This window comes from Lipophrys pholis, assembly GCF_963383615.2.
Source record: "Lipophrys pholis genome assembly, chromosome: 15".
Classification (NCBI taxonomy): domain Eukaryota; kingdom Metazoa; phylum Chordata; class Actinopteri; order Blenniiformes; family Blenniidae; genus Lipophrys; species Lipophrys pholis.
In genome coordinates this window covers 17,994,657-18,066,745 of record NC_137642.1, presented here as the reverse complement: position 1 = coordinate 18,066,745, position 72,089 = coordinate 17,994,657, and the positions used below count along the sequence as shown (strand labels likewise).

General features: G+C 42.0%; 2 protein-coding genes across 5 annotated transcripts; both read right to left on the bottom strand.

The window, feature by feature from the left end:
* Window positions 1-24,081: 24,081 nt before the first annotated feature.
* Window positions 24,082-27,616, bottom strand: npas4l (neuronal PAS domain protein 4 like; the record flags this gene model as incomplete). Its single annotated transcript, XM_080481068.1, has 7 exons — window positions 24,082-25,381; window positions 25,477-25,612; window positions 25,920-26,029; window positions 26,120-26,384; window positions 26,887-26,986; window positions 27,106-27,251; window positions 27,439-27,616. The coding sequence occupies 7 exons, from the start codon at window positions 27,614-27,616 to the stop codon at window positions 24,082-24,084; spliced, it is 2,235 nt and encodes a 744-aa protein (XP_080337194.1).
* A 7,463-nt stretch (window positions 27,617-35,079) lies between these two features.
* On the bottom strand, window positions 35,080-64,647 carry klhdc3 (kelch domain containing 3). 4 transcript variants are annotated; one of them, XM_080482001.1, is made up of 11 exons: window positions 64,558-64,647; window positions 62,917-63,158; window positions 61,706-61,882; window positions 61,383-61,498; window positions 61,167-61,238; window positions 59,820-60,033; window positions 58,651-58,737; window positions 55,898-56,006; window positions 42,552-42,625; window positions 40,784-40,862; window positions 35,080-37,754 (listed from the first exon to the last, which is right to left on the bottom strand). In XM_080482001.1, the coding sequence occupies exons 2-11, from the start codon at window positions 63,068-63,070 to the stop codon at window positions 37,688-37,690; spliced, it is 1,149 nt and encodes a 382-aa protein (XP_080338127.1). In that variant the 5' UTR covers window positions 63,071-63,158; window positions 64,558-64,647; the 3' UTR covers window positions 35,080-37,687. The 4 variants fall into 4 exon arrangements, with proteins under 4 accessions (XP_080338127.1, XP_080338128.1, XP_080338129.1 ...); XM_080482002.1 differs by having other exon boundaries at window positions 62,917-63,186; window positions 64,558-64,623; XM_080482003.1 differs by having other exon boundaries at window positions 64,254-64,580.
* Between the last annotated feature and the right edge of the window lie 7,442 nt (window positions 64,648-72,089).

The window sequence follows — 72,089 nt, the reverse complement described above, 5'->3', positions numbered from 1 at the left end:
GTGTTTTCTAATTTATGGTGGTTGATTGATAAAATGAACGTCAGAATGTACAAAATATACTGAATATGAAATATCAACAGTTGTCCTTGACCAATTAGGAGAATGAGGTAATTATGAAGCCGCTAGAGTCCAGACAGAGTTTGTCCCTGTGTGCCTCTGAGGTAGTCGCTGTACTTGATTAATTAGTGCCAATTAGAGCCATTCCTGGACAGTTTAAATAGTTTCTATTATTGGAGAAGTGGCCTTGGCGACAGTGACGGTGCGGAGTGAGCAGACAGTGGAGTTTGGTGAATGTTGGGGTTGAACTGAGGGTGAGGACAGACACAGAGACTGTCGGCTGATCCATGAGGAACTAATGACTGAGACTGCGCTAAATGTGCTGGAACTGTTAACAGTCTCCCGACACCAGAGTCAGAGGAGAGTTTCATCTATTCTGCCAAAAAAAGATTTAATTAAGAGTGGACACTTACACTAACACCATTACAGAAATATTTATATTTTGGATTGTCTCAATCTCCACCGAATACTCCACAGAGTGGCAAAGCGAATATAGTATTTCAATTACATAGTTATTGAAGTGAAATCTGTGTTGAACACACAGAATGTGAAGGACCATCATGGAGCAATGACCCAGTTAAGGCGGGCAGTGGATGAGGCTCCGTAGTGTTGAAATGCTGATGGTGGTGGCGCAGAGAGGTGGATGGCAATGTTGGAAAGACTCCCGGGCTGACCTGAAAGATGATGTGGTGATTTGGAAGAGGAAGATGAGTTAGTGTGAGAGGCCAAATGAGGGATTTATAATGATACTTTAAAGACAGCATTTAGGGAGTGTCCAGCTCAGGGAAAAATGCGGATAGAAGGATGATTGGAAGAAAGCACGGAAGGCCTGTAAGTCATTTTATTTTTGACATTGTGGGAAAACTGGAGCAATGAAAAGCAAAGAGTAACAGGAAGGCACATTTTCCTGCAGTGAAATATCCACAATGTATGCATGGAAAATTCTTCACACTATTTCTTGTACTCTTAGCTCCATTTACGTGAACATTTTGATTTTATAATGATTTCAAAATGATTACTTGGGGTATTTAGTATATCTTGATATATTTAAAATGTCATATTGAAAATGAAGTCTTCAATAATAAAGTGTGTAAATCCTTCCTTAAACACTGTACTCTGTTAGAAGGGGACCAAAAATGTAAAATCATGTCTATAACAAAGCTGATGTTTTGTAAATTGAGTTCCCAAGCCTCGGAAGCCTCGTGTTCAAGTATGCGGTGTTCAAAAGGTCACTGATTCTAATGACATTTCTGAGAGGATTTGTAATGAGGCCAACTGATGCGTAGCCAGCAGGCCACAAAAAACACAGCGGCACACAGAGTGGAACATGTCTGCTAATTGACACCAACACGACTTTCCCTCCGAGTGTGTGTGTGTGTGTGTGTGTGTGTGTGTTTTCTTCCCGTTATTCTTCAGTCTTACTTGCTTTGGTTTGGTCGCTCGCCTCGATTTCCAAATATATGATGTAGAAAGTAAGAATAAGAGGTACTTATTGACACATCATCGGGTCTGAACAATGTGTTTTACTGCACTTATTTATTGTTACTGCTTTCCACAGCCGTGCAACTGTAATGGCTTAATTGATTCAGTATGGCGTCATGGATCAGGTTCAATTTAACAGGGACAGGCTTTGTCACTGTAATTCACTGCTTCTACACTCGTCACTTATGAGGTGTAGAGATTCACGTCTCACGTCATAACTTTATGACGAAATAAAAGAAATATCTGAATGCTTGATTCTGAAGGGAAATGATCCGGTGCTTCTGTTATAGATTTTAGAATTATGTATAGGAGAAGACTGCACAACGGGGTCAAGAAATTCCCAAATGAGTTGATATTTTGAGAGAGATGAGGTTTATTCAGTAGGATTCAAAAAGATTTGAATGAAGCTGTTTGGTAGCATGTGGTGGCCAAACATCTGCATAATATGTTTTAGACTGGCACTTTCTCTTTCAGTTGGCACCAGTCTGTACATTCTCTGTTCCTTTGCTGATTATTTCCTGCTCTTTTTTTTTACCCAAAATTACATTTGAAAATTGGGTGCCGTTAAAAGACTAGTTTTGTGCTTTTCTAATACTAGTTTCAGGGAATACGTCGCAGATAACAAAGAGAGATGACGCAAGTCTTTACAAAATGCGTTCATTGCTCATTATTCCTCTCAGAAAAGCTGCACAGCAGCAGTTTACAGCCACTGGCTGTGAGCGCAGCTGCAGCTGCTCTGCCTGACTGTGCTGGCTTCAGCGTGGCTTTAGTTAATGCTCAAACTATGACTGTGTTTGTGGGGAAATTTATGATGCTGGGCAGATAGCAAGGGTGGAGACAGTATGGCTACTCTCTCCTGCTACTATTAACAAAGCATTGTTAAACAGCATGCAGCTGGAGAGAGAGAGAGAGAGAGAGAGAGAGAGAGAGAGAGAGAGAGAGAGAGAGAGAGAGAGAGAGAGAGAGAAGCACTTTAGATGTAACCGATGAGCCACTAAACCATCACTGCAGTTCAATGAGATCCTACGAAACACAACTGTGTCGACTCACACAGCCTCATGTTTGTCCTGCACACATAATGTGTTAAAATTGTACACAGCACAACATCACTGCATCTGTAGAAAATATCAGAAGAACAGCTATGGCATCACAGGATGATATCAACAGCCATTTGTGGCGCGGTAACACAGAGAAGAAGTTAACGAGCTTCTTCTCTATCCAGCTGCAACGATGTCGACCTGCTGCTGAGCCGATGGAGGGGGAATCATACTGAGGTGACAACAAGCAAACTGCTACCTAATTGACCAAAAAAACTTGAAATTTCTTTTTTTTTTTAAATTCAGGTCCCAGAAATATAAACCCCAAAACATTGGTCTGAAATACTGTAATGTGCACTGTACAGACATCATTTGTGTCCATATCTACAGACCTATGTTTCACATATACAAATTGATGAAATGAATAAAGAGCCAAACCCCAACGATCCCATCAATGATCACACTAAATGTCTACTGCAGCCACGTATGGGTATCCCCTGGTGGTTTTCCAATGACTACTGACTGTTTATGACTCGTGATATTGGATTTCATGACGAGACACTTTAAAAAAACAACAACAACAACTCTACACAGACTTTTGACAACTCTATGTTAGATCAGTGCTAAAGGACACAGCGGCCATTTCCCCCCATGCTTCAACGAACACATCATTATTATCCCATGAGTGGCTGAGCAATGCTCTCATTGTCACCTCACTGCTCTCCCACCTCGTTTGCATTCCAAGAGCAGGATCTTCTTATTAGGGGAAGTTAATAACTTGCTAATACGTGGAAATTTCAGCCTCAGTAAAAGGCTGCTCAGCACTCTAAACGCACCAACATGCCTTGAATGAAGCCAGCACGCTCTTGTCCAATTTCTGATCCCCTCTACATTCCTCTGCAAAGTTTGATTAGCTGTAATTAATACTTGATTCTCACTGCCAAGTGAAGGGGACAGAGTAATTTCATCAACTGGGCAGTGGCAAAATGAACTCGGTATTTCCTTCCCCAGTGGAGTTATTCGATTTTTACAAGTCACTATTGGTGCTGATATGCGAAGCGATTCAAAGCCCTTCAACTCCGTCCCCGAAGTGGCCAATAAAATGCTGCAGCTGAACATCCAGAGTATTACGTGTCTCTCCACAGGCTTTTATGGATGTGAGTGGCCACTAGTGTCTGTCCACGGTGACGCTGGAGACAGAGAAAGAGCCCGTGACCTTTCATGTGGACAGACATGGTCTAACAGTTTCTGATAGATGGGCAAGGAACAAAAAAAAAAACACACTTACACACACACACACACACACCCATACACACACGGGGCGTTGACGACTGCTGCACTTCTTGCTCGGGGAACACACACATCTTTACCACCCACTAAACCTGTCAGTCACAGCCAGCTCTCCTCCAGTAATGGCACAGTGACTGAAAGGCCACGCGCCGCAGGAGAGCGCCGACTGGATTAGACACAGTATGTGATGTCTAAATTAGGATCACAGCCCAACTACAATCTCATGTACAGCTCAAAAATATGGGAACCACTTCAATGGAAATCATGTTGCATTGGATTAAACACAAAGCCTTGCCAAATTTATTCTATCCTGGAATATGTTTTTAAACATATATCTTAACACTTATTGATTTTTAAGATTGGATGCCAATGTGTCATATTCGGGTGTGCTCTTGTGTTTGTGTTCAAAGAAAAGCAGAGAAAACAATTATTCCCCTCTTAAAAATAAAGCTGACCCCAGGGTGATTGCTAAGGAGAAAATGAGAAGGAAATTATTCAAATGACGCTTGTTATTGGACTCGTAAATTTCAATTTACACACTCATTTTGACTTCACACAGCGTTTTTTTTTTTTTTTTCCTTCTCCATCACAGTGAACTGGTTTATTATGAGAGTAAGATTTCACAGGCAGGAAGACAGAACAAAGGAGTGGAAAAGTGGGCATCTTTTAGTGAGAACATTTCAAGCTGCTGCTGTCTCCTGCAGTTCAAACTGTCACAATATGTCATGGTCCACAGTGTAGTTCACAGATTACTGTGAGAAAAAAGAGAAAGTATCCCGTCAGTGGCAGTTCTCTGGCTTTTTTCTTTCAATCCCAAAGGTCAGAGAGAGAGAGGCCAGGCTGACTGGAGAGAACAGAAAGGTAACTGAATCACATAACCACTTGTTTCTACCTGAATTCATTTACTGGCCATTTTATGAGGAACACCTTGCTCGTACCGGACTGAACCCTTCTGCAGTCAGAACCGCTTTAATTCTTGGTGGCACACGTTCATCACGACACTGAACATATTCCTCAGCGATTTCCGTCCAAACATGATAGCAGGTAGGGCAAAGTTGCTGTGGATTTGTGCTACATGACGCTGTGTTTTATCCTGCTGAGCGCAGCCTACAGAAGATGCTGCTCAAATTGTGTCAAGAAAATCTTGCCCACGCTATTACACCACTACAAGCCTGAGCTGTTGATACAAGACACGATGGAACCAGGCTATTATGCACTTGTGCCAAGAATCCTGATCTTCTGAATGTCGCCAGCTGATACCGTGACTCATCAAACCAGGAAACAATTTTCCAGCTTTCTAAGGGTTTTCTAGTTGGTTCTATGGTCCAATGATGTTGAGCCTGTGTGAACTGAAGCAACAGTTTGCTGTTCTTAACTGGCATTACTGATTGTCGGTGTGGTCTTCTGCTGTTTCAGACCACCAATGACAATATTCAGTGTACTGTGATTTGTTTTAACAAGTATTTGAGGTACTGTTGCCTTTATATGATCTAAAACCAATCCAGCCATTTTCTTCTGACCTCCAGCATCAATTAGTCATTTTTGCTCATATAGCTGTTAGTCTTAGGATGTTTTATTTTTTTACTTTTTGGACCATTACCTCGGAAATACTTTGACTGGTCAATCTGTCACCAAACGCCATGCCACATGATCTCCTGAATCACTTTTCTCGTCCACTCTCATGCTTGATTTGAACTTCAGCAGATCATCTTGAGAATGTCCAGATCATAGTAAGTTTCATTACTGTCAGCTAAGAACAGGAAAGAATCTTAGGCCCCGTTTACACGACAACAAATACGAGTGTATCTGCAAAACTTTCTTCACTTTTGGGGGGGTCCGTTTACACGACACCAGTGTGCGGAAGCACTGTATCCGCAAAGTTTTTAAGGTGGAAAGATTCTTTCATGGCCACTAATCCCTCCTGCAGAGACTGCCGGAGGCTACAGAGCATGTTACTGCGCATGCGCATCTCTCCCCCTCCCTCCTGCTCATCCAGTTGTAAACAAACATGGCGGCCCAGTAGTGGTACGACTCGCGGTCCATATTCTAGTTTAATCGTCCATATCAGTAGTTTAATAGTTGAGACTCACCCCTGATAGCATCCGATGCGTCATCAGTCCATGCGGATGTCGGGTGCTCTCCATTTTCTTCACGTTTATAGTGTGTTGTTCTCTCTCTGCACACGTGTCTGTGTAGTTTCATTACAAAATCAATCAACAGCGCCCTCCTGTGGCCTGGCATACTAACTACATCGTTGTTTCTGTGTCGGCTGCTGCAGTGTAAACACACTCCTTTTTTTTTTTTTTTACAGGTTAGGTGTTGTCACGTGAAACCTTGTCGTGTAAACGGGGCCTAAATCACAGAGATTCACCACAACTCGAAAATAAGTGATCAAAAGGTTAAGTTGTCTGAGGAAAATCAATTCCTGCATGGCTGAATTTGAATGATAGCACACAGTTTAGTTTTATTGTGGAAACCAAAGATTACCCCTCTGCCTTGTTTCAGAAGGTCAATCATCTGCTGCGGCTGTAATGAGGTTTGGGGATTATTGGTACTAATTAGGTCAGGGGTGTGAAACATCTGGCTCCAGGGCCCAGGACCAGGCCGACCTCCAGTGCAGCTAATCGTGACGCTCAAAGAACTGAAATTAGAACGATAAGAAAGCAAATACCTGCAACTGCTCAATAAAAGTACCTGCGGATTGCAGCAGTGTAAGATTCAGTTTTTGAGCTGGCGGCTGCAGAAATCATGCCACCTTTAAACCACCAGGCTTCTGTTATTGTTGGTCTGAAGAGAATCATAATAACTTGTTTGAACCAGTTCAAACAAAGTGTAGACCGCAGTCTGTGAATATCATCTTCATTTTGCATGTGAGGTTTTATTCTCACAGTCCCAAAAAGTTGAGAAGTGTAATCTTGTGTAGAAACAACAAACTAAACAAGAGAGATTATTATTCAAATGAGTGTGTCCACAGAGCCAGGATCATTCATGAAAAAAAACCTTATAAATTTGTTGTCTTGAAACTTACCAAATAATAATAATAATAATATCTGATATGTAGGAATCGAGACTGCGTTCATTCACAGTTTTGTACAAGTAGAGAAAAACAACATCTACTTGTACTAAAGGAGCCAGCACAAAATATAAACTGGTAAAAAGTCACCAGATGGTATTAAAACTAAATACGGTGAATCTGCAAGCTGGGAATGTAAGCAATAGTTGTTACCTGTCAGCTGTTGTGAAAAGCATCAGTCAGACCATGTCAGCATGATTAGCTCCTGAGGCCAGCCAATTCACAGCTTAAATACAGTACTGATCCATCAATGCAGCCTAAAAACATGTACTTATCAGCCATGACAGTTATACCCACTGGTAATACATGTAGATATTTGTCAGGTCTGACATTTTCCTAAAAAGGACATAAGTTGGAAGTCACTCAGTGATGTAAATTTGAATACACAGCTAAGTATAAAGAAGCGATGCATTTATTTAAAGGTTTCATGAGGGAAAAACCCAGTAAAATACTGTCACTGAATACATTGCAAGAAGAGGTAAAATTCATTCCCATAGCAACAGTAGAGTGAGTGACTATAGAATAGATTTACTGCTCATACATCAAAACTGTAAAATATATTTCAAGACATACACAACAGGGTGCATCGGTGCTGAAATGTCTTACTGGGGTGTGTAAAATGCAAACCTGTACAGAAATATTTACTTTTATTTATCAAAAAGAAAAAAGAAGAAATGCGCCCAGACTGGAGGGAAAGCCTGTATAGTCTGAAAAAATAAATAAAAATGACAGCACAGATATTTCCCCACAACCGCTGGGAACAATATTGTATTTAATGTTTTTAGCTCCCAGCATGTCATGTTTCATGGCTCACTACCTCCACGAAGTTTACCTCAGACAGTACACCGTTTTCATTATCTACAGCGAGTATTGGATAAAATGCTCCCAATGTGTGAGGGGAAAAAAAATAAAAACTTTTACCAAAGTGCACCCCGTGTTTGGCCTTGTCATTCATCTATACACACATGAATGCGGTAATAAACGTTGGCCCCGTTGACGCGGCAATGTTTCTAGTGAAAACGCATCATTTTTGAATTTTCATTTCAGAAAAGTTTTGGGTTAAAACAGCAACTTTTTGAAAGTGATATCCGTTTACATGGAAATGTTTTTTTTAAAAAACAACATCCGTTTACGCGTCGGCACGAAGACAGAGCTAAGTTCACCTAGTTGAGTTTGCCCCTGTTTCCACGGAGACAGAGTCAGAGACTTTTTCAAAAAGTTGGGTTATACGTCTCCTCTATTAAAGACGACTTGCAAGACTGTTAATGTGACACGTTTGCTCCTTGGCTTCATTGAGTTGAGCTGAAGTTACGTCAGACGGTTGAATTGTAGAACACGGTTTAATTTAATTCAGCTCGAGTTAATGAGTCCTTATTGGTGTCCAATATTTCCATCTGCGAGTGCTCCAGTGCGTACGCTCCTGTCGAACTTGGCATAACGCCTCTTCCTTCAGGAAACTGATCTATGAATTAATGACGGCGAGGAGAAGCAGCAACAACACAGCCGAGACAAACCAGCAGCACGCAGACAGCTCCTCTGATGGTAAGCTGATGTTTATTGAGGGGCTGAGAATTCATCTCCAGCGCTGCAGAGCGAGGCGAAGGTCACGTACGGCTGACGATTCCAGCCACCAGCGAGCAGGACCGAGACAGAAGCTCTCCACCTTTTTTTTTATCTCTGACAAAAGGTGACAATCTGCAAGCTCACAGGAAACTTCTGTAATCATAACTGTGCTATTAATTGTATTATAGTTTTTCGAGCGGGCACTTGGCTGGGCCTCCAGGTGCTTAAGTGATACTTAAGTATGTCCCCTCTGAATGGATAAAAAATACAGTTGAAAATACAAAATAATGTATTTCTACTGCCAAATTCAGAGAAGTCAATTCTCAGGTTTTACACACTCTTCTTTGTTCGGACTGAAATGATCTCAGTATAACACAACTGACAATGGCTTCAATCTCAGTGTGATCCCTTCTAAACTTTTTTGGCAGCGCCACGCTCCGGAAATGCTTTTATTTTTTCTTCTTTATTTTTTAGCAAAGCACCACTGCGATCCATGAACCTGTTATGATGTTTCACAGTCTGAAATGTCAACACGCCACCACGCCCACTGCTGCATTTACTGCATTGTCTGTTTTTCTGGGTCTAACAAAGAACCCAGTCAACATTGCCAAACAATTGTCACCTCACAGAGCAGAGTTTTTTCTGTTTCCATGTGAACTCCGAGGTCTCCGACATTCTTTATTAGACATCAACACGTGTGCCAGCTTTGCACACGGTACACTCAGCCTCGTTTTGTCCCTTCTGGGAGGGTAGAAAGGGAATTTTTCTGCAGTTCTTCTGAAAAGCAGCACTTACATTCAGGCATTGTGAGAGCAGATTAGAAGCCTTGCTGCTTTGACGTCGGTACCGCGTTTCAATGGTGGAGCCCCCGACACAACAGCCTTTGCAAAGGGTTTACATTGCACACAACAAAGTCATATTCTGTGCAACGTTCCATTTAGGCTCCACTCATATGATAGCGCTGTGGAAACACATCTGATGAAACCACACACACACACACATACAGAGAACTATACACCATAAACACGAACAGGAACGTTAGTATGAACAGACGGCGAAGTTGGATCGCTACAACAGGTGAGTCTCGACTCTCAGAGTGCCATAAGGACTCAGAGACATGACACTCTGTACATCGTTGTTATTGTCCATCTACTCGCGCATGTGCGCAAGAACTATTTGCACGATCGTGGTGCGCATGCACAGAAGCAGCATTTTCCAAAAGTTGCTTTTTCATCCGTTTCCATGGAGACCGAATCAGAGCGGGGCTTTTTTTTTTTTTTTTTTCAAAAAGTCTCACCTCAAAGCTGTTTTTAGTTGCATTTTCCGTGGCTCCAAACACGACTGTTGTGTAAGCGGACCCCTAAAACGCTACGAAGGTTTTCCATTTTCATTTAGAAACGTTGAGTAAATTGGAAATAAATCTCAATACATAAAAAGAATAAGAATAAAAATCGGGCATTCTATTTGTAGTGCCCTTCATGTTTCTGAATGTCATAGTACGACATGCTGAATAGTCCTCTAAAAAATAATTGAAAGAGGAAATTTTCAAGAATGTATAAACCCCACTGCTCTGGATTGGTCACTCTACGTTACTGTTATTGAGACACACGTTACTTTACACAACACTTTATTTCCATCACAGCTGATGTAGCTAAAGTGGCTCAACTGCCTATTTAATGAAAGGGGGAAACATAGAAGGAAAAATGAATGAGTGTGGCCGAGAGTGGCATTAAGTGTACACTGTGGTGAAACGAGATATGAAAATATGACAAGGTACATTTGGAGGTATTTGTTAATGTCATAGTCAGAATGCTCCAACAGCCAGAGCCAGAGCCTTTGGACTGGTTATGACTGCGGTTCCCATGATTCAGTCTCTGGTGAAATGCAGTGCACATGTTTGCAGTGAAGGCTAAAACAGTACTGTAACTGCAAGCTGAGCGCTCGCCTGTCCTGTGGGCGCCTCATTAGCACCGTGAGTCATCGGCGGAACAGAAATCGAATGAATGCAAATGAGACGTGATGGAAGGCATGTCCCCGGGTGGCACTAGTACCAGCGCACCAGCGGTGACTACTGTACTATAAATCATCCCTGTGTCAATGCCGCAGCGTTCATCGTCAGAACTCCCATTAGACGCCCGAACCGTGCCGCCCGACTCATAAACCTGGGATTAGGACGGCGCACAGGAGACTGTGAAGTGGGAACAATACATACATGCATGCTGTGTTTCTTCCAGAGGTGTCAGACGGTGGAAAAGCTTTCTGGGTCCTGTTTCTGTGGCCGTGGCTCGATGAGCATTTTAAAATACCCTCAAGGAATCTAGATTTATTTGATATAAATAGTGTTGCTGAGAGGACAAAGTGATTGTTTTCATACAGAATGGGGTTTATTCAATCTGTATCTATTGCCTTCCTGTCCCACATCTAAAGAGATCATGTTTGATTAGCTGTGTAGAACAACTATTGATTTTCCTATGTTGGGGCAGAAAGCTACTCTGTGTGTGTGTGTGTGTGTGTGTGTGTGTGTGTGTGTGTGTGTGTGTGTGTGTGTGTGTGTGTGTGTGTGTGTGTGTGTGTGTGTGTGTGTGTGTGTGTGTGTGTGTGTGTGTGTGTGTGTGTGTGTGTGTACTGTACACCTCTGGGAACACACAATAAAATATGAGCACTTTTCTTTTGTAATTACCTCTCTAATTTTCTCATTTTCATTTCGCAGGCAGCCTGAGCTAAACTATCGGTGCTGAAAGGTACACTGAGGCGACTGTGGCCTTGGTGGTAACCTTCCAGTTGGAGGTTCAACCCACCAACTCGCCCAGCATGTTTCAAAGTGTCCTTGGTCAAGACATTGAACACCAAGTTGCTCCCAGTGGGGCGCACGCCCCATGCATGCATCATGTAGGGTTCATTGAGATGTTAGATGGTAAAATGAACCATAAGTGAAGTCTATTTTCCATTTTTCTACAGTAATGATGGGATGATCATTATTTGGTACATGAAAGGTCCATTCTTAATACAACCTTCTTAACAGGACTTTAGCCAGGGAGCGATGAGGATGACAGGACCAGCTGTGAAATGAGTCGATTGAATCAACACGCATCAGGTAAGGCAAAGAATGGCAGGTTTATTTATATTGCACTATTAAAAGGCAGTTCAAATTCCTTTACAAGGACAATTATCAATTTAAGAAGAAAGGTAAAAGCAAGACAATTGTTAAAAAAAAAAAAAAACATAACTTATTGTTCTTCTTAAAATGCATCTAGTGATAAAGGACTATCTTACTTCTTCCAGTTGATGACAGAATAATCATATTAAATATATAACAATCACTGAATCTAAGATTAAATTGCTCAATCGCTCTGTCTAAAAACTCAGCGTGTCATCAGAGGTGTAAACACATTGACAGCCGATGTCCTGATGAATCCTGTAACAAAGTTACAGATTAAGAGATCTGAAAAGTACATGTTCAGGTTATGAGTTGACTGTAATGATAATTGTTTACACAAAATGAGTTCAGCTCAGATTATGTTATGTAATAGTGCAAGTTATGATATTACACTGTATAAGAGCCAGTGGGGGTGTTGACAGATTATTTCAAACTATGATGTCACGTGATGTTCTTGCGCAATGTTAAAGCAAACGTGATCTGAGAATGTGTGGAATAAAGTATGACGCTCGTGCTGATGAGATAGTGAGTAGGCGAAATGATAGTTTGGCTGTTATTTTTTTTTCCTCGTGGATATCACACGTAAAGCAATAAACTTTCGACATACGACAGAAGCTGAATTAAAAGTCCTCAGCCAAAGGAAAGGCAGACCCAGGTGTTAAGGATATTTCATTATGCGAGGAATCTCCCAGCAATGTGCATTTTACTGAAAAAACAAGTAATATAATTCCAACCACTGTTAACATAATGAAAACCTAGAGATGACCTTCAGAAACAAAAGAAAATATCTTTTTGTTCTATTGTTGGCTGGGTTCCTGACAGTTTCAGCTTCACTTTGTGCCCACAACCACATTTTATCATCATGAGGTTTTTTTTGTTTTTTTTGTACCTTGAATAAAACATGTTATTTGCTGCTTTTCACCGTGGGTCATCTATGATAATATCATGCTTGCTGCTGAGTTTCATTGTGTTTACCTTTACCTACACTGGACTGTGCACTGTACCGTTTCCATGGTAATATTTCTCACTGTTCTCTGTGCTTGAATGCAGGAACGCTTGCGATCGTAATACGAGCATGAATCATGAATAAATCTTGCTGTTACAATAATCTTTTGATCTGGAACACTTTGTACATTTACAAAAGCACTTAGAGTCTGTCATCCTCAGCTACACAACATGCTTTTTTTTTTCCCCCAACAAAAACACACCAAAAAAGAAAAGGACAAAACTCTGTCAGCGCAACATAAACCCAACATGAAAACACACCCCGAGTGTCAGCGGGGAAAAAACAAAAGAAAACACAGCTTTACATGTTGCCATAAAGGTCAGGCGTGGGGAAAAAAGAGGATTCTCGCAGCCTATCATCTCCTCACCTTTACCTTTTATGTATTGTGGTGTCTCGGATCACCCATATTGGCCCCTACCAGTGTTGAGCCCAAGGAGGAGGAGATAGACAATAGGACCTAGGACAGAACCCTGGGGGGCCACCGGACGAGATGGAAGACGGTTGAGACGTGAAAGATTTTGAGTAATTAAACTCAGAGCGACCAGGGTAATGAATGCCAGCCTGCCAAGGAGGATGAGGTGGGAGATGGAATCAGATCAAGAGGGACAAAGACAGAGAACTTGTGCAATCTTTCTGTGTTCGTCCTGTGGCCCTCGGACAAACACACAACTAAATTGGATGATGTGGTGCAGAGGATGGATGGATTTCAACACCTTCACAGGGAGGGAAGTTGCCTCCGTCGTGGAAAAACATCCGCTCCCACTGTGCAGCGTGTCATTATAGCTCATCAGCACAGTATGACATTATTCAGTAATATTAATATCTACACAAGCCAAATGTTAATTTCTAAAACTTCAAGGCATCCCGCGGAGAATGTGACACTTAGAAATGCCAGTGAAGTTTTTTTTTTTTTTTTTTTCTTAGCATCTTCAGCAGTAACAAATCCTTGCTGTCACTTGGTGAGGAAGATAAAGTTCACACAGGACGATACAAAATCTGATTATGGAGATGAAACTATTTCCAGAGTGAAGAACAGACTCTTTATTGAAGAGAGTGGGTTTTTTGTTTTTTTTTTAAATAAGAATGGAGTGAAATATTTAACTTGAATGGTTTCTTTTTGAAAGTGCTCATGCCACATATCCTGTGAATAAGATGCGTTGTATGAATTATTAATGAGAGCTAAACCCAGGCTAACTGAATGTCAAAAGGCTCTTGTGACTTTGTTGAATTTGAAAGAAGCTCACCCACACAAAGTCACACAGGAAGAAGAAGAAGAAAAAAACGCACCACAATTCAATGCTCCTGCCAGTCAAACTGGATGAAGTCCTGAAAATGACTCATACAATGCTTAAAAACGGAAGGAAAAAAAACACGACAAAGACACCACGGCCATTTGAGATGTCGCCACACAGATTTAAGTACAGAGGAGACTAATGAATCAGTGGGCTAAAATCACACGCATACACTCAAATTAAAATCTGTGTATAATAATAATAATATAATAATAACAACCAGTCACCAAACAAATTTAAAAAAAAAAATAATAATAATTAAAGAAAAACTGCTGTCTGGTTGCTAATGAATTACTTGCACTTACTTGCCAGGCAAACTTTTAATTGGAAAAGGGAAAACCATACAAATTAAAACTTGACCCTGCTTTTGTAATTTTGATATTTCATCTTGTTGGTTTGTCTTTTTTCCAGCAAGTTGTATTTAACTCCAGTTTAAAGATTACTCGTAGCTCCTTGTAAAATTTTCAAATGTTTTTTTTTTGTTGTTGTTGTTGTTTTGTTCCCTCATCCTCGTCCTTTATCTCGTGCTTGTCACTCTTCTTGTCACTGAACCAATTTGCACGGCCAAAACAATCCGCTAACTGGGAGTATTCCGACAAATGTAATAAGTGTAGAACTGGATGGCTGTAAAACCCACATCAACATGATTAAGACTCAATCACAATTATTTGCTTTTGCACTAAAATGTCTAAAAGTAAAAGTCATTCATACATTGAAAGAGCATGTCAGTACAACTTTTTCCAGTGACCTTTTTCAAGTGTAACTCATTAAAATATCAAAAGAAAAATGAAGAAAAATTACCAATGACACTCGAGAGTTGTTAAAGGTTATTTCAAGATGGTGTTACTTTTTTTCAACGTTTGTGAATTTACTTTCTAACTGTAGAAAAATCTGTCTTATTCTTATCAAAGTATTATTCAAATATCACCAAACTGTGTTAAAATGCGTAAAAGTGACCGAATCTGACACAAATCACATTTATATCCTAAACTTTTTCTTAAATACATTTCTCAACATGACCTTTTATAGGCGTCATCAGTTTCATGTGTAACACACGCATGATCAACTTTATTAATATGTTTTGAGTATTTTCAAGTGAGCTGGGTGCACTTGTTTTGTGGTAAGATGGTTTCTTTGATTAGTTTTATTTTAAAATGGGCCCAAATCTAGCAGTATTCCAGAAATCCTACACAATTAACTTAATATTTACAATGACTGTTTTACCGTGTATTTTGTGATTACCATATATTTAGGATGAAATAAGTAGGAATAAACAGGATGACAAACAAAACAAACACAAAGGACAAAGGGTCAAAGCTGCAGTCTGGAAAAACGCTGGTACAAACATCCTGTCGATATGTACACGGTTGATGATTTCTGTATGAACTGGAAGACTGCTCGGTCACATCGACAATCCCAGTGGAAGTTACAACAACTTTGGCTGCAGCTCTGATCAAACTCAAGATCTCAGCTTCACAGTTGGTGTGAGGAAGTGTGTAAACAAGGAGAACGAATACAAAGACGGAGCAGACGCAGAGGTGTCCCTGCTGCACGACGAAGCCAGAGGCTGGCCCTCACACGCTGACAGTCCTGTTTATCCTCCTGGCAGGAGGACGCTCGCTGAACAACAGAGTGGATTGTTTGGGACGATGGGGGACTGCAGTGTGTCATGAGGGACTGTTGTGGTTGTGGATGTTTGTTGGACTATCCAGCAGCTGTTTTGCCAAACCTTGGGGATTATGAGCTCGCGCCTGCCTTCTTGTCACGAGGCAAAGAGAAGGCTGGTACGTGCACATTGAAGGCTGTGTTGTTAGGAGTCTTGTTTGCACTGTGGGGACGTCTGCAGGGGAGACCGCTGCAGCAGGTATTTCACAGATTTTTGGGAAGGCCTTCCTTACATTGAAAGTGTTTCTTGGTGTCATAGACAGTGAGTGCCAGATAAATGATCCAAGTTGGGTTCACGGAGCTTATCAGCTATCAGTGGATGAGGGCCAGGGTACACCCCTAAACAGACATTTAGTCTGTTGCAATGCCGTCACCAGCACTCACAAGGAGAACGTTCAAACTCCACACCAAAATGCCCAGAAACCCATGTGTCTTCGCTGTGAGGTCGGAGGGCTGATCACTACTTTACTGTGCCACCGTTCATCAAAGATCACTCACTTGTTTCAGTTGACTGTCAGTGGGATCTTGTAATTATCTCTCAGTCTGCTTGCTGCAACGTCCAGGGAAAATGTTGAATGTGAGAGAGGCGAGCAGCAGATTCATATGATAAGCTCTGTGGGTGACCTGCATTCAAATGATGCCTCATTTTTACATCAGGTTTGATATGGAAAATGTTACTAATGGACAAAGTATTGCTTTCTGCTTAAAAAGCAAATATTCTATGTAAGTAACTCATTACTATTAAAGGTTTGCCAGCCTGCACATACTGTACAGTACAGTACAGTGTGTGTGTGTGTGTGTGTGTGTGTGTGTGTGTGTGTGTGTGTGTGTGTGTGTGTGTGTGTGTGTGTGTGTGTGTGTGTGTGTGTGTGTGTGTGTGTGTGTGTGTGTGTGTGTACATATGGTGCCTATTTCCTTCGACATTAAAATTGGGTAATCAAAAGGATTTGCTCCAATGAATTAGTTATTGATGCTAATTTCAATTCCAGCTATGCTTTGATTATTTTATCATTTTTAAATCCAGATTTCATTCCATTCTAATTATTAGTAAATTCATTTAAAAGCCCTAATTGCATCTCACTCATTTAATTGCTTCTCTAATCACTTCCAAGTCTCTCCGAGTCGTCCGTAACAAACACTCCTTCATGTTTATGTGCGTTGACCCCTGGGGTTGTGCACAAGTGGAGAGATAAACATGTTTACGATGCAGCCCTGGGCAGATGTAGAAGATACAGGGTGTGGATGCGGGTACCCTACACTGCAATCGCTTATACTGCCGTCATGTTGAATGGCCACATTTCTACAAGAACAACAGCAGCGCCTGTAAAATCAAACTATGTGTTACACAGATCCACCTATGAGCCACTGTGTATTCAAATTCCAGCACAAAACATCGATTTTCTTTTTTTTTCTTGAACACTGGAGGTTGAGCTTGTGGAAGTCAATATACAGTTTATTGTGAGGCTCAAGTCAAACGTCAAGCCATGAAAATCTGTTTGGGGCTGCTGAAAAGCACAATGCCACATCTAGGCATTATTTCTATAGTCCCTAATGGAAGATTTCACACTCTATGCTTTTTTTTTTCGAGATACGCAAGCTTTTCCATCAACAAAGGATAACATGTTTATCAAATCTTGCCATGGCGGGATGCTTACGTCTCCTCTGAGGACAGGTGCTTTGCCTTAAGCAGCAAGCGCTTCCCTCGGAGAGCGCAGTGGAGAGTAAATCAAACATTCATATGCAAGTCGGCTCATGGTTTGGCTGCCGTTTGTATTCTTCTCCCTGGTCGGCTGGCCTTTCTCTGGCGAATAGCAGCAGGGTATGTTGACTCTTCCTGACTGGGTCCCGGTGTTGAATCAGAGCTGTGGTTTCAGGCGTGGGAACAGGAGGGATCCTGGGGGAACAGGCGGTAGTCTATTTTGGGTCTTTTTGTTTAACCCAATTACAGTGCCAGTGTGAGCCAACTGAACCAACACCGGTCAGGTGATGTGACTTCTTTGAAAAGTGGGGCGATGAAGCTATACAGATTACAATGTGATTCAAGCAAAAGCAATACGCTGAGACCAGGAGAGAACGAATGATCCTCTGGCTGGATGTGGAGAATGAAAATGCAGGTTCGGGTTGACATCCGGTAACAGCTTCGGTCTCTTTCGTGACAGCGTGTGGCGTCTCTCTGTGACCTTGGCGGCTACCGATCGAGTCACTTCCTCCATCTGCCAAACAGTGCTGGAGCTCAAAAGAAAAATTACATTCTTACCTGAATGGCTTTTCACATCTCCATCTTTTTCACAATATATACATATCTGAAGATAGGCCGCCAACGGAGCTCTCAAGTCCGGCTCCAGCAGCGATGAACGCATAAAGCCGGTGACTAAACGAGGACACAGCAGCAACACCTGAGACCCTGTTGTCTAAAATCAGTGAGAGTTTCAATTTAGAGAGTTTTTCACGCAAGCAAACGAGGTAATCATTTGTGAGGAGCCGGCAGTGAGGGAGGAAACGAAAAACCCTCTGCTTGTGGGTGGCGCACGCTTTGAAAAGAATCCCATCCGTGAGATGCTCTGTTTAACTGCACTGATGCGCTTTTCCCTCAGCATCCGCCCTCCAGCCATTCACCTGAGAAAGCACTTTAGGAGCTACTGAAGTAGGGCAGATGACAGCTTTGCCTCTGTTTCTCTTTTGTCAGTTTGACTGTGCCATATCTTCAGCCCCAATGCCACCCTCAGATCCCAGATAGGTATCATAGCGTCATCTGAACACGATTCATCTTCCACTTCCGCTGCCAGCCTACAAAAAGTATCATACTGCTCCTGCGAGGCACTGATTTTCTTAATTTAATCACACACTATCTTAGTTTAATATCAGTGGAGATAGGACGGGTGCTTGTGTAATTAAGAGATACATTAAGCCAAGTTACAGAGATAATGTGTGCGCTTACTACCTTAAAGATTGATTATATTCCCTAAAAGCGCTGGATTATCATATTAAACCCAAACGCAGGCTTTGAATCATTCAATCTAACTTCTATTACAATGGAGTTACTAAGAATGGTTGGGGTCTCACTCCTAAAATACACTAAAAGGATCATTTCTGTCCACATAACTCTGTGGAGAAGCAGTGCCATATGGGGTGCTAGTTTTTCAAAACACTGCCAAATATAAAAAGTATTCATCCTGCAATGAAACACTGCTCTGTGGTGACAGGGATTAAATTACCACTCAAACGTTTTCTCATTAGGACAGAGAGCCTGGCCAATATTCTTCTCTTAAGATCCAACCATCTTGAAAATATGACTTTTTGAGTTCAGTGTACCATTTTGAGGCTCTAGTAATACATCTTTGTATATGCAGCTATTTTCTGCATTAAAATGGCAATGAAAGAACATATCTTAATGTAAAAGTGAGATCACGATGGGATCTGGTCATAAAATCTGCTCAATTTCCAGACATTTAAACCCAACAGGTTTTGGATGGTCGGCCAGACCTGCACTGAATGTGTGAGGGTCAGCAGGGTGAACCCAAACGCAAACTCAGCCAGTTCCATAAAAACCAGGTTTACTGAGACAAAGTCCAGGGAACATGAGGAAAACTAAGGAACACAGGAACAACGCGACAAGCGGCGAGACATGTTGACGAGACGATGCAACAAGAGCAACGCAGGGAGAGGAGTTTAAATACACGAGGAAGGGGTGGACACAAGTGGAACATTGGTTAATTGGAAACACGAGGTGAGACACACAGAGGCAGACACAGAGACCTGACAGAATGCTTGTCCACATGTGGCTTCTGGTTGTTTATGATACATGCAGTATACCTGCTTTGATTTCACTTCAAAAGTGGTGAATATATTTCAACATACAGACTTTGCGCCTGTGGGCTTCCCTTTGTTAACGTTCCCCTTTGTTAGGTGGCAGAACTAACAATCATTACCCAACATAAAGTTGTCTCATGGTGAAACCAGATGGAATGAAGCAGAATGTTGAGTTTATACTAAGAGGAGGAGATCTTATTTATGAGGGTCATGTGCTTAGCTTGAAAAGAGCCGGTGTTGAAGGACTGTAATTATTAAATGGCTGTCACCAAACAAAACAAGCACTGAGATACAGGAAGTTGACTGATGTTGAACTGGAACGGAATTGCTCATCAAAGCAAAGTAACATCAATAGTATCACTCCTAATACCTGTTTTTTTGTTTGTTTTTTTAACAAATTTCTAGTTTTAAAAGCTACTTTAATCTGGATGGTCAAACGTCCTCTTTTGCCTGCACATGTCCTCTTTTCACGTTGTGAATTCCGAGACTTCATGAAAATGTGTGGTTTTATGTTACTTTGAGATGTGATGTAATTTGAAATCGGCAGCTCAGATATGGAGGAAACATCAGAGGAGCAGAGTTTCTAATCTGCATCCAAAATGCTAAAATTGTATCTACTGTTTTATTGTTTATCTCATTGATTTTCAAACTATGGCATGCACACCACCAGTGGTACACAAGCTCCCTCCACTGGAACATGGAGAATAGTCACAAAGATGTTTTGAAATGAATTTGAAAATTTCTATATACCGAATAATACAGAATTTTAAAAAAAGAATTTGAATAAAAATATATAAATCATATTATTACATTCAAAGTTGATATTGTTTTTCTGGATTTTTGTACCACAGCCAGTCCACTACCTTCAATTCTTAGTGCATGTGGCTAAAAATCCCTGTTGAATTTGGATCATCAGTAAGAGTAAATTTGGATCAAATCGTATTCTCTTGTCTCTGTCAGTGTTCTGAAATGTTCTGCCTGGCTGTGATTATGAGAGATTAAATCGGCACTGCATCTTGTTAGGATGGGTTGAAGGGCCTGTTATAATGCCACCACTTTGAACAGTGTGGCTGTGGCTGGCAGAATCATCAATAAACAATCATCATATTAGGAGTAGGCATGTCTCCCTTGGGAACTGGAGTTAACTGGGTTAGCTTCGGCTACTGGATATTCAGGTTGGTCACAGTGGAGAGCACATTTAATCAGGTAGTACACACTGACAGACGCATTGATAAACACTGGTTTAGGACCTCACAGTGGTCTGTGGGTTCCACCAGGTTTGCATGTTCTCGCTATGTGTGTATGTGGGTTTCCTCCAGGTGCTGCGGTTTCCTCCCACAGTCCAATAACGTGTGTGTGAGGTTAATTGGTGACTCTAAATTGCCCCTAGGTGTGAATGTGAGTGTGTGTGGTTGTCTGTCTCTCTCTGTGTTTGCCCAGTGATGGACTGGAGACCTGTCCAACATGTATCCTGCCCTTCAAACGCAGTGAGCTGGGATTGGCACCAACACCCTGCGGGACAAAGCGATAAAGGAGAGAAGTGGATGGATTGAACCACATTATATTGATAGCTAGAAAGAAAATAAATCCAGTAAGAGCTGGATTGTGTAAAACAGAGGACTTATTATGAACATTGTGTGCAGTAGGATCTAAAAAGAGAGGTATTTTTCTGTATTTTGATTATGGTTGCATACTGGACTTCCTAATCTTGAGATTTCATTACCAGCTGGTGTGATTCAGAGGTACAATCTTTTTCTCTAGTTTTTAATGAGTCAGGGTGAGCTGCAGCTGTCGAAAGCTTCTTTTACTCTTTGAATTTGTCAATTACACTTAGAAAAATGTGTATCCCCACTTGTTACTTTTCCAATTGCAACTTCTTTGGGGAAAAAAAATTAATCTGGAAAAAGAAAGCATCACCCTGACGCCCTTAGATTTCTCCCCCACGTTAAGAGCCCCCTCCCCTGCCCTCCCCTGCCCTGCCCTGCCCTCCCTGGCATTAACACTTCAATGGGCAGCCTGGTCCGTTTTCCCACAGACAGCAGCAGGTTGTCTTTAACCTCTGGAGACATGGGGGCGCTGGGGCAGTGTGGGTGCGACAGAAAGCCCCCCTCTATCCCGCTGTCTCCTCGGGCTGGACAAACGGTGTGATGGCGCCTCGGGCAAACCAGCCCGCTTCCAGGTAACGCAGAGTGACGCGCGCGCGCTCCATGTGGACGTGGAGGACTTGTTAGGGAACTTTATTTGGCATTGTACTCTTCAGCAGACATCACTCTTAATTAGGTCTCCATGGACGGCACCAGGCATCTGGACTCTTTGCTCATGAGCAGGCTGGATCGTGTCCTTCAGGTGCGCGCTGACGTACGCACGTGCGCACGGCTCCTTTCGATCGTGCTCGTTCGTATCGCTCCATTGCCGCGTATTAGCTGGGAGGCTGTTGGAGCGATCACTCCATCTAGTGGTTGTTTGGACTCGTAAACACGGCGTGTCTGCATATTGCACCTGCAGCATGGCTGGACTCGGTTTATCATTCATGTCCATGGAGCACAGTTTCACTTGCTCTGCATCTCTTTTTAATCACAGTGATCCATCAGCTCCCCTCAGTGTTCACTCCGTCCACATGTCTAAGTATTTATTCATAGGTGGTGTGCAAATATGCAGTCAGTGGTCAGATCAGCCATATGTGGAAATCAGGAGGACTGCAGACAGTGTGCAATAAAGGAACACACAGAAGACCCATTTGTTATGTGCAATTCTGCACAGGTTGATATTTGATATCAGTACTTGTTATTATCAGGTGTCATACACATCGACTCCAAGCTCATTCCTTTTTTTTTTTTTTTCATTCTGCACCTATTCCGTCATTGATTACTTTTTTACAGCCCACAACTTTAGTGTTTTGTGTCACCCTTGTCACTGTCCTCGATTTCCAGCCACAGCAGGTATCCCTGATAAACCCACTGACATCAAAACAGCAAAGTTACATCAAACTACGGTGTTAAATGGCTCGAAAGGCAGATGTTCCTCCCAGGAAACAGATATTAACCCTTTAGCAGGCAACTGATCATATCTGGTTAATTCTGTATTTCTTTCTCCAAATTAATAATAGACCATAGATAATGGTCTATCTATTCTATAAAAATATCACTTTTGCATATCTGGTGCTCTTGATTATTGCATTTTATTTATACATTTAAAATAAGAATAAGATGAGCCTAAACATACAAGTAGTGCAAGTGCTCCTATATGCAGACATGAGCTCAGTGCTTCTAGGAAGTCATAGTGGAAACTGCCAAATATAAATTATTAATCATATTAATAACCTTACATAACACGTGTTGTGGATGCCCTATAAAGGCTTTGAAAGAGTAAATTTCAGACTCTTTAATGTCCGTGTGCATTTTTGTAAATGTTTTTCACTTTAATGTTGCTTGACGTAACTCCAAGTAGTTTTAATTCTAAGATAGAACTCTACCAATTTTATACTAAAGCTTTCCAAGTAAATAGTATTTGATTGTGATTAAATGTACATCCATAAATATGTTTTTATTTCCAGCGTAGCACCGCAATGACATATCTTGGAGAACAATGCAGGACTAAATCCCCCAATTTGACTTTTCAACGTAATATATCATCAGACAAAATGAGTCTTTCTTTTGATTTATTTACAGTTTTGTTTGAAACAAATTGTGAGTGTAACACAACAATATGAATGTTTCAGTACCATGTGAAAAATCTAACAAAAAAAAGTCAATGTGGAATGAATGAACATACAATTAAAACACATAGTGCAGTTAAATTCAACATTACAACGCATGCACGTGACAAGTCAAGTAAATGTTCAAACTAAATAAATAAAGAAATAAGGCTTGAAATGATTTTAGCTGTACCACTGAGGTAGATGTTTGAATTTACAATCATCATGGCTTCATTTTGCTGCTCTCTGACTGAGGTCCATATCTTTATTCATGACCGCATGAAAACCTTCATGGCACACACACAGTAAGAACATATCAGGGAGGATTTTTTTTTTACTTTTCAGTCAACTCGTTATCAACTTCCCTCACATGTTTAAGGCACTAAACACCTTTGGAGTCACAAAATGATTATTAATTCTAATGATTTTTTTTTTCTGTCAAACCTTCATGAAATCAAGATTTTCCTTTAAATCAGCACATCTGTTTAAAAGATGACATTATTGTGGCATTGGTAAAGTGCTCAATTGTAAACTGTGGTCACTCAGTGTGAAGAAAAATATACTTTAGTTTCAGCATGTAGGAGTTGGCAGACATATTTTTCAAAGGTACCTTTTTTCATAAAGTCTAAGACGGCAGTAGAAGAGGAAAGAAAGCTGGCAGCAGATCTGAGGAGTAGCAACAAAGCTGAGCTGTCTCTCTGCGACAGGACACAATCTGCAACATTGGGCTTCAACATTCAGCAAAGATGTCCTTTAAACGCCTTTGCTCACAATTATTCTCTAATATCCAGCAAAAGGAGATTGCCCTGACAATATGCCATACAAGTGGTAGTACAGTAAGTCACAGACTTATTTCAATACAGGTTTTCTTCAGCAAGTCCATCTGAAAGAAAATGCAAAAATATATTAGTGAAATGCTAATTTAATATGTGCATTAAAGCAGTAAAATTGTGGTTTAATAGCCGAGCTGGTAGAAATTACCTTGCAGAAGGCTGCTCTGCGTGTGGTGGTTGAGTTGATGCAACCCAGTGTTTTGGGCATGGCGTCCCAACTGCATACTAAGAGGATATATGGAGATACTGCCTGCAGTCAACTGCTCTGAAACCATAAGTTCCTCTGTGGTGAGCCCGGGGGACCCCTGCTCCAACTCCAGGGAATCAAACCTGCTGCATGCAGCAAACCCCTGCTGGTGGCTGTAGGAAACATCACCAGGACAGATGGATGTGCTGCTTTTCCGTGTGTCGAGGTCCAGGTCTTTCAGGATGCTGTCAAACACACCGTCAATAAGCAGTTCGTGCTTTGGGGCCGAGGAGACGGAGGGCGTGCGGGGCCAGTCGCAGGCTGAGGTGAGGGTGTGGGTGGCAGCAGGTTGGTCCACGTGTTGAAGGGGATTCAGGCTGTAGTGCATGTCGAAGCTGCTGGCCAGGGAGGAGATCTGCTGAGCCAGAATACTGATCTCGACCTGCTCCCTCTCACTGTACTGGTTCGACTCTGCCGGAGGGGGGGGTTGGTCGGCCGTCAGAAGGCGGGCATGGACGGGCAACTGGCGTTGAGGGACGTGGTGCAGCTGGACGACGACGCCCCCGTGTGGCTGCTCAAGAAGGCAGAAATCGTCGGGATGCAGAGCGCATTCCACTGGGCTCTCGCACATGTCCGACACGGACAGGCAGTCTGGAACTAATCGAGCATCAGATGTACAAGCTTGAAAATCATTGGTCGGAGATGAGGAGGAGAGTGGAGAGTGGGCGCCGAGCGAGCTGAAGGCTCCCTGGTCAAAGGTTTGTTCAGTGGCCACAGGGAGGGAGTCGGAGGGGGATTGGTGACAAGGGAACCCTGCCTCCGGGTAGGAGTAATAGGACAGAGTGCTCTCAGGGGAAGACAGCGGCTGATCCGTGCCTTCATGCACATCCATCAGGAGGTCACGGCCGAGCTCCTCCTGCCGCAAAGGGGAGCAGGACGAGGCCGGGCTGTAGGGGGAAGAGATATAAGTGGGGCTGTCACCCAGGGGAGCAGGTGAGCTATCGCTCTGAGAGGAGGAACACGCCACATAATGTATGTCTTGCTCCGACTCCCTTCTTGCTCTGACATGTCGCTCCTCTCCCTGGCTGCTACATGTCCTCTGCCTTTTAAAACATTTAGTGTTGTGGCTCTGAGTGTAGGCCGCCTGTTGAGCAAATTGGCAGGAATTTGCCACAGAGGGTGGCCTGGAGGCATCGCTGCTGATTTTCTTCTCCAGAAATTTGGCTTCAGTTTCACTGCAAGATCAGAACTGTGTGTTACTACAGGTCTGTGTATTTAACGCGAGAAACCTCACAACATTTCGTACACTGTCAGCTCGGGTTCTCCATACCTGATGATGAAGTTGGTGCAGCTGACGCCCTGGCACTCAGAGTCCTTGTTAGCTCGAATGTACATCCAGGTCCATGACAGATCCTTGCGCTGGAGCCTCAGCACCATCTCTACCTGGGAGCCCTCCTCTGCCTGCACTGGAAAAAAAAACATGCTTATTATAATATGCACCCACAAGTGTAGTTACACATAAGAAAAAAACTCAGCCTTGTTGTAAAAACACTACTGGATGCTTGAAGATACACCTTTTGCTTTCAGGAAATGTTGCTGCAGCAAATTAGTTACTTTGATATTTGTAGTTAAATATCATTTCAGCAGACACCAGTAACTCAAAATACAAAAGTTCAAGTTCTCTGTCCAGCATGAGAAAAAGGATCATGATGATCAATGGTCAATGGGACATTTTAATGCTTTTACTGCAGTAGTATTGTAGGGTGCACTTACTTAAACTCCTATGAGAATCTGCACTCGATGACAGATCCTCGGGGTGCACCAGACTGTACCACGACTGACCGGTCATTTCCTCAGCCGGATAACCCAGAAGATAAAAAACGCTGGGGGGAAAAAGCAAAACATGACGTAAATATCCCAGAAAATGCTGCAAGAACTCTGATTATCTACATCTAGAGGGAAGGCGAGTCTACCTGTTGGACAGCCCAGTGAACGTCATGTCCAGCCTGTGGCTGCTGCTGAAGCTGTGGCAGTCGTTGGGGCCGTTGTGAGTCAGGCGGTTTGCCGTCGGCGTGCAGAGGGCCACAAACAGAGGCTCGTTGGTGGCAGAGGCTCCGACCGGGGACTTCTGGTGCTGAGGAAAGTACCGGAAACTCCCTCTGACCAGCATGGAGCAGCAGCTGCCATGCTGCAACTTAAAGGCCTTGGAGGTTTGCAAACAGCAGATGAAGCTCCTCTCTGAAAGAAGAACAGCGCGGCAGTGAGTTCGGTCTTTTAGCAGGAAGAGGAGGGTGGTGAGTTCACTCTGCAGGGAAGTGTGAGGCTGTAACAGAACTAGTGTACTTTTCTACATAGTGCAACATCAGTCAAGATTATTAAGCTAATTGATTTTTAGTGAGAGAAATAAGGACTCAAAATGAGCTAAAGATAGAAGCAATGAAATCCAATCAGAAAAAACTCAAACATTAGATCTGAGGCAATAAAAAAAACAAAATCTGCCACCTTAAATGTTTTTATTTCTGTTAAAATTGTTAAATTTTTTAAGTGATTTAAAGAGATAATGGTGGGGGTTTAAATCAGTACTTCTTAGAAATATAAATGTTCTCCTTATTTCTACTTTATTTTGATTATTACCACAATTATTACCAAGTATGAACCAGAAAAACTAAAGAATTGCCACTTAAATTAATTGTGATATTATTTGTGATCAGATAACATTTGTAAAAGATCTTCACGTTACCTGCTGATGAGCTGTGGTCCATGTCCAGGTTTGCTTTGACTACATCGACATCAGGGCGTTCCACTATATCATATACGGTGTCCCCTTGAAGCACGTCGACCTGGAAAGTTCACAAGATTTCCTTTTAGCTTCAAAAGCTTTCAGGCATGGAAACATACTCCAGTTGAACGTGCTGCATTATTTCGCCCGTTTATTACCGGATCTGATTAAAACACTCACCATGGAAAGTCCAAGATAGTCGGCGATGTTTTCCGACACGTAGACCAGCCTGCCCTGCGCGGTGCAGACGAGGATGAAGCCGCGCAGAGCTTGAAGAAAGGCCTCGTACGGCAGAGAACAGTGTGATCTTTCCCCGTCCGGGAGCCCTTATTATAGAGAGAGAAGAGAGAGTTCAACCCCTGTTCCACCGAATTCATCTCTGCAGGTCGTCTCATCTGTTATCCTTGATATGATCCCGAAGGTGCTGCGAACTCAGCGGCGTAATGTTTGACAGCAGCTGAATGTAGATTGGGAGTTTGGAGAGATTCTAACGAGGCAGGGGTGAAAACTTACCCTGGAAGAGAACAGACTTCCTGATGTAGGTGCATATGGCGGCCATGGAGTGGAGGTACGAGAGGCGCTCCTGGTCCTCCTGCGTGATGGGCAGCAGGGCACGCATGTTCCTGATCTCATGGTTGATGTGGTCCCGTCGAGCTTTGGAGGCTCCTTTAGTGGATCTGTGAGAGACCATGGTCGCCGAGGTCAGCAGTGGCATGAGACACTCTAATCAAGGAAGACCAATTTTTTTTTCTACATTTCAAAAAAAATGATCTGAGTTCATTCTTTTCCACGTGGATAAAAACAAACACACACAAAAAAAAGGCGTATTTGGCCTGGACTGATCCAGTTTCTCTGACACGGTCTCTTCCCCTACGAGCTAGAAGCACAATTTGAATATCAAGGGTTCCTATGGAAACTGCCGATATGAGAGGCTGTCGAATCTGAAGCGGAACAGAAACGAGGGCTCTCAATGGACATTGTCTGTGTGATCGGTATCTGTCTGGGTCCATCCTCACAGAGCCCGCGGCTTTTATAGCTGCCAGGGCTTCAGCGTGGGCGTCACACACAAAGGAGGGAGGATGGGCTTCTGATGCTCCCTGCATTACCTTATAAAGAGGGTGTCCTCAGTGTGGGGCGCCCCACGTCACAAGGACACAGAAAGTGCCACAAAAGGAATATTAGATCACTTCTGATCTCAGTATAAAATTAGACAAATACAGATTTTGAGGTTTTATTTTTGATCTTCTACACAAATTAAACCACTTGAGTATGGATGTGAATATTACATAAGAATCAGCTTTAAATCCACAGACACTAAAAAGTCCCACTATTGATTTTCATCAAAGTGACTTTTCCAAGAATGATGCTTCACCACCAATCACCCGAGGCTTGACTGAAGCAGCCTGATTTGTTCTAATGTGGAGACACCCTGGTTGTGGTCTGATGCATTAGTATGTATCACACATAGAGGTCTGAGCTGCAGCCTGGAGGAGAAAACTGGATTAAGAGGCGCAACATTGTTCATGCTGGAGTTGGGAGTAGACGTTTTGAGTTGTGTTGTGAGCAGCCAATGTGTTGATTGGGCCCAGAGAGAGGAGCCACTGACCTGAACCTCCTGCAGAGTGAGCTCCGGTGATCCCGGGCCCGGTGCTGCTGGTGAGAGGTGCACGGGGAGCGGACGTGACTTCTGCACGAGATGCACCATAGACTCATTTTGACGCAGATGTTGGTGCCTAAAACGTAACATCCAAAAAAAAAAAAAAGTCAACAAAAAGTCGCATCTAATTCTATGTGTAAAAAAAAAAAAAAAAGTTTGCTATTAATTATAAAGTAATCCCGCAGTGAGGTGAAAGTAGTGTGAAAGAAAACGCGTCTTCTTCTCCTCCTACGTCTTCCTCTTGTCTGGAGTGTCAAGCGCTTGGTGCGCGTCCCTCCTTTTATAGCTCCAAACCTGACACCTCGCATCCAACCCAGCCGGAGGAGGCAGAAAAAGAAAAAAAAAAAAAAAAGAGAAAAGAGGATAATGTTACTAGTTGTGACGCGCCGACAAATGATCGAGGCGGGTTATATTTAGTGAAAGGAGCCCTAAAAATAACAACAACGCGGGATCCGCCTCTGTCAGTTAAAGTGACGACGATGTCATCAAAGTGGAGGAAACGTGCGTAATGCGCGTAAATAACGAGCGAGGCAGGTACGGCTCTGTCATGTCAAGTGTTAATTAAGAAAACGATGCACGCGGGCAATCAGCGCCTCACAAGGTAAAATGAACAACCTGTATATATATATTCACAGAGGAAATCGTCACATTGGCACCAGCACATCGACTCTACAGGTGCATTAGAGGAGGGACAAAAAAAGGGTGTGAAGAATGAACGAGTTTACCTTTCTGCATCGACTCTGAGCCACTGATGTGAACATTTATCTACAGTTTTAATGAGTATGATGTATTGTCACCGAGGTGAAACTACCCTACCAACTGCCTGCACATGCCTTGTGACATCTACTGAAATGCGCACAGATTTCTAATATGGAAAATACCCGGAGACTCAAACTTAAAGTTTATTTTGTCATCATTACAGCTATACATTCTGTTCTGAATTGTGTGCTTTAATTATATAGTTTATAGTTTCACTCTTCACTGTATTTCTAAGAATAATAATCCCCTGACCCTTCCAGCTCCTGTGCTCCTTTAAAACCACCAGCACACATACTGTAGATGAATCAGTTAAGCAGTATGAGATAAACTGAACGCGCTTATAGCGTCAAAGATATACGTATAATGATGCCTGGTGAAGCTATGAAACCATGTGGGTCAAGTCTCTGGCCAACCTTCTATTGCTTTATTGATAAACTTGAGAAAATGTTATATATTTTGTCCCTGAGGTGGAGTTTGTGGAGCAATCAGACCAAAGGAGCAATAAAGTAAAAATAATAAAGACTAATTAAAATAATAAACTGGACTACAGTGCAACAACCATCAGCATAACAAGACAGCTTCAGGCTGACTTGAGCACCGACTTCACTTTTCAAATGAAAGCCTCTAAGTGGCCACAGAAGATCTCTTTTCTGTTAAATCACAGTTGCTTTTTCATTGTTTTTTTTTAATATGAAAATAGAAAAAGTATGACATTTAGCCAAATATTACCAAAGCTTGTGCAGTATGGGGGTCAATTTAGAGTAAATTGTGGAATTTACAGTCAAACCCGGATAAGTGACAATTCTCCTTTACTGATACTTCAATAATATATGCATTTTCTTCTAGTCTGATGGTGAAGTAGCATACATTACTATGAGGAGGGAATATATGGGATCATACATAGACCAGATATGCCTCCACCTTTACAGAAAATCGTACCTCAACTTCCAGTGAAATGGAATTACCATCCTTTATTACACACTTCATCTTCATATAACATTCGCTTAAAGGCAGATCCGTTTCTGAAGACTAAAAAATAAATAAATGAATAAAAAAAAAGTTCTCTGTTCACTTTCTATACAGTTATTTTCCCTCTGTGGTTTGCTGTCTAAGATTCAGGCCTCTTCTAAGGGTCAAAGGGTAAACCTGAGGGGTCGTGACATGATTAAGGGGAGAGAAAAACAAGAATAATTAGAGAACAAACAACAACTTTTTTTCCTCCAAACTGACCCGTGTTAAAAGAATAGGGTTGTAACTCGACTATTTCACAAGTTTAGAAGATAAAGTCGCAGCATGTTCAGGAGTCAAAACACGAGGACCAGGAGACTTTGGAAACAACGTATTTTTTTTATAAGGTCGTGATAAAATTACTCCAATTAGTTGTTTTTTTGTTGTCGTTTTTTTAATTTTTTTAAAGGTGGACCAGAAATACATTTAGTCCTTTTCAATGAACAGCTACCAATATTTTAATAAAACCTCATAGTGGATGTCCTCGTTCTAGTGAGGATTCAATTTGTGCGACTGTCCCAGTGATCAGAATCGTCCGTCCCTGATACAGATAACTGTTACACGAGTTGGATAGGTTATACAAGCAAATGAAGGTAACTGGCTTTTATTTCCTCCCCAAATTAATTACAGGTCGATAAATCTTATGGTTGGAAATGTCAATAAACCCTATTTGTTTATGTGACGTTCTGCACAAAATGGACATAAACTAAAGCTGACAACCAAACAAAGTCCGTCCTTAAACAGCCATCTGCAGAAATAATGTTTAGAAAGTTAAATCAGAATAAATAGAATCTCAAACTTGGATTTCAGCTCAAATGTATCGATGCTAATCAGTTTCACTGGTAGAAAATGCCTGTGCCGCTCCGCCTGATTAATTGTGTAATAAGCCGCTGCAGCTCGGATTAGAAGACCAAATATTTGTATAAAATTGTAAAACATTGAACGGATGAACGTGCTTCAGTGTTTCTACATGACTGTATTTGCATTGCTTCCATTTACAGATTTAAGAAAGCTTGATGTGAGTAATAATCATCTACGTGCTCCCCTTTCTATAAGGTCTCTGATTATATTTATACAGTAGATTTTGTGACTTTTACTTTCGCTTTTCCCTCGAGAAAATCCTCAGACATAAGATGTTTCCATGAAACAGTAACCTTACTCCTAAAGAAGGATTCCAGGTTTTCTTAAATCAGATTAAGACGATCACCTTGGTGACTCTTAAGAGCACTGAGTGGATCAGTCCCAGACTTCTATACGACCTTGCCACAGTAGGGCCGTTGGAATAATTGAACACATGGAAAGAAATTTTGGATTTGTTGTCATTTAGAACTTTGAAAGTGAAAGACATCCTGAGCTCAGCTCCACAGTTTACATCTCTGTGTCATTATCATTCAGATCTCTAGCAGAAAACCAGCTTGGTGCATCATTGTTTAATTTCTGAACAGGCTTCCCGGGCAGTGAACTATGGCTGTTTGTCTTCAAAGGGCTTTAACTGCGTGCATATTAGTCACTCAATTAAACCCCTGCTGGAAGAGAATTAAGCTACAGGTCTGCAACTATGACGCACTGGAGCTCAGTGGTTCGGTCACTCGCACTAAATATGTTCCTCTAACAGACGAATAGATTATGGGCATGACAAAATATGACAAAAGCAAACTTGAAACTGAACATGTCTCTGCAGGCTGAGGATTCCTGCATTCTAACCAAACTGAGGTTTGGTTGCTCAGTTGTTTTTTTTTGTTTTTTTGGGGTGAATTATACAGCTACAGCTTCTATCCTCAACGGGCTCTTGCTCTTTCATTGCTGCTTTTCTGAAATCCCCAGTTTAGTGGCCTAAGTGCCGCTGGGGGCAGAGGACTAGAACTTGGGAGAGGGAATTGGACAGCGATATGGACGGACACAGACAAAACAAATCACTCTGAACAAATCCTCAGTCTGATTCTCAAGGGCCAGCGGGATCGTCTGAGTCCTGAGGGGAAATTAGAGCGTAATTTGGCTAAGTGTCTCCCCGCATTAGCGCCTGCGTTGCTGGCCGGGGCAGACTCAGGTGGCCAGACACCGGGGGACCCAGCGCGGCCCCGTTTCCTGTGTGCGGTGGGACCAGGCGGGACAGGGTGTCTCTGCTGCCTCACTTTAAGCTGACCCCCCGTCTGTGGCCTGCACTTAACACCGCAGATAACGCTGGCTTTATAGCACGCGGCTGGTGACAGACGGGAACAAACTGCCAGGCCACCAATGCTGGTATGACGGGGCGCAGACCAAAGCTGGAGTTCAGGGTGAGACACTTCATAATGATGAATCCCCCCCCCCCCCCCCCCCCGCGCAAAGGAGCAGCACACAACCCATTAGGTAGTCTGAGGGCCTTGAGGGGGTGTTGGTGGGGGGGTTTGGTGGCACCATGACGAGCCGAGCCAAGGACCCAATGAAGGAGACGCTGAGAGCTATCTGACAGGCCAGCTGGGGAAGATACGGCTGCTTTTCAGGACGAGCTCAAAGACGTTGTAATGATCATACAGTAGCTCTGAGAGGAGACGTGGGTCTCTGGATTAGACGGCAGGAGTTGAACACGTCTGACAAGAAGTGTGTGGCGAAGGTTTAGATAGTAAATAAGGCTGCAGGCCCCATTTTAGTGAAGGCTATTGCCAGAGAAAACCTATGGTGGCCGCGAAACCTCGGAAAAAGACTTTGTGTTTGTGGATCGGCTGTTTGGTGCGTGGTGATCGATGTAACGCAGCCATTTGATCACACATGCTCACATGCTCATGCAGATGGTAACAGCTCCAGAGTGGGAACAACCTGGGCTTCCATCTACTGATGATTGAGACATAGACAGGGCAGGAAGGGGTTTTCAAACCATCAACATTAGAATACAAGGATCGGCAACTCCAACAGGGGCAAACATCACTTTTTAGACAAGGGTAAAACTGTGGCTTTGTTTATTAGGGGGTTGACTCCTTCTCTACATCCATCTTCTACACCTGCTGCCTCCACAAAATATTTTTTCTTCTTCTACTCAATGGGGTTTCAAAAAAAACAAGACGAGTTCAAATATAAAGACAATTTGTTTCCTCAGAGAGAAATAAAAGCCTCTCTGGACACATCAGTGCTCCTCGGAGTCCTTTCAGATTTAGCAATCAGATGCTATCAACCTCCATCCTCTCAGATGTATCATCCATCTAAGTATGAAACATACTGCACAGGAAACTCAACCTCTTCACAATCACATCCATTTCAATGAGGACAAGAAGCTTTAAGAGCCTGCACAGAACCCAGACACACTCTGGTTTTCAAAGCAGCCTTTGTAGTCAGGAATTGAAACACTTGATGCCCAAAACACACACACACACACACACACACACACACACACACACACACACACACACACACACACACACACACACACACACACACACACACACACACACACACACACACACACACACACACACACACAAATAAAAAATACTGTCAGAGGACAGAAATGTACAGACTTATGGCCCTTAATATTTTATGCTATTGTAATTATGAAATGCACTTAATTGTATTAACGGTGCTTTACTCTGACAATTGTTCATGATTGGAAGGCTATCCGTCATTATGATAGATCTCTTTGAAGTTCTTATCAGTGCAGTCACCTACAATCAGGGTGATCTGGAAAACAGTTCAAGCAATAAATAAATAAATGAATGAATGAAGTTAATAATAATTTTAGTGCACAGTTATATTAATAGTATTGCAGAGTATAGGACATCAATCAAGGATAAAGCATAAGTTAGCAGATATATGTAACTGATTTCAAGATGTAAATGATAAAAAAAATACAGGATATTTTTAATATTTTGTTTATTTTTTTGCAGTTTTGAACAGATAATACTATATATAAATAGCGTATTATTATTATATTGGTGTTGTAGTAAAGAAATATAACTGCCCTGGTGATGTTTTTGACATTATACGGCATTATAAATGTTGACATGTGTCTAATGAATAAGGTGAATATTTGCAACTGGTTATTTTTTTGTATTATGCTTTATGTAATATTCAGGATTTTTCACATTATGTCGCATGATAGATTTGTACATTATAACATTTGACATAAGTTGTGATGGCTTTACTGAGTTTTCTGTTATATTGTTTTTGTATGTATAAAACCTATTTTTCACCCCACGTTTCACCATACTACACATTTTTACTTCTTATGTTATATTTAGGTTTAACGTGTGAAGTTTCACGGTTAAATATGTTAACCATTTGTGACGTTGTACTGTTTTTTTTTTTCTAAACATAAAGTAAAACTTTTAACAAACAGGACTAAACTGAAATATTGTATCGCTTTTTCTATTTAAGCATTAACATTTTATTGTTACGATGTAAGCTTATTAGTCAAATATTTTATACATTTCGAGCCTCATGAAGCGCAGTGAATGTACACACCGATCAGCCATTACATTAAGACCATGGGTATGGTGCTAAGATGAAGTTTGGTCCCTCAAACAAAACTCATTGTCTTGCACCGTGTATTCAAGCAGCTTCCTGTCGGAACCAGCATTAACTTCTGCTGCAGTGATTCCTCTGCTGGATCGGACCAAACGTGCAAGCTTTCACCGAGAACCCCCGACAGGAGCTACCTCGTGGCTGATTGCAGTACTGCCACATAAACACGAGCAGAAAATTCAGAAAGCCCTCCGAGTCACTTCAGTCGATTGACCGAATCACCAAGGACACTTATTGTGCAGGGCTCTTTTTATTTTTGATCATGTTCGTCCACATCAACAGGTACTTTATATTCATGTAATGTCCCATTCCTGAAGAGTTCATGATGGATTCATTGAACATGCAACCACCCATCATCTGCACACGCAGCCACAGAGAGACCAAAACCCTGAAACAGAAAACATTTTCCACTCTGCACATAAGTCGGGAAATCAGTTTTGCCAGCTGCCATTTGGCGTCACTCATACAATTTTGATTGAACAGTTCCCTGTGGATTCACCGCACTGGGCGTCGTATTGTCCAAGCGACTGGGAGTATCGTTCGTAACATGTCCGTGTGCAGCGCAAGAGGGGGTAAGACTCTCGGAGTCACATTGGCACCACTGGTCTGGAAAAGGAAGATTCAGAGTTGGTTCAGGCGGGAGATCGTCTCAAAGTCCAGAGTCTCCTGAGGCAAGAAGCAGCACGGGCACGTCTCCTCTCTGGAAGGCCGGACACGCCTCCATTGGCTAGAGTGATTCCAAACCTGCAGTAAGGATTGTTTTACACCGTTCCGCATGGCAGATCTGTAAACATTTATGTAGCTCAGTGTTAGTCTGTGTTGGAGACCAAGAACCGGGCTGGTTCACATCCAAACAAGCCAATCAGAAACTGACTGATAATGGAGAGCAGGGAGGCAGCACATGGTCAGATTGCAGCAAACAGAATCCGTGGCAACGATGTGGTGATAAAGTGGTCAATGTCCCGCTTTAGTGGACTTGAAGGATACTTTTTGATGTTCAATCTTTTTATCAATAAAGACGAAAAACTAATCTAACAAGGATTGTCGGAAAATTGTCCACAAAACTCTGTAACTTGTATTTATTCTGTAAAAAAAAAGTGTAATATTTCAGTTTTATTGATAATTCTAGATTGTAAGTCATCAGCTACAAAAATTGTGACGTTTTCTTCAATTTTGGGGCCATCATCATCATCATCATATTTCTTGAATGCTCTAAACGTTTTGTTTACATGTGAGGAATGTAGAAAGACAAAACAATGATATTCTCACTGATATTTTAATTTGAACAGTTGGACACCATCCCATGTCTTGTGTGTATTTGAAGGGGAAACAAACAAAGAGTCACAACACAACTTAACAGTGTGTTTTGCTTTTTAATGGAATTTGTCAATAAGAGCAAAACTTATAGTATATAACCTTCACCTCCAGCAGGGATCCGATAAAAGACCACCACCGTGCTTCTGGTTTCAAAGTTTTGTTCTGACCAATAAAATAAAAACACGCATCCTGAATAAAACATCTCCTTCAATTCAAGCATTTCCAAGTAGTTTTTCTCGCTGCGAGTGGTGATGTCTTTAACAGCCCTTATGCATGAGGAACATCTGCTGCTCTGCTTTTACTTTGCTTGTAAGTGCACAGCGGCAACGTGTGCACACTTTCTTTCTTTTGTTTTGCCGCATAATTAGCCGGGCGCGAGGAGAGCCTCTGAACGCAGTAGGATTGTCTATAAAAGATGATTATGCATATCATGATCCCCCGCCCCCTTTGGACTTGGACTGTGTGCAGACAGGACCACGTGCTCACACACATACACAGTATATACTTTGCATCAAGATTCCCTTCTACAGTTTGGCACTGAAAAAGAAACGGGGGGGGGGGGGGGGGGGGGGTAAAGTGTAGTGGCACGACTCCAGCGACACTGCAGCATCTCTTGGAAAGATAGGAAAGACGACCACAAATACCAACGTCCCTGTTAAAAGGCTTTTTGATTCTCAGGAGAAAAGCAGAAGTCTTAAATGTCGGGGAAGGCCGATAGACTGGATGATACTCGTGTTTGAGGGAGGTAGATGGGATTTGATTATTCCACAAGGCAGACGGCTCTCCTCTGCTGCCTCGCAAATCACCTTAGAGACAGTCGAGAGCAGAGCGGTGGTTATAATGAAGCAGGATAATAGCCGAGCATTAAAAACCAGTCAGACCATTTACACACACGTTACACTCCGATATCTAACGTCTCGTTGATGAGTTAGCCTCGTCTGCCCATGGAAATAGACCCAAAATGTTTGTCGCTTTTTTTTTTTTTTTTAAATCACCAAGAGGGAGCTGCGAGAGACAAACTCATGACCGTCTCAGTCCGTTCGCATCTGCAACGGAAGGTTCACATTTGTCTCGTAGGCGAGATCCGTGGAGTGTGACATCAGGACGACTTCCTCAACAAAGAGGGGAGCGCTCAGGACCTTTGGCTGAATGTTCTCGACTCTTCCTGTGCTTAAGATTAGAAGTCTATGATTATCATAGGCTGATTGGATTTCGTAAGAGTCTAGAAAGAAGAGAAAAAGGTGAACAGGAGTCAGAAATCTTCTGTCTCAAGCGACCAAACCGTCCTCAAGGGTAAAAGTATCCGTGGACCGTGTCCGAGAAAGTATCACGTTGAATGTTTTGGTCAGCAAAGAGTTTTTCGTTTGAAGAATGTGGGAAATACAATGGATTGAGATCCAGTCCAAAAACTATACAAAAAAACAACAACAACAACAAAAAAAAAAACAGTCCGTTGCAGCTCAGGTGATTAGAAAGAAAAAGGCGCAGAGTCCTGAAACAAGAGATTCTGATTCACATTCAGCTGCATCAGCCGTGGGAGGAGAAGATGGGCCTGCTGATGTTGCTGTTGGTAGTCATGGCTGCCAGTTCCCACCTGGAAAAAACAAAAACACAGGAACAATTAGGATTTAGCAGCAGAGCTCGCACAAAAACAAGTGTCTTGAAATAGTTTTTATTTCTTTCCTCTTTGATTAAAATCAACAACTTGCACATATTGACTGGGCAAAAAAAAAGGTAATGAATACCTTCCTACAATTTCACTGTTGTAGACAAAGTACCACGCATATTTAAGATTATAAAGTTAAAAAAAAACTAAATTACTATTGAAAACGGTACTGAACCACATGTTGCCCGTTTGAACAAACGTGGACGATATCAGCAAAACCTGCAACTTATAGCGTTTATCAGTAAAATGACAAAAAATACAAAACCTTTCACCAGATGACCTGAGTAACACAATTTAGACAGGATGGATGGTCATGAACAGATTTGTTTAAAGTTGTTGCAGATAATGCTGCAGTAGTGCGACGGTGGAGCTGGATGGCGGCCGCGCTGTAACACGAGCACCGGGAGCGGGAGCTGAAGACGGGGTCCAGCGCTGACCTGATGACAGGTCAGAGGTTGAGCTCCAGATTGTTATCACTGGCTCCGGTTTCACACTCACTCCCTCTCAACTGCTTTGTTCGTTTTTTTGTCGTCCTGCGTGAGCGTGTAAGAGGGGAGATTGGCACTGGGGCCGAGGATGCCACTGAGGGGCGATGGGGGAGTTAACCGGAGTCTTGTGACCCCACTGAAAAACCCTCCAAGGGTTAGAAACACAAATGCAAAGGGCCAAAGTGGGGAGCGTGCAAGGTGGCAGTGACGGTGGAGGAGAAATGAGAGGCGGGGAGGAGTGATTAGTATCGGGTTGCGCAGGATTCACGAGGAAAGAAAACCCTTTTCAAAGAGGCTCTGGGTTGTAGACACACTTTCCTAATGAGCGACATGAGATCAACAGAATTCCATTAAGGCTTTTGGAGAAAGGATTTATTCTTAAAATTGGCCTACTGCGTGGCATTTTCCTTACAAATCTAAATAATGCATTTTGGAAATAATTAATTTGATAAAAAAAAATTGGGGGGGGGGGTAAAATTACCAGACAGTATTTTCAATTAAAACACACTCGCACACACTCGTCTTCTGCATTCACACGGATTAAATCGAGCTTTTCCACCATTATCTCTCCCCTGTGATTAAAACATCACAACAAATCAAAGCTTTGCTCTCAAACCTTCACATTTCTGTCACACATTATTTTCCAAACAGTCAGCGAGAGTGGAAAATTACATGTTATTCATATAACACGTCACGCTTTGTAAAACAGATTCACACTTTCGTAGGATCGACAACAAGCGGCTCCTGAAACTCTTTGTACCAAAACTTCATACGATTGTAATGTGGCCGCAGTAGTAGTAACGGCTTGACATCGAAATGGCTCGACAAGTCAGGAGGAAAAAAAAAAAAAAAACCTGAAACAAACTTGTATTAAATAGAAAAATTACTCAGCGAGAGCAATCCGAGTTGTAATCAAATCATCGAGAAGTGGTTTAGAGTGAATTACGGAAATCAACTTCAAAGACCTATTGTGCTCAAGTGCTTCATCTCAGTGAATTCTCTTCTTGTTATCACACAGAACAAAACACACACACACGCACACGAACAAAGTGCACGGTGTGTGTGTGTGTGCTCTCGTTGCGCTGCTGAACTGTTCAAACACGCCACCGCCGTTACAGAGGTGGAACCGACCGAGCCGCTCTTCCACCTCTGTGTATTCACCCAGTCGGAGGGGCTGAACAATGTCAAAACAAACCGTCTGCGTCAGAGGGACTGCAGACACCTTTTCACCTTGCTTGTGCTTCCGTTCCCACCGTCAAAGTCGGCAGAGCGAGACGACGTTGACGACGCATTCTGCCTCCACTCTGAATGCAACGTGAAAGCACTAAACTACCCAAACTAACTGACCGATGTCATTTTTCCTCATTAACTCTTTGACATATGTTGATTTTATCAGTCAGACTAAAGCTGTGTGAGAGTATCCATTACTTGTTGTAACTGCTTTTATACTGTAAAATGTAATAATATAATACTGTATAATGGGAGCTCATAAAGGAAGGTTCGTCTAACAGTTCCGTCAAGCTGCAGTTCAGACTTTGGCATAAAAAATAAATAAATAAAAATCCTGCGTGCCTTAGTTTCTCTACGTTTTTACAAGAACACATGATGGTAAAGAAAAAGATTGAGTTAAAACAAATAAACATTCTTCCAAAAGTTTTCATTTGAAACTTTAAATATTATAAGATAGATATTTCTTTCGAATAAAACAAACGTTACATTTCAAGTTATGCGGACATGACATAAAAAAGAATAAATGAAAAACAAACAAACAAACCAAAAAAAAACTTTGTTTAGATCGCGTGTGTCAGAGGAAAAAAACAACAAAACCAACAGAAAATGGCCTATTTTAATTTGGGAGTTGCACTATTATTCAAACTGGACTGAACAAGTGAAGAAATTGATTCTCAACCATTTTCGTTTCAGATGTTCAGGAAAAGTGGACCTGATCAGGACAAAGTATTATTACTTGGTCAAATGAAGACCACGTCTGTAAAGCCACTTTGCAGTGATCTCAAGACTTTGTCTTCAAAAGCGTTATCTGGACACACACCATTTGGAAGATGCTTTTTTTTTTTTGGTTTAGTTTTTTTTTTACATCATCTTTTATGCAAACCGCACATGGGTACAGAGACAATGAGCAGGATGAATCACACAGGCCTCACTAATGCTACAGCAGAAGAGCCCGATTTCTCCATACGCATTAATGCCTTAATGCTATTAGATATAATATAATTACGTACAAATTTCACATGTACAGAGCAAAGTCACACAAAGGCTGCGTAAAACTTGGCAGCAAGTTAAAAGAGAGATAATGACTCATAATTTGCCTCTTCGGAAAAAACAACCTCATTATTGAGTGAGACAGAGTGGTGGCAACAATGACAAGCAGAACACAAACAGCATGAGCAGCAATACGTCGACTCAATGACAAAACAGCACTAATGTCGGAGAGGAGGATGCTCTTCTGACCTGATATCATGTGGGAGTCCTGACTGCTCCAGACTGTACTGAATAACAGCTATTTTGCATAACGTCTTCAAATTAGGGCCTGAAAAGGACAAAAAAAGTGAGATGAGTCACAGGATGATCATTGGCACTAATCACACTCCTGCTAAGAATATCTGTTTCAGCAGGGAATTAAAAATGAAGTCGGGAAGATCAGAACTGTGTGAAAGAGAGAGGTTCGGATTAGTTTTCCCACCCAGGGGTGGAAATCATATGGTCCATTTATTTCATGCACCGGAAGCAAACAGTTCGCATCCACTGCGAGGATGTGAAAATAGTGATGATGCTGGTGTCAAATTATCTATCCCAGTACGAAGCAGCATTCTAATAATACAGGCGAACTTCCTCCGGCTTACTACCGTCGTCATGGCTGTTCCACCATATGTTCGGAGATAAACAGCGTGAAGGCCCACGTGACTGGCACGAGGAGGCGTGTGCCGCAGGGGATGCCGCTGCGTACTGCCAGTCCCATACGGTCGCTGTGTCCCTGTGTAAGCCCACCTACACAAAAACCCTGACTGTGACCTGACAGCATTACAGGCTACCCCAGCGCCGGCAGGATGTGACTATATTTGGTATTCTGGAAGAAGGAAGCTCCCCGTGTGATAAAACAACACAGGACCAAGGCCAGGTAGGATGGGCCGGTGAGGAATGAAACAGTGGTGTGGGGAAAGTGGGATTTATTGAGGAGAACAGATTGTCAGCATATCTTGGAAACAATAGGAACAATTTACAAGCATGGCCTCTTGTGAGAATGAGACCTTGCATCATAATGACACTCGTGTATAAATAAAGACCAACAGTAATGGTGCTCTCATGATCCCTTTTTGACCTGACAGGCAGGATTTGTTGCTGAGCAGCTTTACTTTTCATGCTAAAGTGTGAATTTGGACCTCTGACAAGCTTAACTCCAACTGTTTCTTTTTAGAAATGCTTTTTCGCATTATGATATAAATTAAGTAAGTCTTTCTTCTCCAGACCAAAGAGAAGCTTCTCAGGTTAACTGGCTGTTTCAGCTTAGGGGTGGACTGTCCACCTTTCCAGGTCTCCTCTCACCTCATGCCAGCTGGGATCAAGGGGGCATAGCAGATGAATGCAGTTACCTGAATTTTTTTTTGTCGAATGTAAATTGTCCGTCTCCTTGATAATTTAGCTGAATAAATTAAGTGTGAAGTCCAATCTAGGCCGTGTGTGAGTCTGAATAGGAACAGGCAGCCTGATGGAAAATATATCAGCCATCAGCAGTTGCAGCAGTGATATATATACAAACGTATCACCAAAATGTCTTAAAAGTGCTGAAGGAGTTTGACCTCAATTTCCTTTTTTTTTTTTGCTCCTCGATGCACCTTGGAAAACGCTCAGATTACACCAGATTTTTTTTTTTTTAAACCTAATTCCGAAGTTGGTATACGCTACACTACCAGATAACTGCTGACTCTGAGGCTCTTTCCCAAGTGACACAAAAATGTAAGAATGAAGTGAGACTAACCATCGATGAACCAGAAAGTAAAAGACCAAGTTGAAAAATTCTGTGAAGCCCCCGAAAGAAGAAAGGAGCTGCTGAGTCAGCTGATAATTCCCTGTAGGTTAATCAATATTAGAGTGCCCTATCACATTGTCACTGTGCCATTAGAGACATTTTTATTGCTAAGTATCTATTAACAGCCACTTTAATATGAGAGATGGATAAAAAATATCTTTACAGATTAAAGAAAGAGGCATGGATACTTACTGAAGTCTAAGATATACAGGTCTGAATGATCCATGAGGTTAAACTCGTCTCCCATTCCCTGCTCCGGACAAGGGCTGTGAAGAGACCAGAACAGAAAACTCATCATGAGACTACATTTTCTTATGCATTAGCGTCTCATCTACATTTCAGAACAATGTTAAGAGTTTCTCTTTCTTTCACTTGTAGACTTTATAAACACCAACAGGAACTCAATCATTTACTTGGTCACGCTATCTTTTTTTAATCACTGTGGTTTATAATCAGGCAGCCGCAGACTGCTCTTCATAGGACCTGCTGGTCACATTTCGCTCTCCTTATCATGAGCTGGCATGATTTAAGCCCACAGGAAGAGGAGCACTGCAGCGAGACGGCAGGCTGGCCCGAGCTGATAGTCTCTCAGACTCGTGCAGCCGTTGATATCACTGCACATCTGTTTCCTGCCACGGCTAAGCACACACACACCTGTGAGACACCAGGTGCACTGCCACATAGAGAGAACACTTACAACATAACACTACTCAGCCGGTCGTTTTTTCCATCAACCCCAACATCACATATCAATTATTAAAAACTTGGCTACTTGAAAAGATGAAGTGAAGAGAAAAAAAAAAAATCAGAATTGGGTTAGATCCTATGGGAGACCAACTCACATTTCCTAGATGATCTATTCCCATAGGGTAGCAAGGATAGTCTTTTAAATGTACTCGATGCACATAATTGCTTTATATTCACAACAGCGCATCAAGAGACCCATCCAGATTAGAAGATAAAAATGCACTTTACAGTTTCACACGACCCAGAGGACGACTTCATCCAGACAGGTGGACTCACCAAACAGTTGAGTGTCTATGAATATCTTTCATGAAGAACAAGTGAGGGAGGAGGCAGCCAAGGCTGCTCATTAAGATTCTCATGATGCTGTTTACTTGTTTTTCCACTTGCTTTGAACTGACCAATGTCACATTTATCTTTTCTCCCTTTTGATTCTTGCCCCAATCCATCGTCTTACTGTAAACAATACACTGTCGCCTCCACTGTCCCTCCGCTCATCAATCTCTATCCCGCCGTCCCCTCCATCGCATCTCCCTTTCGCTGCGTGTTCAGGATGTTGTAAGGGTTTTACGTTGCTAATCTTTCCAAAACAAACAAGGTGGTGGCTTAAAGCGGCCAGGAGAGGAGCGGAGCACGAGCACAGTCGTCTCAGGGGGCCAGATGGGGAAGTCATTATGCCCCCCCCCCTTTCCCCTTGTGAGCCACCCAAGCTTATAGCAAAAGTTTTATCATAATACTTTCTACTAACCACCCTGTGTGTAACATCACTGTTATGATTACAATGTTAGTCATTTGGTTGAATGTTAAACATATTGTTTACTTAATGATATGCATCAAAACCAATACAATGATGCCACTGCAGCTATAAATGCTACATCTGCCACAGAACTCTCACTGGTCAAAGTTTAATGATTAAAAACCTAAACGATCTAAACGACTGCCAGGGACCCTTATGACCGTGTGAAAAGTAACAGTGCATTTGTTAAAAAGGGTATTTATCAGCGCTTCAGACTAAAGAGTCCTGACACATCAAGCCCACGGCTCGATGTTTGATCTCATCGGGCCAATAATAAACATCTGGGGTCAACAACGGCTCCTCGGCCTTCAGTAGCCTGCCATGAAAGTAACATCTCTATCTGCAGAGCACCCTGCAGTAGCTGTGAACTACCGTACAAGCTCACTTGGAGGTCGGGTGAAGGCTTCAGATGCTGACGCGTGAAAGAGTGCAGATAAGAGCAGTACCTTAACAGGAGCAACAAGCGAGATGGAGATTGCATCCTCTAGGATAAAGTTCTTCTCACATGTCCATTGATAATGCCGGCCTGGGTGTGAATTTCGGCAGAACATTTAGGAATGATAATGCTTTATTGGTCACTACAAAAAAGGACGGCGTCTGAAGCTGATTGCAGAGGCGATGTAGGAAACAAGGGAGTGGTGAGAGGTGTCTGATAGACCTACAGCTTTTAGAAGCGGGAACGTCGCAGTGTGCGACTTTATGTGGTGTCCTGGTGTTTGACGGGCCACTTTGTTACTTGATCAGCAAAGTATCACTATGTGTGAAAGCGTTCCTCCCCCCCCTGCACCAGCAAAGGTTTGCAGTTTGAATGAGGTCTGAGTGATGCTGCTCCCCCACTAAAACAACACTGGCTGCTGTTTCAAACAACACTCAATGAGGGTGTCTAATCACCTAATTGCCGGGCCTTTGGAGCAATGCACTGCCTGCTCCACCTCATTATCTTCCACAGCGACGTCTCAAAACTGCAGGGAAAGACGACGAACTGCTGTCCTATGACTAATGAAGATACACCAGAGCCCAAGAAATCCAGATGTTGTGCAAAAGACTGACGGGAACTGTGTCCATGATGCTACTCATTTCTCAAGATGTTTCATCAATCTACCTGCGATCTGTTCCGTCGAAAGCATCTTTTCGACTGGCTTGAATGGCCATATCCTCATTCTTGTAGTGCTGATGATCTACATCCTTTTCCTTTCTCCACTTCCTATTGAACTTTTGGTGCTTCAGAACCACAGGAACTCATCATACACTACAACTTCCTGCACAGCACCTTATCAGCACGGCCAGACCCGGATCAATGCATTTCAGTAGCACTTTGGCAACCCAAACTAAATCCCTAAAAGACGAGCACAGTACTTCCAAACTGACACGCAGCTCAGGGTTCGAACATGGTGCTTCCCTTCTACACATCATGTCAAAGTCCTCTTTCAAGGGGCAAATTGATTTTCTGTATGTGATTTAGTCACACACTGGACATGATGGGTTGTGCTTAAAGGATTGTTAAGAATCTAGCAGCTGCTGTCAATTTCTGTGAGCTCAACCAACTTTCTATCACCAAAACAGTGCTTGGTAATCAAAGATTGATAGATCCCGCATCCATCTTTTTTTCTGACCTAATCTCCTCTGTCTCACCTCGTCTTACCGTCCTATCTGTGCCCCCTCCTGAGCGGTGGCTGGACAGCGGATTAAGACTTGTAGCTGCTCAGACCTAAGCCACAAGCAGGAGGGAGACACAAACCACAGCTGGCTCCCAGAGAGAGACGCCTGACTTCAGATTACACGGAGGACACGCCAGCCGCTAATGAAGCATGCGTCTCAAATTTCAGCTCGTGCACATAAAATGCAGTTGCATTTGCTGAGGGTACAAGGGAAACACAAGTTCAGGCCTTTTTTATTTTTTTTTAATCAGTACACATTTTATGCTTCTGAACAGGACAGGTTGTTATCATTATAAGCCTATAAAATAAAGAAGATATTAAATACTTGTTCAGGGCCTTGAACACAGCTGGTTAATATAACATGTAGGTTTTAAGGGGGGTGGGTGCCAAATGTTCCTCTATAGCAGTAGATTATTTTTTATTTTTTTTAAATACTTCCTCTGTAGCCACAGTTCTTTCATGTGGAGATGAAGACTCGCTCCAAGGTCAACCGACACCGGAAGGACTCTCAAAAGATACCAATGAACACACCATAGCTATCCTGAACCATTATTTTAAAACATGGATGAGTTTGTCTTTAAAGCTATTGTTCCATGCCAAGTTACTCGAATTCATGTCATATTTGATACTTGTCTTTGGCTGACTTAGCCCGACAAGTTTCAGAAACATAAATTTCATCCTGAAGCCAGGGCATTTAAACAGGACCGACTTACTGTGAATGAAAAGCCATTATATTATTATCTTGAATCACGTGCGATTTGTTTGTATTTGTTTTAGTTGTCCATATAGTCTGGCGTTGTTTCATAGAGGAGCCAAAAAGCATCAACATGTGCTCGGGAAAGCAGTAAATCAAGAGATAAACCCTTATTTACGGACAGCAGCATCACAAAGCATCATCTATGCAGGCTGTTTATTTGAGCTGCTGTGTAACACTCAACCCTGTGACACCTCAACGTATACAGCCAGCCGGTGGGTTAAGGAGGGTTAAGATGCAGATGAAATACTATCAAAGGCTCGTCTTTGAAGAGTAAATCACGGTGTTGTGGAGCTGCCCTGAGGTCTTGTGCAGCCACGTGCGGGATGCCCCACATCCTGCTGGGGTCACCTTCACTGTTTGACAGGTTTTTATCTCAGACATACTGAAGCACAAAGACAATTCATAAAGGAAACTTCTGCAGGCTACCCTTTGACACAGAGGGCCAAACAACAACATGTGTGGCATCAACATCTCTGGTGTGTTGACGCGCCTGTTTCGAGGGAGTTCCATCGAGACAGATTTGAAGATATATAAGCGACAAGCAGGTTTCTGGTACGATTGCTGGCCAGAAAATTGTGTCCTGACACAGCCCCTTGTTGTGTTTAGTCTAAAGTTTTGACTGTCAGGTTTTACAGCGATAGCAAGCTTCGTTTAAACCAGCTGGACTATCATAACAGCGGCACTGTCAGCCATTGATAAGCTACAGCACGGGCTTCTAGCAGATATCGAGGCTCCAGGCTTTTGACCTTTTCTGAACTACTAAAGTAAATCACTGAATGCTGCAGAACTTTTCAAGCTTGAGAACTTTGTTTTAACTGCCCAGCTAAATTCCATGCAGATTGAATATCAGGGTAAGACTTGGGTGGATTAAACTAAAGGTGTTAGGCTGGGATGTTTTGGCTAAGAGTGAGATTACCTGCTATGTGGTCTTCCTCTCGCTGGAGAGCTTGAGTGTTGAGTATCGACACTATTGTGTGACGGCAAGACAACCGCAATCTCATGGGCAAACTATATTTGCTATGCTGTTTACAATCAATCCAACCTATTTATGGGTAATGGCTCAGCAATAAAAAGATATTCCTAAAAAAAACAACAACCCATCTCAATCGCTGCAACGTTACTGTTTCGATGGCTAATGATAGAAATTTCGTCAGACCACTTTCTATGTTTACTGAACACTCGGAGTAGCTCAGTATATTGCCAAATGGAACAAATGTGTCGAGTCTGGCTCAGCAAAGCAAGCATGTGCGTGTTTATGCGCCTGGTTGACGTCAGCTTGACAAGCGGAGCTGTGAGTCACAAAGTCACGTGAAACAAACAGATGAAAACACATAAGAGTGGCACACATCGGCCGGCAGCAGAGGATGGTGGAATGTGACTAGGTGTGTCGATGGCACCCAATAAGAGCAGAGCATGATAAAACATCGCAGTATTGAAACTGCAACCTCTAAATGATTATACAAAGACTGAAACTCACATTCAAGGTCAGTGAATCATGAGCAACATGTTATTTCAAGTCCCCGAAAATCTGATTTCATTTTAAAATGGTGATATACTCCGTCCTTGCATAAGGGAAAGAAGTGCTTCCAACGAAGATCTTTACTATTTGCTGACTTATAAATATTCTGTCATAAAAGTTTGAAAACTCAACTAACTCAAGAAGAACTACTAGTTAGAACCACAAGCTCTGCTAAATCTCTCCAAGTACTGGATGAATAATAGCTTGGCACAATGTTTTATTCATTTTTATTCCTTGTTTCATGTCTGCATAAGTGGTACACATAAAAGAAAAAAAACTATCAAAGCAAAAAGTGGCATTAACTTCTTCATTGTCAGCAGGAAGCATCAACGTTGAAATGTATTTCTCACCTTGCCAGTGGGTGATGACATAAGCATGTCTACGATGGCAGATCTGAGTGGCTGCTGCCATTAGTTTTTGTCATATATGGTTTAGCACAATTCTATAGAGTAAGGATCCATGTGTTATTTTTAATCTTAGAAATAATACTGCCTGAGCTCAGACAAATAATTCTAAGAAACACAAAATTAACTGAATAATTGATAACTAGTATTGCATGCAGTGACTATCAAATTTACGTGGATTAATCATCTATGATCAGACATATTCAGCCGGATTTGGTTTTCTATTCACATTACTCAGTTACCTCCTATTTACCTCCTAACTTAGAATGGCAACCCTTTCTTCGAAGCATCCATTTAATGACACTGTAAGTCAGAAAACATGAATGTATCCAATTGTCTCTGTGCGAGCTGTTGTTTGGCATAAATAAAAAAATACAACACATTTCATCCACAAGAACAGCGTAACTTCATACACACAGTTGTAGTAATGAGTCATTGAAATGGTCAAAAACAAAAAAACTTCTGCTCGCCGTAAAAACCACCTGAAACAGTATTCATAATGTGAACCTGTCCAGCCATCTTGCAAACAAAACTTGGGAGTTCTCAAAGTTGGTCTTTCATCACTTTTGCACCGTAACATCAAAAACAACTTGGAGCCCAAGGCAAATAGATCACAGCATTGCTTTATCTTAGAAGCAACAGCGAGCGTTTAATCTGTGACCTGACAGGGAAGATGTCGGTACAACTCTGAGGATTCTGAAGACAATAGACTGTGTCTCTGGAAACAACTCCCCAAAAACCTTGCAGTCAACTTTAAACTAAAAATGAGGGAGAGAAGAAACACAAGTAAGAAAACAATTGAGTGGAATCTGTGTAAAACACGATCAATTTGTTGAGGCCCAATAAATAACTGTTTCCAGTTGAATTACATAAAAGAGACCATACAAGGGTTTAGTTAAGCAGGGCAGCAACATCAAAAAGACAGACTAACAAAAGCCAAATTGACACTGATAGAGCTAGAATGACTGCTTTGAGCTTTTAATAGTGACACAAAAAAAAAAGTCATAGAAGATTGGGGATTATCGACAGGTGACATAAAAATATTTCTGAAGACAACTGGGATAATTTTAGTCTTCACATTTATCTTGGACCAAAAAAGAAAGTCTTAACTAACCACAAATTGTCTCAGCAAACAGAGTCAGACTTGGTTCCAGTCTCTCAGTACAAACAAACCTGTTATGGTAAAAATATACTTTCTAAATGCAATCATGAAATGAATATTTTCGTCAGGTCCAAGTAGTTCAAAGGACAGTGCCAGGTCCCCCTTTGCCAAATCGAAGCTGTCTGCTCTCAGCATGCCAATCTGTCATGTCCTTGTTCACATCCTGCCCCTCATAGGAAGCCCTGTTCTCAAGCTTAAAGTGCTTCCCGATTTAGCCCAACCTGGGTTTGTCGTAGGCAATTATACACAGAGTGCCGTGAATGCCAACAATGACAACATAGGAACAGCAGGAGATCCATAATCTATGTGGCGCTGCCTTCATATGCTTTCGGTTCCTCAGAAAAAAAAAAGATCATCTACAAATGTAGATGGTCGCTGCCGGTGAGCGTAGGTGAAGGTCAGTGCAGGTGGAGCTGGTCATGCGTGGGTCGTCCTTCGTGGGGCAGTGAGCAGGTCTCAGTAAATGAGTGTAGCAGAGGCGCTGAGGGTATATCAAATTGCACCCCGTGAGAAAGAATGCTCCCCGAGGTCATAAATCAGAGAAGGGGCAGAATTTCGCGCCTTTCTGCAGCTCAGCAGGCCTGTTTACACTGACGCAAGTGGCACTCTGCAGACTGCCACTAATGCCCAGCCTGTCATTCACACACACACATGCAGCCAACTCATTTACCTTCAGAGGTGAAGCATGCACCAAAATAAGCTATGTGGCACTCAATCCTGGTGTACTGTGCCAACACAGAGACATTTAGTGTGAACACATCTCAATCAACACTAATTTGTGTTTAGATGATAAACTACACATATATTAGCTGTTTGTAATACAATCTATTAATATTTTAGAAATGTCTGCAATATTAACATCCACAACATTTGAGAGGACCGAGGTCCTGCTTGACTTAACTTTATTGTCCTTTCCCGAGTGATTAATTATTCTTTAAATTCCTTCAGGCAAAACAAATAAAAGAAACTGGGGCAAAACTATCAACAGCAGGGGTCTGTTTAGGATCAATGTGAAGGAACAACTAACTCGGGAAAACAAGACGAGGACTATAAATTTCAAAACAATTTCCTTTGGAAGACTCACCAAAATGAGGAAGACAAAAAAAAACACAAGCAAGGTGTCCAGCAGCTAATTCATGACGGCCTGTGCAGACATTTATCAAACGCATTGAGACAGGCACCAATAACTTCTGAGACCTGTGAGCTGCCCTCGTGTGCTCAGGTCACACACAAACAAACACACCAGGCTCTGCAATGGTCGCTTTTAAAATGGAGCTTCGTGTTTAAATTGGAAACCTAAGTGGGTGTAACATTTCTCCTAATACCACGACTCAATTCACAGTTGGGTTTCAAACTCGACTTCAAAAAGCCAAAGAGATCAGATGAAGAATAACTTTTTTCTTTGGATAAAATAATTCCACTGAGCTTTTACAAGACATCACAATTTAAAAAATTAACAAGTGGAGCTTAAAAGAAACATTTATTGTAATTAAAACCATATCTTTAGCAATGAATGTAATGTACACTGAATAAATACAAAAAAACATATAATTATAAAGTAATAAAAAAAGATCTGTAGGTGTTTACAAAAGGAACGACTGCCTCACCTCCTCTCAAACTAAAAAGTCTCAAACTAGAAAATCTTTTATTGCCACAGATTCCAACAGCTGTTGACAACACAATCTGGTTTTGTGAAATTATTCAAGTTAGTTTGAGATTAACTAAAATCTTTTAAATGTTGTTGGTAGAAAGATTTTAGCCTGCCCATGATAACATTAATTCAGCAGACGAGGAAGTGAGAAGACCCCACAAATGGTCACCTGCTTACTGGCTGAGTGAGCGCAGCGTCAGGGCCACGTCTCCGAATATTCCCTTTGTTTTATTTGAAACGCTGCCTGCCCCTTTCACAGCAAGTTTTTACAAAACAGTTGACAAACCACACGCTTTTTGATCAGTCTCACAATTTCTGACTTCCTTGATATTAACAGAGAACCCATTTTTTCCCCACATATATCTGAAAACTAACGCTCCATGAAATGAGGTTGAGTTCCCAAACAAAAATAATTATTCTCTTAGTGACGTATAATTGAAATAAAAAAAATACAAATAAAAAAATCAATAAACTGTTCATCTGTACAAATAGTACCAGAAATTAAAAACTTTCAATGAAGAAGAGAAAGCAAACAAATGAGAGCCAAAAGAAGCTGTTCAGATTGTGTTTGTATGTCGAAAAGTGTGTGCAAGCGTCTATGGAAGTTCCTGTGTGTAAGAGGCTTAAGTGTGCTTGTGTAAAAAAACAAACAAGCAATACTGGTCAAGTGAACATGTGTGGCCAACCTCTCACAGAGTGTGTAAGGATTATGCAGGAATCCGTACAGTAACCGAGGACTTAGAACACCAGAGTAACCACAAGTTACCCCATGGACACATACCTCGTCTATATCCAGAAATACAAGCGAAAGCCAGTTCCTAAAAAAATAAATCAGGCTTTAAACAGGATGTTGGGTGATATTGCAGTGTTTGATTTCTTCCTCTGTGCCCTCCATCAGCCCACTGACACTCCCTTTTCCAGCCCCAGCCCTATCTGCTCCACAGGAAATCATGACTCCTTAAAATCCATCCTGGAGTAATCCTACAGAGAAACCAAACAGTGGATAACAATCTTCAAAAACAAGCATCATTTTAAGCTTTTCATCTTTTAATAAACTGTTTCCCTGCTTCTTTCTCTGTACCATATCAACAACCGACTATAAATGTTGCCGTTTTTGACAACAATCAAACTTTTTCAATATGCTTTTGCATAATATTTATTACCTCCCCCAGGGGGGTTCCGTTTGCAGCGCAGTGTGTTCGGTTTGTCAGCAGGATTACAGAAAAAAAAAAAAAAAAAGAAACACTGCCCCAGTTTTCATTTTGTCGAGGGGTGTATCTCAGGCCAAGAGCAGACTGCATTTTGTTGGAAAATTCATCACTACAATTTAATGCAGAATAATGACAAAACATAGGACATTTGGGGATCGTGGTAGTTTCCCATTCACCAGCACCAGTAAGCTTCAGAAAATCACAAGTCTGCTTTGACATGAGTCTCTTAGCAAGTCTGGAAACAAGCTTGCAGATTTCCATCTTCAAAATATGGGATTTTGACCTTGGTGGAGGTCTGAGCTCTTTGACTGTAGCGTAATAATGTCCTTGATAACACAGCAGAAGATTTGTACGCTGATGTGTTTGGTGGAGCAGTATGTGGGGTCTAATGAAGCTTTAGAAAACAAATCCAGTCGCAGCCAAACGCCTCCAGGACTGGCGGAGCCTGCAGACGTAGAGGGGCTGAGAGAAGCCTTATCCACAGCTTTGTGATCCCCGCCACCAGGTTATCCCACCAGGGTTTGCCTGATAACGGAGTCTTGCTGATAACAGAAGCTCAGGACCGGGACCATTCTGGACCATGCTACCGCTGTAAGCTACTTCATTACCCCGCCGGCTACTGGCATATCACAAGGCAGTCACCAGCCCAGCGGCACCTAACCAGCAGCAAACCCCTACGGTTATCACTGCCGCCCTACAGCCAGCTCCAGAATGATCAGACTGCTGTCTGCTGGAGCCAGACCCTCCGTTTAGCATAATGACAGAGGACACTTCTTCTCCATAAACTGCTCAAAAGCTTACAATGATGCTCATTTCCAGGGCCTCTGCTTTGAAGGGACCAAGAAAACAAGTGTTTTCAGTTTCGAGTACATGGAAGTGAAGAAAATGGCTCTTTCCATCGATGGGGAATGAGATATGTCAATGATTGCAGCGATATATACATGACAGATAAGCCAATTGTCCTGAATGGACTGCAATCATGGATAAAAAAAAAAAAAGAACTAGAAGAACATTGAGCTTTTATATGTGAATGAAAAACTGCTATTTAGAGTTCTAAAAAAAAAAATATTCAAATTGTCACATAATTTACATTTTAGTGTCACCAAACAGAAGTAGTCTTAAAACTGACCGTATTCCTGGTAGTAACAGAAAATGTAGATTCTGTATTTAGAAGCTAATTTCCATAAAGTTGCATGGCATCAAAACTGGATCCTTATTGAACTCAGTTTGCAAGTAAATGTTTGAAAGCTACAAGTAATTATGTAGTCAAACAAAAGCAAAGCTATGGGTTTCTCATTGTGCATGCTGTTCAAGTTTGGTTTTCGGGGAAGCAAACTGTGGTCACTCTTTAAATATGATATTAAAGAAAGCGCTGAAAGGATTGTCATTGTATTCTTGATCTGGTCATCTTTTTTTTTGAAAGACATTCAGTCAGCCCTTCTTTCTATGCGTGTCATTCTGAAGCATACAGGGAGCTTTAGATGATGATTGATTTATCCTTACCAAAACCCACTCCACTCAAGTTCCTGTTTTCAACTCGAATATCACTCAACAATGACTCCGACAGTAAAGCACGAAGTTGTCAAGGATTCTTCAGTATAAATAACTTTTACATAACACTGTCCTCATCGTTAAGACCTCGGAAAAACTTTGACTGAAGATTTTGGCACCTAAAAGGCTGAAAAGCTGACAACACTTGATGAGCAGTGCCAACATTTATTCAGCATTTAGCTGCATGGCTCCACTCTCAGTATAAGGAAGAAGAGGCCCAGCTGGCACGCAGTGGTATTATCATCATACATTGTCAGCTTAAGCATTTATCATACACTCCTCTGTGAGGCATACAGGGGAAATTGGATTTAAATAAACGGATATTTGAGCAATGAATAAGGGGCTCGGCAATGACTAATGCATACTATCATTGTTTTGTCCTCAATTTAGTGGGTTGGAATATGAGCAATGTTGACAGGGACGACTTTCACATGTAGGGGTGCGTGCATGAAACAATTGCTGAAATATTTACCAACATTATAGAGAACGAGACATTGTGAGAGTTGCATATAAAGTGCTTGGTCACAGTGAGGAGCCTCCAATTACATTTCAGTGCAGGCTTTTCTGTGTGGAGACTGCATGTTGCCCCTGTGCCTGTATGGGTTTTCCCCAGCCTCCTCCAACAGCCCAAAGACTTACAAGTTTGCGTTAAATGTTGACTGCAATTTGCCTTAAGGTGTGAATGTACCGGTACACAGCTGTCAGTGAATAGAACACTAAATTCTTTGTTTTATGTCTACGTTTAATTTATTGAATTATTGGTTCTGGTATTAGGGATGGGTAACGAATTCTGTATCTTTATAGGTGGTGACCGAATTCCGTCGGTACTACCGAGTACAGATTCACGTAAATCAAACGGAACCATGTTCCGGTACCAAAACGCATCCTTGTGACAGAGAGGAAGAGGAGGCGATTTTCCGAGCCTAACTGGGACGCAGCATTGCATGCACCAAGCGTAATGACGTCTGTAGCCGCGGGTTCAGCCAACAGAGCAGCATGGCTGAGAGAAAGCGCTCGAGAGGCTCCGCTTTTCAAAACGCAATGCAGATTGCGCTCGCTGAAATATTTGTGACGTGAAGGGCGAGGCCAGCGGCGGGAATACTTCTAATCTGAGGAAGCTCCTGGTTCAGCACTAACTGTTTCTCCAGGCTGAAGAGATTGCTCATTTGTTTTAAAATTATTTGCCAGCCATGGAGCCTCATCACACAATGTTTCCAGAGGGGAAAGGAGTAGAAGGAGGTGGAGCTGGGTTTTAATTTGGGCATTATTAAGAAAAAAAAAACACTTCAGAAATTTGTGAAACAACTGCGATGTTACAATACGAACAGTTGGACGTTGTTTTGATATATTTGATAAAGTTTATATATTGAGAAAAAAATAAGATATTTTTTTATTATTAAACAAAGTAACATTTATTACCACATTTACACACAAAAGTATCAAAAATTGGTACCATTGAGTACCGATATCAATTCCTCGGTACTGGGCATCAGTGCTGTGGTAATATTCCTCGGAATGATAAATAAAAGTGGGATGTTAAGTTGGGATTCAATTTTTATGTCAGGTTTCTGTAATCAACAGATAATTAATCAAATTGCTGATCTACAAAAATGTAGGTAGGTCTTGAAAAAGTTGGGTACTCATATATTTGGCTCCTTAGTATTATGCCGAGCTGCACAAGACCCTCAGAAACAGGAAGAACATGCTAGATCTGAACCGCAGACATGTGACTCACCCAGACAAACGTCAGGGGATGACAATTCAGCTCAGGGTGCTGGATGGTGTTGTTAACAAGCTACTCAAAGACTTTAAAAAGCTGAAGCTCAAATGCTTTGGATGGCAGCAAGGATGACGCCCTGTCGGACGACATTGTTAAACCAGAGCATGAGAGCAAAATCAACAGGAATTTTGAGTGAAGTACAGTCACTCCTAAAACTGCATGCAACAAAGAAACATCTGAGAAGTTTGGAAAAGCTGCACTGTTTATGCATCACACACACAACCCCGCCTGCACGAAGTGTGATTAGCACTATTTGTTCAAAATTCATGTAAATTTTCACATGAATAATAAATGTTGTCACTCACCTGGTTCCTCCAAAGAGAATTATTCGATCTCCAACCATACAGCAACACTGCCGCCTCCGTGGACACGGGCCTTTCCCCTTTGGCTCAACTTTCTTCCAAGAGAAGGCTTCTGCAGCGTGAACACCCAACACAAGACGAGACGGTTAAACTGTCGGTTTTCGAGCATAATGACAAGAAAAATATTGGGCACATCTAACTTGTTTGACTTTGCAAAAACAGAAAGTCAAACACTAAATTGCTTTCAATAATTAAAACAGCCAATGCTGATTTGTGTGGGCCACATCATAGTGCTAAACAAACTTACATAAAGCTTCAATGAGTGGGCAGTTCGGTGAACCTCCTACTACTAGTCAAACACACGACTCATGAATAATGGAGCAAAAATAAACTATCGGAGAAAAAAAACAACAACAGGCAGAATTTCAGAAACTGTCCTGTGCCCTGAAGTGTGAGACGAGCGATGATGTTGACGCTCGCTCGTTCCATATAAGGACACACTGTGTGGCCTGGCGGAGTCAAATGGCATCACTGCATCTCTATGGCAACAAGCCATTCTGGCTCTGTTGAACAACTTTAGACTACAGTTGAGCTGCTGCCATCTAGTGGACTGCAATGAACCGGGTAACCAGGCTCACCCAGCACAAGCCACCCCAAAAACACAAGGCGATACTCCTTGCTCATACAAGCAAAAAAATGACAGTGTACAGTGGAGCTAAGCTAAATGCTTTCTTTAACACCCTGAATATGAAATGCAGACCTACACCGTGACCTCAGTGTTATTACAGTATACCTAAAGTAAGTTTGAATGACACAGTGCTGCCAGCGCAGAAAAAGTCAACTATATAAAATACTATTTTGTTGTTATATATATATGTACACAGGTACATCTCAAAAAACTTGAATATCATGAAAATGTTCAATATTTTTTGTCACTCATTTCAGAAAGTCAAACCCATATATGATATAGGCTCATGACACAGAGTCTTCATTTCTTGAAATTATAGATAATGAAAACCCAAAATTCAGTGTCTCAGAAAATTTGAATATTACATAAGATCAAGAAAAAACCCCTGATATTTTAAACAAGAATGTAAGGCTTCTGAAAAGTATGTTCATTTCTATGCACTCAATACTTGGTTGGGCTCCTTTTGCATGAACTACTGCATCAATGCAGCGTGGCATGGAGGTCATCAACATGTGGCTCTGCTCAGGGGTAATGGAAGCCCAGGTTGTTTTGATAGCAGCCTTCAGGTCATCTGCATTGTTGGTCTGGTGTCTCTCACCATCCTCTCGACAATAGCCCATAGATTCTCTATGGGGTTCAGGTCAGGCCAGTTTGCTGGCCAATCAAGCACAGTAACACCAGGGTCATTGATCCAGCTTTTGGTATCTTTGGCAGTGTGGGCAGGTGCCAAGTCCTGCTGGAAATCACTGAGCAACAGTCCAGTTCTTCTTCTCCACAACCCAGTAAGACGCTTCTGATGTTGTCTCTTGTTCAGGAGTGGCTTAACACCAGGAATGCCACATTTGTATCCCATTTCTAGGATTGGTCTGTGCGTAGTGGCTCTTAATGCACTGACTACAGCATCAGTCCACTGCTTGTGAAGCTCCCCTAAATTCTTGAATGCATTTTGCTTGACAATCCTCTCAAGGCTGCGGTCATCCTTCCTTCCACTCAACTTTCTATGAACATGTTGGATCCAGCACTCTGTGAAAAACCAGCTTCTTTAGCTATGATGTTTTGTGGCTTACCCTCCTTGTGGAGGGTGTCATTGACTGTCTTCGGGACATCTGTCGAGTCAGCAGTCTTCCCCATGATTGTGTAGCCTACTGACCCAGACTGAGAGACGATTTAAAGGCTCAGGAAACCTTTGCAGGTGTTTTGAGTTAATTAGCTGATTAGGGTGTGACACCATGACTTTCCAAAACTGAACTTTTCCACAATATTCTAATTTTTCTGAGACACTGAATTTTGGGTTTTCACTATCTGTAAGCCGTAATCAACATTTCAAGAAATAAAGGCTTGAAATATTTCACTCTGTGTCATGAGCCTATATCATATATGGGTTTGACTTTCTGAATTGAGTGACAAAAAATATTGAACGTTTTCATGATATTCTAATTTTCTGAGATGTACCTGTATGTATGTATATCTATATATATACTGAGAAACATTTGCATCCTCAAGCCTATGTTAGGTGCTGTAATTATTTCTAAATCACAAAGGTTATCATAACAAAGGGAACTAAGGTATTATATAAATCTGTTATTATAAAGTAATTTCACATTGCATAGATATTAACCACATTGATGAATCAATGTTCCAGTAGTCTGTTAAACAGTTCATGTAAGTAGAGAATTAACCAGGAATCAGTTGTCAAAACTCCAGACACTAAATTGGAGTCATCTTTTAATCTCAGTGATTCTGGGAGAGAGAGAGTGAGTGAGAGAGAGAACATCTGTGTTTCCCAGTATGTTTTTAGCAAGGGGAACCGCCAGCCACTATTATGAGACCAACAATGATGCAACAAGGGGGGAAAATGATTGTCTGCATGGCTCTCTACAAAAGAATGAAAAGGAAAGTGGGTCAACACAAGCTGGCCCAGCCAGTGCTGCATATCTCCTCCTGAGGTAAACAGTCATCGGGCTGGAATTCCAAAAATAAAACGCTCCCAGGAGGACTCATTTAGTGGCAGCGGTTTACAACAACATGACAAGTTTTCTCAGTCAGGCTTAAGTACATAATAAATTACCTGGATTGAACTTCCAGAGGTCGTTGAAGTGCCGGTCCAAGCGAGCGTTGTAACCTCCAAATATGTACAGCTCTCCATTGTAGGAAACTAAAAACCCAAACAAACATTGTTAATGGTCCATCTCTAACATCAATGGCATTTGTAGCACTATAAATGAAACCATGAGACATAGTTAACTGGCTGAATAAGCTTCATCTGACTGTAGACATAAAATGCAACACTAGCAAATAAAAGCCAAACAAGTAACACTGTTTATAGACCCGAAAGGGGGAGCGTTCTCATTATCTGATGCAACAGCTCATCAGCCTGCTTGGTATAAAATCTTGCATTAGCCTCTCAGACAGGGCAGAGAGACAAATGGCTGCACTCGAAGAGTTTTTCTGATGATAAACAACATGCAATGAAATGGAGAAAGGTCACATAATAAAATCACTGCACAATCACCAACACAAAATAAATAACAAAAGGAATTCCATAAATTCAGGACACCCTTGTAACACAGAACCTAATGTTGGTTTTGATTAAAAAAAACAACTTCCTGTTTAATAAATAAAGCATCGGATTATTAAGACTTATGCTCATTGACATACTTAGAAATTGAAAATGTAAACCCAAGGATGTTACTGAGGGTCAATTCAGAAGCGTTCAAAAAAGACAATAGAAACAAACAACATTATTAAAAACATAAATAAAATCATAGTTAAAAATTTTAAAATGACTAAATTCATACATATTTCACAACTGATGGCTTCAACAACTTTTTAATTAGATGTTCTGTCATCGGATTTACAGGGAGGTTGGAAGGAACAGGAGGAAATGTGTAAAGTCCAAGCCTGGCCAGTGTGTGGCGTGAGCAGGCATGGTGGCGGTTGCACATTATGCCATGACATTTCATTTTATCTGGACATCAAATATTACATGTCTGTGCTTGTTAACAGAAAGTCAGAAACGTTCCACACATCACTAATGAAGTGTTCAGGTGCTGTGGAGGAATTATCATCACTGTTGTTTACGGAGTCTTATTCATTATAATATTCAAAATTTAATTCCATATCCCAAACCTCATTTCAACAGCCCTAGTGTGGAGGTGGTCTGGTTTTCTGTCTTCCTGTCTTTGCTTTGTGAAGGACTGGTGACCTGTTTGTTGTGTATTTTTTGTGGATTCTCACAAGCTGAGTGGCTCCTGCGTCCGTCCGGCTGTGGCTGGGTGGAAGGGGTGCTCAGCCAGCAGTTGGTCTCTGTGTCAAACACTTTGATCTTGGGGCAGTAAATCTCGTTGTTTGAGTGGAATGGACCGAAACGGTCGGCGCGGCCACCAAACACAAACATTTTTGTCCCGATGATTGTTGCCGAGTGGAAGTCTCTCCAGCGTGCCGGCGTGCCCTGTGCAGACAGGACCAACAAAAAAACCTGTGATTAATGGGTTTTCCCCACGAACACAATTCTCTGTACGTTTAAAAAAAAAAAAAAAAAAAAAAAAGGCACTGTAAGAAGTTAATCTGCTCTGGGTGGAAGTCGCACTTGTCCGATAAAGCAGTTCATCTTCACCCAGGATTGAACGCAGGATTTAACTTGAAGCATCATCAGGTAAATTGTGCCATCTAGTGGCCTGTCTATGAATGCACAGGAAATTAAATACTTTTTGAGGCTTTGCCATATTTTCTAAAAGTACATCTCATAGTAATGATGAGGACTGTGCAGTCTCATAATTACAATTCATCAATCTGTGGGTGCTACAGAACCATGAAAAGAAGAAAAAGAAGAAGCATGACACAGTTCAAATTGAGCCACTCAATGACGCCTGGTCTGACGAAGGCAAGCGTCTTGGCATAAAGCTAAACTAATGCCTTCCACGTGTCTTTCATCACCAAATGCATGCAATACATGATTTTCAAACTGGTGCAGACAAACAAACGTTACGCTTCTTCATAAATTATAGCACGAGTAAACAAAATATATTCAAAAGGTGTAAGAGAAATGGCTGAAGAAAATCAGAGCAGGTTTTTATTTTTGATTTTCAAAAGGAATGTTGGTCTGGGATCTTGTTTAAGCATTATCCAATCACATGCGTAACTCAATCTGTAAATACCAAACTGTAATCTTTTTGATGGGGACAGTTTTAACAGTTTGTCAGGTAAAACGAGGTGAAAGGCCTTCCGCCCTCAGTTTTGAGCCAACTGTAACCTACTGACTGGTGTACAAGTCGAAAATATACTTTACAAGAGTTTATCACATGAGCACATATCGAATTGGTTTCCAAAAGGAGAGAGTGTATAATCCTCTGTGAGGCTTTTTGTACTTGGCCCACTCCCAGAGGGCTGCATTACATTGCTCTGCCTTTATAACCAGCCAATCTGACCACTGGACACTCACGCTGCAACACTGCCAACTTAAAAGCAGCCCAGCATGCTGCCAGACCATTTCAGCTTTATGTTTCTTCAAGGAAGCGCTTTGTGTTTCATTCATTCCAACCATTCAGCAAAAGATAAACTTTGCACTGTGACATTTCAACTCACTCTGGCATTAATTAATGACCAAACCATGGTGGTGGTGTCCAGCTTGTGAATGTCATTGGAGAAGCAGTCAGCCTAAAAACCAGCAAAAGAGATTAATTAAAATCCAGCGTTAATCCCTGGAGATTTGGTTACACGTGTTGGGGCACTTTCAATCTGACTGTAAAAAGACATATTGCTCAAGAATCTTTTCCAAGTGTACAAGTGATAAAGACTCACCAGCTGCTCATATCCTCCAAATATGTACATCGCTTTCCCCAGGACGCAGGCAGAGTGGCCATCCCTGGCCCCTGGAACAGTCCCCGAGATTTTGGGTGTGAACCATCTGTGGGTGTCTGTGAAGCAGAAAAGGTCTTTACAGTAACTGTCACAACACCTGGATCACATGGAGAGGAAAGCCGTCCCACATACTGTATGTGGTTTGTAACAGCTGCCTGAAAGAAACACTCTCCCTTCTCCTGGCATCAAACAGGTGCATCTCAAAGGGAACCACAGCCTGAAACTGTCACTTAACGGCACGACTCAGAAGCCGGTCTACTTACTGACATCAAAGGCGTAAAGGACATTGCAGGCCCCCTCTGTGTCGTTACGCCCACCCCAGAGGTAGATAGTATCATCCAGCAGCACGGCTGTGTGGCCGTAGCGCATGTATGGCACTTCACGGGCGCGTTCATGTCCTCCCGTCCTGACCGGAGGCAACTTCATCCACCGCAGTGACACTGAAAGACACGCCAAGGTAGAGTAATTCTATACATGGAAATGCACACAAGCAACTTCTTAAGTTTCATCATGTGTTTTTGGTGTACTCTTTCGAAAAATTCACATCAATTTCAAATGAGATATCTTTAAAAAAAAATGTATACATCAGTAGTATTTGTTTGTTACCTGTGTAATATATAGTTAAATTCCGAATTGAAATTGTTGTTGCCACATCGTTTTTCCTCTATTTTGAAAAACTAAATCAAAAAGGTGAAACAAAACAGAAATGACAAAATGAGAAAGAGGAAAAAAAATAATCAAAGGAACGTCAACAACAGCGGCTTTGTTGTGGAATGAACATCAAAGAAAAGAAACACAAAGAAAAATGACAAGACACCACTGTTGAGGTGGTGCCGTTACCATTACAATCAGCCAATAGTTTGCAATAGCAGGTAGGCTCGAGCTGCTGTGGGAAGTTGTAAAACCCTAAACAGATGGTTGAAGGGAAAAAAAAACCTAAAAACTATTTGAATTAGATTGAAAAAAGTAAAGGCTGCAGTCCGATAAACTTTCGGAGAACACATTTAAAGAACACCTGTCTTTGTCAGACAAGTGAAAAAAAAAAAAAACGAATTCCACAAACCACAATGGAAAGCTCCGGTTTTAATTGCCAGCTGTAGTGAGACACCGTTACTGTGGTACAGGTGGAAAAAAAAAACTGAAACACTTGCCTCTGCAACAAATATACACTTTTCTCCTTACAGAATAAGTAAAGGGGATCAAAGGAGAACAGCTTACAACCTACTGATAATACAAATAATCTGAGTATCCAAAGTGGAAAAAAATTAATTTGGCCAGGTTGACATTAGTATGTTTTTCTTTTCACTGACACAATTTTTTTTTACGAAAATATAATCTAATTGTTTCTATTTATTAAAACGAATCCCTGAATGAGTTCCTACTAAATATACTTAACATGAAAAACATCAAAAAACAAGATTTTATATTGAATTCACTCAAACTTGATCTCTAATTGTGCATGTTAAGAACCTACCTGTGTTAAAGACGTGTACATCGATCTGACGGAGTGTTTCATAGTCCTCGCCGGAGCAGTAGCCTCCAAAGGAGTACACCTTGTGCCCCACCGCCACAGCAGCATGGTTGACTCTCCGCGGCCCTCCTTCTAGGTGCACCGACCAGCGCAACATTCCCCGCGCAAGCACCTCTGTGACTGGGAGTCCTTACACCATCACCTTGTCGCCTGCTTGGATCCCATCAAGCCGTGGCCATTGAAACCTGCGTTCACAGGAGGAGTGGAAGCCCTCTGATTGGAAGAACGGGGCAGTCGAGGAGAAACACAAAGGGTAACTGTTTACCCTCTTGGGTTAACTCAGCTATGCTGTTGCTGGCAGGCTCAAAAGCCCCTCATATCTAAGCTGGGAGAGTATTTTAAGAGGTGATTAGAACTACACCTACCACTCCTCCTCCTTTCTCCTCGTATCTATGTAGCCTCCCAATGCACAACAATGGGGTTATACAGAGAGTGTTCTACTCACACATATAATTAAAAATTAGATAGTGTACCTATTTATCTGCAGTCTTTAGTTATTTACAGCATCACAAAGTTTGATGTTTGTCAAGAAAGCAACAACGCCAAAGAAAAGGACCTTTCGCAACCGATTCTAATTGTGATGCATATTGCTTGGCGTTTCCTACCCAGATTCCCTTCAGGAAATACAAGTTTCTCCTGTTGAACCCGATGTGCCCCCTGCCTGCTTATTTTGTCTCAATGACTCACTTTCTCACTGACCTCCAACCTTTGTTAGCTTTTAAAAATAAAACTCCCAGAGGACCATAACATAGACATTTCTATTTCAAGCTCACTTCACACAGGCCAGATCCAGGCAGCAGGGCACATTTGGACCCCTGCTCTGTTGTTGTGGAGCAGCTTGTACAAAGTGCCTCGTAAACTGACCCCTTCAAAATGTAAACAGTGTAATGTGAGGCTTTGTCCTTATAAGAGGAGCTTCTGATGATGTGCTTTTTTAGCACGTCGTTTTGGACAACAGGAAGGTCTGTTGGTCTTTTTGGCGAAAAGAATAGCTGGATTAACCAGAAAGCAGCTTTTGACCCACTAAACAGGAAGGATATTGTTGATATCGGATGACTAGTCGGGACAACTACTCCCGTGACTCCGGAAAATAGGCAGAATAAACAAAACAGGGCCTCATCTGAACACAGTCCAAAATGGGTTTCAACACATCGGTGAGTGATAGATAATGTGGAGGCGCTGACATGGAGCTGGGACACGGTTTACTCTCCCGCAGTGAACGCCTAAGACACCAGCTAGCCGCCGCTAGGCTAACGCTGTCTGACAGGGACAACACAAACCTGCGGGAGACAGCTGACAGCCATCAGGGTCGCTCCTTCCCCGGCTCTCACAACGATCCCGGTGAAACAAATGCAGCCCCCCCTCCCTCCAGTTATCAGATAAACACCGGGTGGCGAGGAGAGGCTGCTGCTAGCAGCTAATCAATGGAGCCATCTGCCTAATTTAGCCTTTAGCTCGCCGACGTGAGCCACATGAAGAAAATGACACGTAGCCGTTCACGCGGCGCCGTGGTCCTCTAAACGCTGGCCAGGTTACGAATGGTTTAACTAACAAATGATAAGATAAGACGGAATGGTTCGCTACCTTCAGGTCGAGCTGGTGGTGTTGAGACAGGCAGGGGCTTCCACTGGAGCTACACCGAGCTGTGATAGGACGAGAGTCCGCCGCTAGAGCGCCCTCTGTCGGATAGTCTCCTCCAGAACAACCGCTGCCTGTGAATTTCTCAATTTGTTTTTTTATTTTTTGGGGGGGAAACACGAGCTACCGTCTTCCCACGAAGTAATGACTGGGTGTCACGTGCTCACATTTCTTTTACACATACTTATGGCTTTCACAGGGAAATGTAGAGGTAATAAGAAGCATGGTCGGATAAACCGGCTCCGTAGCCCTGGGCGCGCGCGCGCACACACACTGCTATGTTCCTCATGCGCAAACCCGATAATGTAAAGTTATGACGAACAAAAAACTAACAACCTGTCAGTCGAAATTTACAGCCATAATACTAAGCAAGATATTCCCAAGGGGTTTGTTGTATAACTTGATCTTTTAAGCAGATCTTCTCATCTCAAGGGTGGTCATGGTGCCAGAGTTGTCAGAATCATGGTTCACGAAGATTTAGAACAACACACAGCAAATGAAATTCCATCAGCACCAACGTACAATTTCCATCTTTCTGATTGTTAAGGTTTATAATGCAAAAACATGCTCATATAAATTGTGATATCAGTACACAATTAACAAAAAAGACAGTTTTGTTTTACAGGATATGTCCACGATAAGACGGCCTGTTTTAAAGGAGACATATCATGCTTTTAAATCCTTCCTTTTTACATATAAATCATACAGTTGTGGTCTATACAACGCGAAACTGCAATGCTTGGGTCTGAATTCCTCATTATTAGAGCTCCACAGGCCCCTTTTCAACCCCTTTTCTGATGCGCTTCTGAGAGCAACTCGTTTTGGGGCGGTCTCTTCAAATGCAAATGAGACACTTCATACCCCTCCTCCTCTCCAGGTTGCAGAGGTCACACTCGGTTCAACGTCACCCTGTTCGGCCATCTTTGTAGTTTGATAGAACAGATACAATTATCTAGCGGCGCAGAAACTTTATATTCACACATTATTTACAAAATGTCAACAACGGAAGATTTGTCCATCCAGCCATACATGTTGGAGCCAGAGTCGGACCCGGCGGAGCGAGATGAAAATGACGATGATGCACCTTCAGAACAACGTCTTCATATGGATGTAACGCAATGGTGTGTTACTATATTTACACTAACTTCTCCATCCATGCCCACTACTACAATACTGCCTGTATTACAACGACTATTTAACACAGAAGTTACATTCTAATCTAAAACGAGCACACAGCGCTAACATATGAAGACGGTGCAACTGCTAATGCTAACAAAACAATGACAGGGACGTCTTATCATCACACTTTTTAGCGTTATATACAGCTTACCGAAGTGCTCTGTTCGTCGTCTCCATAGATAGAAGGAACTGACCGCTCAATCAGACCAAGTCTTTCGGCAAATCCTTCTTTATACTGGCGGAGGTTGCTGAAGCAGTCGTCCTTAAAGTGCTTCGCGCACACAAAAATGACCTTACCCACAGATGTGGGTACATTTCTGTGAAAAATAAAACTCAACCAGGCACTTGGAAAAGGTTCTGATGCTGGGAGACGGTGTAACGAAGCTTGTGGGTTACTACATCCAACAACCGAACATTTCGACTTATCCTCTCGTAACTTCGGTTGGACTACAAAATCGCAGCGAGAAACAAAAATGGCGGATTGCTCGAAACGTCGATGTCCTAATTTGGCAGTTCCGCTGAGAATACTGTGACGTCATTGTTCAAAAAACGTAATAGAGAACAGAAAAATCGAAACCGATCGCAAAATATGACCAAAACAGAATATAAAGATATCAACGGAGCACCTGAAGAGACTACTTTGAACTTTTCTGTACTTCTAAACACTCTAAATATACACCAAAATGCATTTAAGGGCTAAAAAAGTGGATTTAGCATGATATGTCCCCTTTAAGGCTGAATTTGAGTTCGCATGTTTTCATTGTATACCCATGGATTCTCTCTCTCTCTCTCTCTCTCTCTCTCTCTCTCTCTCTCTCTCTCTCTCTCTCTCTCTCTCTCTTAACTAGTTTCCTCTGACTTATATGGGGGCGAAAGAAAACACTCATTTCCCAAGGGATGTTATTTTATTTGTAATATTGATACTGTTTAATAATTCTAAACTCCAAACCAAACATCTGCAGAAGATCTTTGTCCTAATTTCTAAATACAATAGCATTACCTATTATCAAATTTTCTTTCATAGTTACCAAAATCTAACCACATCTGAACCTTTCACATGTAAGTATGCAATTGCAGTATGAAATCAATAATTAGATAACATTTCCCTCACACTAGTTGTCATACTTCTGACGTGTCTTCGTGGTAGAAGTGATTTTGTGCCTCAGTAGAGAAGAATAAAATTTTATGGTCCTTACAAATAATGATCGAAAGTGTTTGATCTTGTCTGCAGCTGACGCGATCATGCACAATAGCAGACAATCAGCTATAGATGGCGCTGTTGTATTGCTGAGGTCAGTAGCTATTACAGCTCTGAACATAGACGCTCAATCTCGCCAATAATGTTTCTACAAATATGTTACAAACAGCATTATTGGTCAGACATCTTTATCCAACAGGCTGATGACCAGGTGGACTTTGCACTTAATAATCTCTTCATGTGTACAGGCAGCTTGCAGGACACAGTCATGAAGACCAGAAGGGACAGTTTTGAGCAGCATCCCAGGAAATCTCAGTGTTATTGCATCACCTTGTTTATGGATGATGGATGCAAAATGACCCATTCATGAACCCAGCACAGGCTGTTGCTAGTCCAGCACATTTTACCACTAAGTAAGCCGAGAAACTTATTCCAGGGTAAGATTGTGGTCAGAATGGGGAGTTCCTGGGCATGTGTTTGTGTTTGATATAAAGAAACATAATTCATGCTGTAAAACACTATATCCAGCTAAATGCTGTCAGTATATAAGAATGTGTTTTTGGGCTGCTCGCCTGTGCTTGAGAAGAAAATAGCCTTCATGTGAGCTTCATATGGGCTCAATTGTGATAATGCTTCTGTGACTGAGGTGAAAGGGGAAAGGCTCAATGAGAACAGTTCTGGTGGAAGCTGTGATTATGTGAAGGTTTTCATCATCCACACTGGAAAAGTGTGCTAACGCACTCACAAAACCACATGTATAGGGTATATGCATGATTCCTTGAGTTAAATATTTTTCAGACATATTTAAGACTTTGATACATCCTCTATACCACTTTATTGAGGTTCAGGGTCTCGGGGCTCTGGAGCTGTTCCCAGCTGTCAACGGGTGTACACCATAGACAGTCCATCACTGCACAGACAGTCAATGACACACATAAACACGAACGCAATTTTAAAATACCAATTTAACCTCACATGCGTGTTTGTGGATGGCAGTAGGAACCCAGAGTACCCAGAGAAAACCCACACATGCGCAGGGAGAACATAAAAACACCCCACCGAAAGGGACTGGACTCGATCCACACTCTCACTGATGGGAGTGCGAACCACTACACTACTGTGCGGCCCAAGCTTATCTCATACGCTAGTGAATTTTATTAGATCTCCTTAAAGAGCCTGTTTCACACGTCCGGGCGGTGAGTATAATGTGCCATGCAAGTTTATGATTCTTCCTATTACTTAAACATATTGAATTACTGAGTTCGGTTTACTATGATCATTTGCTCCCAAATGGTCTGGTTGAAGTGAAAGTAGAGCCTTGTAAAAGGATTATAGCACTGAGGATCTATATTTTACAGCTGCTAAGGATCTGCCTGTATCACAGCCCAGGCCTGGTCACACTCAGGAGGGGCTCTGGTTGATTCACTCTTTGTAAGCATTCCAGGCCCATGCCAGCTGCACGTCGTACACAATGGTGAGATTGTGCTTGCGGCTGCCCAAACGACAGCTGCCCAGAGCTGCCCCTTGGTTCTCCCTGAGGTGATCTGACAGACACGCTGCTGAATCGTCGAGTCATTCTGCAGTGTGAAGGTGCAGGAAATATCAAAATGGATTTTGTAAAGTCTTTCGTACTTTTTGTTGTTGTTTAGATGCCTCGTGGTGCCGAAGCAGATTTGCATTTGCAATGGAACGGCCTAACATACTCTTTAAGTTGCAAGTCTCATTGATTTATTATTATCTAAAAATTGAATTTATTTGTTAACAACAGTGACAACATCGCATACAAATTATATCAATGCAGGTTAAAACAAAACAAAACAAAAAAGAACATGTTATATAAACCAAACAGAACAACCAAAAAGCCAAGTGTGAGTGTGTGTGTGTGTGTGTGTGTGTGTGTGTGTGTGTGTGTGTGTGTGTGTGTGTGTGGCTCAGAAGGCAATTAACCCCAGATGAGGGAGGAGCCACAGGGCATCAGGGGACAAGAAGACCCTCACCTATCTAATACCACTGGCTCCAGTTCAAGCCTGGCTCCAGGCCACAGAGCCCCACCAGCCAAGAGCCGAGTGGAAGCCCCCCCCCCCACACACACACACACACGCACACACACGATACAACTTTAAAAGAGCAACATCGCCATATTCAATATCTACCCACACTGTCCCCTGGATGCAGGTACAGGACTGTGAGGTACAGAAATGGCCCGTTTCAGCAGGAACTTACTATACTAGCTAACCTTTTTGCTATGGTTTTCTCTATTATGTGGCAATTGTGTAAGTAGTTTGAAAAATTATTTGAACCACAAGAACAATTAATGTCTATCATTGCAAGTCCATAAGTCGCAGATGTAATGTTGTCGGTTTAATATCAATCAGCATTCAAAAGTGTTTTGTCTTTCAGCTGAGATCTCAGATGTAGATGAAAACATCTTGAAGGAGTTTTGACCTGTCGATCTCTAAAGCGGCTCACTCTGCATTTCCATTGATATTACACAGTTGCAGTTGGATGATGTTATTGTCTGGACGCAGACAGAGGAATTTCTAGAAATGGCTTGGATGGGGTTATTGAAATGATCACATGTCTGCAGCACAGGAAGTTATTTATGGTAATTGTTTTGTTTTGAAGAAATATTGGACCTTACATCACATGGTGCGGGTAATAATATACCATTATTATATTAATACATTGCACTTACAACACCCATTATTCATTTATGCCAACATTTGGAGTCCTTCGTCATCTCCTCTTAACAGAAGAGAAATTGTAACTACAAACAGAGAGTTCCTCACCACACAGGAATTCAGATTCCTATCCATTCTGGTGAAAGTTTTTTTTATTTGTAATCTCTTGCTGTTCCACCCAGCTTCAGACCTGCCGTCCCACCTGTCAGCATTTGCACACATTGCGTCACCCATTTCACCCGCTGAGCTGCTCTCTGACACATTTGCTTGGTGGTGTGTTTTACAAAACTTTATAGGGGACACATGTGGCGTCTGCTTTGACATGGGGAACAGGAGTTGCCCAACTGCAGCATAGCTCGGCCCGGTCAACAACAACTGCTCAAACCAACTGTTGTTGGGGATTCTTGGGCAGGCCCCTTGATGCCAGAGCTTTGCAATGCTTTGTGGCAGAGAAAAATACAGACTGCACTTCAAAATGGCTCACTTGGTTAACCTTTCTCTTTTACCATGGCACATAAAACCCTGAAGTGTTCTGTCATTATGAACGGTAAAAGCAACGCCGTGCATCATAACAAAGTGTAAAAAGAAAGGGAAACCGTGTCTGTTGATGTTCAAAAAAGTACATTGACAGTTAAATACAGCTTTAAAACCCTTTTTTTCTGCCTGCTTTGCTATTGTCTTCAGCAGCCGCCTGAAACTGGTCTGAATATGTTGCGATTATGTTTTTACTTCATTGTGGACAGACTCCGGAGGTTCATTCATAGTTTCCACTTTGTGCATTGGTTGCGTGGGCCTGAAGTGAAGAAACATTCTTGCTGCCGAACACAGTCGTCGTCGTGTTGTTGACGATTTGCTCCAAACGGTCCTTAACGGTCATGATATCAAATCCTACAGTAAACACGTGTGTCCGTCAGGCAAACGTCGGCACTTCACGACAGCGTGCAGAGAAAGACCGATTCCACTGATGTTTAGCGTACAGATTTGACTACATCCATGGCTGAGTTAGGTCAGCAGCGCTAAGCCATCCAGAATGATGTCATAGAGCATGATCTAACTCTGTGGCCAGATGACTGAATCATACATTTTCCTTTAATTTGGGGGGATATTAAATGAACAGAGCTCCTCTCTGTGAGATTTTTTAAAAGAAGACGATTGGTATGCACTTCAAGACATTTTCTCGCTTATGGTCTATTTGAATTGCTCTGAATTAGGAGTGAAATTAGTACTTTGTACCAGCTTTTATTGGTAAAGTTATGTTTCCAATTACCAATTAACCAACAAGCTGTACTTTATTACCCGTCATGTGGCGGCACCAAGAGGCGGGTGATTGGACAAAGCTTAAAATCCTAAACAGATGAATGATTTAATAGAGCATTATCATTTCCATTCTCCTCGTAAAACACACTCTAATGTTCTGGCAGAAGTGAGGATTGTGAGGGAATGTTCGAGCACATTTGACAGTCCTGCGTGTCACTTCCAACCTTTGCGCTGATGGCAGGAAATGTTACTCAGAATCCAGTTCGGAGGGAGTAAAGAGTTCTATTATAGCAGCAATCTGTGACGTATCGTTCCTACAGTTTACAGTTCTATATGATTTATTTATTTATTTATTTTTTTTTTTTTTTGAGTATCTGGATGAGTTCATTTTGGTGAAGTGTTTATAAAGCTTCATAAAAATGACACTTCTGTGGAAGTGGGTTTGAGTGCTCCCATTCTTCACACTGTGGAGATGACTTTTAGTGTTTGTGGGAACTGTGTTTGTGGCTCTCTCTCAGCTCCCAACATAAAAAACAAATTAAGGGTAGGAAATGTTTCCCATTGCAACACAACTGCACAAAAACAGGGTAAGTGTGAAAGCACTCTTAAACAGCTTTAATCTTTTATTCTCCCACAACAGTTGTTGCCCTGTTTTGGTTTTGAGGTCCCGTGTTTTGGGAATTTTAGTTTCACTCACAGCGATGGTGTTATTTATTGCCATCATACAGGATAATAATTACCATTCCACAGGGTCTTCCAGATTGACTGCAACAGGGGAGACAGACAACTGGCAGCAAGGAGCATATTCATGTGAACCACCTTAATTATGAGGCTCACTTTCTATTTCTGCTCTGAGACAGCCCCACCACGCCCCTCCTTCTGCTCAAACTCAAGCAGTTGTTTCAAAGACTGCTCGTAGCACCTGTTTTAACCCCAATTGTTATCAGCCTTTGGTGGCGGGTGGTAAGACTCTAAATCCTGACTTCATTGATCATGGTAGGGCAGCCAGAACGACCAATTGTCATCCCACACCACATAAGAACACATTTGATACAGGTATCATCTCCTAATATGGTTTGAATAAAGATTGACGCACTGTTCTCCTTTATTATTGGTAACTAGGAAATCACAGAGCACCCTGCAGTCACTGTTATTATTGGGAT

What these genes read in the sequence shown, in the direction of transcription:
- klhdc3 (XM_080482001.1), bottom strand. Translation starts at nt 63,070, where the DNA reads ATGTTGCGCTGGTCGGTGCACCTAGAAGGAGGGCCGCGGAGAGTCAAC. An exon ending in TGTACACGTCTTTAACACAG is followed by an intron (nt 61,883 to 62,916) that starts GTAGGTTCTTAA and finishes CGTGTCTTTCAG; the next exon opens with TGTCACTGCGGTGGATGAAG. An exon ending in CCTTTACGCCTTTGATGTCA is followed by an intron (nt 61,499 to 61,705) that starts GTAAGTAGACCG and finishes TCTGCTTCACAG; the next exon opens with ACACCCACAGATGGTTCACA.